The sequence below is a fragment of the Sapajus apella genome, unplaced genomic scaffold (assembly GCF_009761245.1).
Source record: "Sapajus apella isolate SASKATOON/1434 unplaced genomic scaffold, GSC_monkey_1.0 scaffold91, whole genome shotgun sequence".
In the NCBI taxonomy this organism is placed as follows: Eukaryota; Metazoa; Chordata; class Mammalia; order Primates; family Cebidae; genus Sapajus; species Sapajus apella.
The window spans coordinates 5,540,111-5,612,199 of NW_022437031.1; the positions used below are offsets into that span (position 1 = coordinate 5,540,111).

General features: G+C 41.9%; 1 protein-coding gene and 1 non-coding gene across 2 annotated transcripts; one reads left to right on the forward strand and one right to left on the reverse strand.

The window, feature by feature from the left end:
- The first annotated feature begins 9,399 nt into the window (after positions 1-9,399).
- On the forward strand, positions 9,400-44,357 carry YIPF6 (Yip1 domain family member 6). Its single transcript, XM_032255833.1, has 7 exons — positions 9,400-10,410; positions 23,563-23,691; positions 25,036-25,114; positions 30,099-30,141; positions 32,600-32,725; positions 33,988-34,145; positions 40,050-44,357. Exons 1-7 carry the CDS (start codon positions 10,354-10,356, stop codon positions 40,166-40,168), a joined length of 711 nt encoding a protein of 236 aa, XP_032111724.1. The 5' UTR covers positions 9,400-10,353; the 3' UTR covers positions 40,169-44,357.
- Positions 44,358-48,677: 4,320 nt separating this feature from the next.
- On the reverse strand, positions 48,678-48,784 carry LOC116535111. Its single transcript, XR_004262047.1, has one exon. It is a non-coding gene; the product is annotated as a U6 spliceosomal RNA (small nuclear RNA).
- Between the last annotated feature and the right edge of the window lie 23,305 nt (positions 48,785-72,089).

The window sequence follows — 72,089 nt, forward strand, 5'->3', positions numbered from 1 at the left end:
CTTGAAGGCCTGAGTTTGAGGCTGCAGTGAGCCTCAGAAAATACATACATACATACATACATACATAAATACGTCTGCATCCAAGTAGTTCAGATATTAGTGAGTCATCTACTCATCCTAAGGGACTGTAATGTGTTAGAAACTCAGTGGCCTCTGCCGCCCTTTGTCATACCCACTCACAGGATTCTCTGTTCCCAATCTTATTAGAGAGGAAACTTTAAGATAATTTTGATGTGGTTCATTCTTTCCTTCCTTTTTCTTTTCTTTCTTTCTCTTTCTTTCTTTCTCTCTCTCTTTCTTTCCTTTCTTTTTCTTTTTTCTATCTCTTCATTCTCTCCCATTCTCTTTCTTTCCTTTCTTTCTTTTTCTTTCCTTTTTCTGTTTCATCTCTTTCTTTCCCTTTCTCCTCTCCCTTTCTCTTTCTTTCTTTCTCTTTCTTTCTCTCTCTCTTTCTTCCTTTCTTTCTTTTCCTTCCTTCCTTCCTTCCTTTCTTTCTCTTTCTTTCTTTCTTTCTTTCTTTCTCTCTCTCTCTCTTTCTCTCTCTCTCTCTTTCTTTCTTTCTTTCTTCTTTCTTTCTTTTTTCTTTCTTTCTCTCCTTGCTCTGTTGCTCAAGCTAGAGGGCAGCGGAGTCATTGCAGCCTCAACCTCCTGGACTCAAGGCAATCCTCCCACCTCAGCTCCCAAAGTATTTGGGACTACGGGCACCTGCCACGAGGTTCCACTAACTTTTGTATTTTTTTGTAGATATGGGGTTTTGCCACATTGCCCAGGCTGGTCTCGAACTCTTGGGGTCAAGCAATCTGCCTGCCTTGGCCTCCCAAAATGCTGGGATTACAGGTGTGAGCCACTGCACCTGTGGAGTTTGTGTGCTCATTCACTAAATCAAAAACACCTCGTTTAGTGTTTTTTATATTACAATTTGCTTCAAACTTTAACCTGGGAAGCATGGGAAGTACTGAGGTGCTGCTACATGCTCCTAAGCGTATCCTTTCCTTTGCTATTCTTCCTCTTTCTTTGTCAGATTCATCCTTCTCAAGAAAGCGATGTGGGGAGGGGTGGAAAATAGGAGAGTGTAGCATAACAGACACATTGCTGTTTGCACTGTGTGTCATTTTAATGGCAACCTAATTGTGTAGGTTTTATTTGCTTTTCAGAAGTGCAGTTTTTAGATGAACTCATTCAGAACAAATATTGACCATACATTCGCCCGTAGTGGCCCTGTGTCCACCTTTTTTTTCAGTTACAAAAAGGGGAGGCATTGCTGTCAAGAAGCAAGGTAGTGAAGGACCAGAAAAAAAGGCAGACGGAACAATGGAAAACAATAGGCGAAGGAACACCTCCCGTTGGCTAGCTAGATACTAACATTCACCGCTCAGTTTATCCAAGTTCCATTTCACTCTTCAGCTTTCTTCAGCCCCTTGGCCTGACTTTGCTGACAAAATAATTTTATGTCGCCTTCCAATTGCCTGACCTCAAGCCTTCCCATCTCAATTCTCTATTCATGGGCCTTGCTCTCTCCAATCCATCACTGGCAGTGTGGGTTGATTTTGTCTTACTAAAAAACGGAAACATTCTGGCCAGGCGCAGTGGCTCACGCCTGTAATCCCAACACTTTGGGAAGCCAAGGCACGTAGATCACTTGAGGTCAGGAGTTGGAGACCAGCCTAGCCAACATGGTGAAACCCCGTCTCTACTAAAAATACAAAAATCAGTCGGGTGTGGTGGCACGTGCCTGTAATCCCAGCTACTCAGGAGACTGAAGCAGGAGAATAGCTTGAACTTGGGAGGCGGCAGTTGCAGTGAGCTGAGATCGTGCTACTGCACTCCAGCCTGAGTGACAGAGTGGGCCTCTGTCTCAAAACACACACACACACACACACACACACACACACACACAGACACACACACACACACAGCACATTCTAACAGACACAGAACACTTAACTTCATATTTTTACATAACTATGTGTTCTCCATTTTTACAACAAATGTAATTTTTTAGTTGAAAATTTTATTTATTTTTAAAATATTTTTTGTGTGAGAAAAAGCAAAGGTTCTTGTCTAACCATCCTTGTGTGGCATCTGTCTATCTGCCTGTCTCTCACACAGGTCACTCAAGTTAATGGGAAAGAAAGAACAGGGGGCCAAATCCTGAAGTTATAAATAACAGAAAATAAAACATCTGTCTCCAGTGGGGGAATAGATGAGAGTATGGAAGGGCAAGATTGGGTGGCGATGGGCAGCAAACATGTGTTTCTTATTTTTTTAATTGTTATTATTTTTTTGACAGAGTCTTGCTCTGTCATCCAGGCTGGAGTGCAGTGGGGCGATCTCGGCTCACTGCAACCTCCAGCTCCTGAGTTCAACCAATTCTCCTGCCTCAGCCTCCTGAGTAGCTGGGATTACAGGCACACACCACTACATCTGGCTAACTTTTGTATTTTTAGTAGAGACCGGGTTTCCCCATGTTGGCCAGGCTGATCTCGAGATCCTGACCTCAGGTGATCTGCCCACCTCAGCCTCCCAAAGTGCTGGGATTACAGGTGTGAGCCACCGTGCCTGGCCAAACATGTGTTTCTATTGTAAATATTAATAGCTAACATTTAACCCAGTCCTCACAACTCTGTTAGGCAGGTATTGTTACCATCTCCATTTTACAGATGATGAAACTGAGGCACGGAGAGATTTAGTAACTTGACAAAAATGGCCTGATTTACTAATGATGGAGTTGGGTTTCAAACCCAGATGGTCTGGTTCCAGAGTTTGTGTACTTATTCACTACATCAAGCTGCCTCTTTGAAAATGTAAATATTAAAAGTAAAGATAAAATGAAAGTAAAATTGCTTCCTTGACACTCCTACTGCCACCACTATTTTTCAGATGACTGTCACCTTGTGTTTAGGGTAGGCATGAAATACCTTTCAAGTGCTGTCTTGTATTCGTATTCGTTCCACCCACCTCTCTGTAGGCAGGTTCAAGCTGACAGTACTTGCCTACCCTGTGCTTTATCTCACAAAAGCCCACAGCCTTCTTCTTGCCTGTGGGAGCCTGTTCTAATATTCTGAAGCATGCACAAGTCTGGAGGTGGGACGGAATTACCACTGCACATAGTGACTCCTGACCAATGGGATACAGAAGCTGTAGAGAGACTCCTACTCTTCTGTCCCTCCAGTGAACAATTCGGAATTGCAGAATACATGGCTCAGTGGGATTGACCTTCAGGTGCCCAGCTGGAAATATATTCTTTTAACGACTTTCCCTCCTTTTCTACTTCACTCTTTCATGTTCCCCATTCCTGTTACATAGGATGGCTTCCCAATATCAATACCAACGTGAAAGTCCTTGTCTCAGGCTCTTCCTTCTGGTGGAAATCCAGGAATAGACAGACAACTGCAGCAATAAGATATATTTTACTTTATTTTTAGCATTTGACTTTCTCATGTATTTTCTCTTTCAAGCCTCCAAAAATTTCTTTAATACTGATATAGCTCCATTTTTTTTTAAACTGAGACAGAGTCTCAGCCCACTGCAACCTCCACCTCCCGAATTCAAGCAATTATCCTGCCTCAGTCTCCCGAGTAGCTGGGAATACAGGCACCTGCCACCACATCTGGCTGATTTTTGTATTTTTAGTAGAGATGGGGTTTTGCCATGCTGGCCAGGCTGGTTTCGAACTCCTGATCTCAAGTAATCCGCCCGCCTTGGCCTCACAAAGTGCTGGGATTACAGGCGTGAGCCACCTCACCCAGCCTGATATACCCCCATTTATTTATTTATTTATTTATTTATTTATTTATTTAGAGATGGAGTCTTGCTCTGTTGCCTAGGCTGGAGTGCAGTGGTGCGATCTTGGCTCACCACAACCTGTGCTTCCCGATTTCAAGTGATTCTCCTGCCTCAGTCTCTCAAGTAGCTGGGATTACAGGCACATGCCACCAAGCCTGGCTCATTTATTATTATTATTATTATTATTATTATTTTGTATTTTTACTAGAGACATGTTTTCGCTATGTTAGCCAGGTTGGTCTCGAACTCCAGACCTTACCTGATCTGCCCGCCTTGGCTTCCCAAAGTGCTGGGATTACAGGTGTGAGCCACCGTGCCCAGCCTATATCCCCATTTTTAATGAAGATATTTATATTGCTTTTTGCAGTATATGTGACGACTGGTTTTCTTTAAATTTTTAATTTATTTTTTAGAAAAACAGAGTCTTGCTCTGTCACCCAGGCTGGGGTGCAGTGGCATGATCTGAGCTCACTGTAACCTCTGCCTCCCGGGTTCAAATGATTCTCGTGCGTCACCCTCCCAAGTAGCTGGGACTACAGGCATGCACCACACCCAGCTAATTTTTGTATTTTTAGTAGAGATGGGGTTTACCATGTTGGCCAGGGTGGTGTCAAACTCCTGGCCTCAAGTGATCCACCTGCCTTGGCCTCCCAAATTGCTGGGATTACAGAAGTCAGCCACCACGCCTATTCTTTTTTATTTTCTTATCTTTTTTTTTTCTTAATTCACAGAACATGAAAAGAGCATCCTTAGCACTTGGACTTTTCTCATCTTTTTCTTCTCTTGGTTGCAAGATGGTTGTTGCATTGCTGCATCTCCAGACACGATGTCTAGATTCAGGACAAGAAGATTGAGAGGAGTAAGCCATGTAAGCTGAGTGTGTGTCCTCTATTTAATAAAATAATTGCTTTCTAAGAAACCTGCCTGCATAACTTCTGTTTTGTTCTCATTAGCCAAAACTGGATCATATGGTCATTCCTGTGGGTAAAGCTGGGAAATTGGAGAACAAGATTGCCATGATTGATTTGAATCAATTGTGATTTATTGCCTGGGCATGAACAAAAGTAGAGGTCTGTTAAAGAATAAGAGGGACATGGATATTGGTTGGCAAATTCAATTATCATGTGTTCATTAATTCTTCTATTTACATAATTAGCATTTTTATAAGCTACTTTTCTTGCTTAATGTACCACACACATATATCTTAGTCCATTTTGTGTTATAATGGAATATCTGAGACTGGGTAATTTATAAAGGAAAGAGATTTAGCTCATGATTCTGGTGGCTGGAAAGTTCAAGATTGAGCTTCTGCATCAGATGAGTGCCTCAGGCTGCTTCAACTCACTTTGGAAAGCAGAAGGAAAGCCAGTGTGTAAAGAGATTACATGACAAAAGAGGAAGCAAGGGTGGGGAGGTGACAGCCTCTTTTTAACAACCAGCTCTTGTGGAATTAATACAGTGAGAACTTACTCGGCTCTGAGAGAGGGTATTAATCTACTCATAAGGAACCCACTGCCATGGCCTAAACACCTCCCACCAGGCCCTATCTCCCAACATTGCCACATTGGGGATTACATTTCTTTCTCTCTCTCTTTCTTTCTTTCTCTCTCTCTTTCTCTCTCTCTCTTTCTCTTTCTTTCTTTCTTTCTTTCTTTCTTTCTTTCTTTCTTTCTTTCTTTCTTTCTTCTTTCTTTCTTTCTTTCTCTCTCCTTCCTTCCTTCCTTCCTTCCTTCCTTCCTTCTTTTCTTTCTTTCTTTCTCTTTCTTTCTCTCTCTCTTTCTTTCTTTCTTTTTTTAGAGACAGTCTCTCTGTGTGACTCATGCCTGTAATCCTGGCACTTTGGGAGGCTGAGGTGGATGGATTGCCTGAGGTCGGAGTTCAAGGCCAGCCTGGGCAACATGGCAAATCCCCGTCTCTATTAAAATTACAGAAAACTAGTTGGGTGTGGTGGCATGTGCCTGTAGTCCCAGCTACTTGGGAGGCTGAGGCAGGAGGATTGCTTAAACCCAGGAGTTTGAAGCTGCAATGAACTATAATCATGCTACGGCACTCCAGCCTGGGTGACAGAGCAAGACTCCGTCTCAAAAATAAATACATTTTTAAAAAAGAAAGCAAATGTTAACTGCTCTACTGAAAATGTTCACAGTTTAAAAGAGAGTAATTAATGTGGGCATACACAATTATAAATGTTGCTAGATACACGTGTAATTGAAAAAATAGGCCTGGCGCAGTGGCTTATGCCTGTAATCCCAACACTTTGGTAGGCTGAGGTAGGCGGATCACCTAAGGTCAGGAGTTCGAAACCAGCCCGGCTAACATGGTGAAACTCCGTCTCTACTAAAAATACAAAAATCAGCCATGAGTGGTGGTGGGCACCTGTAATCCCAGCTACTTGGGATGCTGGGGCAGGAGAATCACTTGAACCTGGGCAGAAGTTGCAGTGGTGGAGATGGTGCCACTGCACTCCAGCCTGGGTAACAGAGTGAGACTCCATTTCAAGAAAAAAAAAAAAGAAAAAATATTATGGCATTTCCTATTCTGTGAATTTGTTTGTGTTTCACATCATTTTACCTTTAGGGGTATTTTGGAGTTTTTGTGAACTGCCTAATTCAAAAATATAGGACACTCTACTTCATCTCATAACTATCTCCTACCCTGTTTGTTAATAGGGAACAGATATGTGTAGCCTGAAAAGGCACCTAGGGAACCTGAATACTGACTGCATCCACAACTGCTTTATAACCTGACCTCCTCCTACCCCAGTGGCAACACAATCTTTAGTCAGGGAACAGAGAAAGCCCAGGGATGAGGTACATGGTAGAGGATTTAGAGAGATTGGTTAGGGAAATCTTCAGGGAAGTGAGAAAGGACTAGGGAATGGGGTAAGGGTAGGGAATTGGGTTGGGCCAAGGCAGGAATGGAGATGGGAAAGAGATGGAGGTAAATAGAAAGGTTAGGGAAGGATTCTAATTCTTTGAGACTGAGGAGAAGCTATGCTTACACTAGGAAGGGTTAAGTGTTTATACAGAGAAGTGCTATGCTTTTGGAAAGGCAAGTGCCAAGAAAATAAAATGCTGAAAGTGGGAAACACATGTGGAGTTTGTAGGGCTGTAGGATTGCTTGTGTATTGGAGACTGAGGTTTAAGCTAGTGTTAATGGGTGAGAGTATTCAGTGGGACCAATGGCCTCAGAGAGAATGGACAAAGGCTGGCTTTGGTCCCAAGAGGAGGAAGAATCTAAGTACATTTTCAGGCACTTCCAGAACAGTGTTAAGTAACAGTAGGGATAAAAGATATTCTTGCATTGTTCCTGGATTTAATGGGAATACCAGATATATCATGATGTTGGTTTTCGTTTGAGACAGATATTCTTTGTCATATTAAGTAAGTTTTCAGATTTTACTTGCTGAATTTTAAGCTGGGTTTTGTGTGTGTGTGTGTGTGTGTGTGTGTGTGTGTGTGTGTGTGTATTTTTTAACTTTTTTTTGAGACAGGGTCTTGCTAGGTCACCAAGGTTGGAGCGCAGCAGCATAATTATAGCTCACTGCAGCCTTGCCTCCCTGGTTAAAGCGATTCTCTCACCTCAGCCTCCCAAGTAGCTGAGACCACAGGTGCATGCCACCACACTCAGCTAATTTTAATTTTTATCATTTTGTAGAGACACAGTCTCCCTGGGTGGCCCAGGCTAATCTCAAACTCTTGGGCTCAAGTGATACTCCTCTCTTGGATTCCCAACGTGCTGGGATTACAGGCGCGAGCCGTAATCTAACCATGCCTGGCCTATAGATATATATTTACAAGTGAGATTAATATATAGTTTTCTTTTTAGTACTATCTTTTTCAGGTGTGGTACCATTTGTAAACTTTCCCTTTTCTTCTCTTTTGAACAATTTTTATAGTGTAGGAATTATCTGCTCCGTGAAGACTTGAATGAATAGAATATGAAACCATCTGGGTCCAGCACTTTAAGGGTGGGAGAAGAGGGGAGATATTTGGCAACTTTTTCAAAACTAATACATGGATATGTTTAAAATTTTGAACTGCTTGACATACAACGGATAGTCCTAACTTGCAAGTCGATCCACCCCCATTGCCAGTTTCTCTCCCCGCAGGCAACAAGTTACTGGCTTTTTGGGTAGCCTTCTTGCATATTCTGGACTGTGAATATTCAAGTACAGTGTATGGATATCTATCCACTGACCTTACATTTTTACCCAGTTGATAGCATACCATACAAACTGTCTGCATCTTGCTTTTTATATGTATTTTATTTATTTATTTATTTATTTTTGTGGAGACAGAGTCTCACTCTGTCGCCCAGGCTGGAGTGCAATGGTGTGATCTCGGCTCCTCCAGGATTCAAGAGATTCTCGTGCCTTAGCCTCCTGAGTAGCTGGGACTACAGGCACGCACCATCATGCCAGGCTAACTTTTGCAGATTTAGTAGAGATGGTGTTTCGTCATGTTGCCCAGGTTGGTCTTGAATTCCTGAGCTCAGGCAATCCACCGGCCTCAGTCTCCCAAAGTGCTAGGATTACAGGCGTGAGCCACCGTGCCCGTCCAGCTTTTTATATGAATTTTAAGTTTTTCCTTCTCAAATTTTGTTTTAATGAATTTCCCTACTTCTTTTGAGTCAATTCTGACCATTTTTCTGGGAAGTTATTACCTTAATATTTCCTGGTTATTTTCAGAGTTGTGTTATATTGTCCTGAAACATAGATTAGCCAACAAAGTTCTCCATACCTATTGATTTAAATATTAATTCCACTTCTACCACTTACAAAGGTTCTAAGTAACTTTGGACAAGTCATTCAAGTCCTGCTGTATTGTAAATATCCATGGTCTTGGCAAAGAGTAATGACTGTAAGTGTATTAAAGAACTCTGAGTTACTCTGGCAATTTTTTGAGATACATTTGCAACTAAAAACACAGAATAATTCCTATTTTGGGGAGCTTGTCCGTATGCTGCCCCTTCCTTCACAAACTTCCTTCCTGATTGTCTTTCTTCAAAGCATGTTGTCTCACACCCAACCCATACCCTTAGTTAAATGGGGAGAACAGGCATTGGTAGTCTACATAATGCCCAAGTAACCTGAGCACTGCCTGAGTCAATTGTTCTATGGCCAGTCCTCCTTTTAACCCAGCATCAAGGCTATCTTGAAATAAGTGGCCAAGAGGGCCAATAGATGAGGTTAGAAGGGGTACAAACTAGGGGCTTGTGGTTAGGGAGAGATAGCTAATTTTGGAGTTTGGCAAGGAAATAGAAAAGGTTATCAATGGCCTTAGGGAAGTGGGATGGGCCTTGGTGATCCGATAATCATGGGGGTGGGAGGATGAGGTGAGAGGCTGAAGTTGGGGTTGAGGCATTTGTACATGATATTCTCTTGTAATTAAAAGATTTCATATCTACTGGCTTAAATTTTAATATCACTTCCACCAGTATTTGTGCAAGTACTACAATTGTGCTTGGTCTGAAGGGGAATTATTGTAAACAAAACAACAAACACCAAAAAGCAAAAACAAAAACAAAACAAAAAAACCTCCATTCGTTTGGAATTTTGGCCCTCCACATTCCACATTCTTCCTCCTTAAGTTTACTACTTGGATTGCCTACCCAAAAATATAAAACATTTTTATTTCACACCCATCCCCTGCCTTGCTGGTTAAATGCTTACCACAAAAGGGCACCCAGGCATCCTGGATACTGATGCTGTCAACAATGGCTGCGTTGTCTGACTACATTTTAGCCTGGGACCAAGGTAAACTGGGACCAGAAATACCAGGAAAGCCCAAGGACGAGGTAAGGAAAACAGGTTGGGACATGCAAATTATCTTTTGTTTTAAGTTATTCTCACGATAGTTACTCTTTCAGAACCCCGAACATGTTCAGTACTTGCCCCAAATGGTTTAGCAACTTTTGAAGTGGGATTAACAAATTTGGCCATTAATTGGCTTCTTCCTCGCTCACCCCCAAAGGAGAAAAGTAATCCTGGGGGAGTCAGTGTGGAGGCAGTAGAGAGGTTTATAAAAGTCAAGAAAGTAGGAAGAGGCTTAGGAACCGGAGAGGCGCGGAGTCAGCGGGGCAGGGGCGGCGACGGAGAGAGCAGTAGGTTTGGGGTTGAGCCCTTCATTTTGGGGCACGGAAACTTGAAGTCGCTTGGCGGCCGGGGAGGGAAGGAGGAGGCACGCTCTTTCCTAGAGGTGCGGTGCTCCAGGGTCTGGCACTCCAAGCCGACTCCTGAGAGCGGGAAATGGGCGGGCCGTTAGTGGCGTGGAGAGGACAGCAGTGGTCGCGACAGCTACCGACCGGTCTGAGGATCCGGCTTGAGTTTTAAACCGGGAGCGTGTCTAGCGGGACCCGTAGTCCCAAAGAAGAGAGACAAGGTGAAGCGAAGCTGTCCCGGACACCCCGAGGACCGAGGGACAGCATAGGGCCGGGGCCGCCAGTAATTGCCGGGCTCCGTTCGGTGACGCGGCCGCCATGCGATGACGCACTGACCCGCCGTGGCCTCCACGTCGCAGGTTCCGCAAAGACCTGTGGGAGCGACCGGGGAGAAGGAGGGCCAAGATGGCGGAAGCGGAGGAGTCTCCAGGAGACCCGGGGACAGCATCGCCCAGGCCCCTGGTGAGCTTGGAATCTGCAACAAAAGGGACTGAGGGTGAGGCAGAGTGCCCCCTAAGAAAGTCGGGGGACGGGCTCGTGGCCTGAGAGCCGGAGCTCCTTCCGCCCGGCAGGCCCTTCCTGTACCCGTCGCCAGAACCAGTCCCAACACTGCACCTGTTCTTTGCGCTAACCGCTTTGCCCCTTGCCCTCTTGGTTCCTTCCACATCTTTTTGTGAAACTCCCCTCTTTCCTCTCCCATCCTCCCAGGGCTTGTTCTCGTCCCCAGCATTGTGTTAAATGGCGAGCTTTAGGTGATAATTCTTATCTTTTCTTCTGCTGTCCCATCATTTTATCAAAAACTTGCCACCAGCCTTTGTTGAAGGAATAATGAGAGATTGCTTCCCATGGAACATTAACGTTTTATTGCTTATAACTTTAGTATGACTTGTTCAGTGACCACAGTAGGCCAGTTTTAACCCCTGCCCTTCCTATCTCAGCTCCTTGCCATCCTCTTCACCATACTTGTTCTCTCTCTCTCTTTTTTTTTTTTTTTAAATTGAGACAGGGTCTCACTCTGTCACCCAGTCTGGAGGGCAGTGGTGTGGTCTCTGCTCACTGCAACCGCTACCTCCCAGGTTCATGTGATCCTCCCACCTCAGCTTCCCTAGTAGCTAGGACCACAAGTGTGTGCCACCATACCTGGCTAATTTTTTGTAGAGATGGGGTTTTGCCATGTTGTCCAGGCTGGTCTTGAATTCCTGGCTCAAACTATCCTCCTACCTCGGCCTCCCAAAGTACTGGGATTACAGGCGTGAGCTACTGTGCCCAGCCATCTTCACCATACTCTCTTGCTTCTGTCTCTGCAAGGGACAGAATTTCAGTTGCAAGTCCAAAATGTGGACAAGTGTTTCAAGAACACAGGCTTTGGAGTTAAACTTAACCTGGGATGGAATCCACCCACTTTGTGAATTTGGGCAAGTCATTTCATGGGGGGTGTTTCTTCATCTGTAAAATGGAGATAAAAATACCTGCCTCAAAAGAATTTTTAGATCAAATGGCATAATTTATGTAAAGTGCCTAATACTGTCCGTACCATGAACTGAGGAGTATAATGAGGTCAACATTGTGCCCCTGTCCCTCTTCCCATTGTTTTGCATTTTATAGTAGTTGCTCAGTAAATGGTTCTTCCCTTTCCTGTCTTTTTTTTTTTTTGAGACAGAGTTTTGCTCTTGTCACCCAGACTGGAGTGCAGTGGCACAATCTCAGCTCACTGCAACCTCTGCCTGTGGGGTCTAAGTGATTCTCCTGCCTCAGCCTCCTAAATAGCTGAGATTAGAGGCACCTGCCACTACGTCTGGCTAATTTTTGTATTTTTAGTAGAGACGGGGTTTCACCATGTTGGCCAGGCTATTCTCGAACTCCTGACCTCAGGTGATCTGCCCACCTCAGCCTCCCAAAGTGTTGGGATTACAGGCTTGAGCCACGGCACCTGGACTCCTTTCCTCTGTTTCGAATTAGCAACTTAACATAGTGAACTAAGCTGGGAGATGAGGGAACTTGATTCTAGTCCTAGCTCTGCTGCTTATTAGCTCCATTTCTTCACCTCTTCATTCACTCAACAAATATTTATTGAGCATCCATTACTATGTTCCAGGCACTCCTTTAGGCACTCGGGATATGGCAATAGAGTGAGTTGTGTTAAGTTCTAACTGCTCTAACCTTGAGTAAAATCAGGCTGAACCCCAGTTTCCTCATTTGGAAAATGGTGATAGGAACATATCACTGAATTAGTGAGAGTACTAAATGAGATAATATACACATAGTGCCTACTATGACATTGTCATAGGTGCTTGGCAGTTTTTAGTTTCTATCGTTCATCTAAATGCTCCACCCCTCTTCTGTGAAGCTTTCTCGAGTTAACTTCAGTGGTTCTGAACACTCATTACTCAATATGCAATCCACTTCCATTCAACAAATGTTTAGTGAACTCCCACAACAAGTAATGCACTGTGCTAGTTGATATAGGGAATGCAGAGGGCCTGCCTCTATGGTGCTACCAGTCTAAGTTGTAGAAATAAGACAAGTAACAATGCTAAAATAAAGGTGTCTATAACAGAAAGTTACACAAAGAATATTACAGAAATTTAAAGGAAATTGCTATCATGTCCAGTTGGGGTGACCAAGCTACACGGTGGAACTTATATTTGAAGGGACTTCAAAGGATGGGTAGGATTTGAAATTCCAGGTGAGCATAGGAGCTATCAATAATTGAATACCTGCTATGTGCCAGGCATTGTGCTAGTTATCCTCTGTGTATTTTCTAAACTTTACAACAACTATTTCAGTTAGGTGGCTTTTAACTACACTTTATGTGCAGATGAGGATATGAGATGCAGAGAGGTTTGATGATTTCCCTAGGGTCTACATCCAGTTAGTCCCCAGGCCTGAAATTTGAACCTAGATCTGACTCTGAAGCCCAGACTATATCCATTTGTGCTACATAGCCTTTCAGGAACAAAGGCACAGAAGTTGGAAGGTGCTAATATATTTAGAGAACAACGGGTAGATCACTTTGGCTGAAGCACAGGGAATTATTAGAAGATGAGCCTTCAGGGGTAAGCCTACCGAGTTAGGGAGGCAGTGTGGAAGAGTGGTGGTTAGGAAGGTGTACTCTGGAGTCAGCTTGTTTAGGTTTGATTCTGAGCACTGTCACTTAACTAGTGGGATATTGGGGAAATTACCAAACCCCTCCTTGCCTCAGTTTCCCCATCTGTAAAATAGAGATATAGCAACACAGTTTGTAGGGTTGTTAGGCGGATTAACACATTGGATAAATTAACACACTTAATAGAATACATGGCACATAATAATGCAATAAGCGTTATTTCTTATTATTGGCTACTAACCTGGGAGGCTTACTGGGCTACAAGGGGCCGGTGGAAATTTTTGAGGAGGGAAGAATTTGAAATCATGAATTGGACAACATAATAGAGGGTAAGTTACAGTGGGGGAATATCTGGAATGTAGAAGACCCGGGAAGCTGTTGCAGTACTTCCGGGAAGCTAGGGATCTGGACTACAGCAGTAGCAGGAGACAAGAGGATTTGAGACAAGGCAGAATCTATGAGGGTTTGTAGTCTGTGAGGGAGGATTTGTCTTAGATCAGTGTTTTCCAAACTCTAGTGTGCTAGCAGTCATCTGGGGAATCTTGTTAATTTGCAGGATCTGATTCAGTTGGTCTGGGATTCTGATTCAGTTGGCCCGAGATCTGCATTTTTAACAGACTCCCCGGTGATGCTGCTGCTGCTCCCAATACCACATTTTGAAGAGCATGGCTATAGACATCCAAGAGTATAGTGACACCCTGAATAAAAATAGATAATAAACAAGGAGGGTTAGCTGGATAAGGGCCTTAAAAGTTGATTAATTCAGTTTTGAACATGTTTAGTTTGAGATACTGGAGGCCATTCAATTGATACACAACGGGCAGTTGGATTTGCAACCTATACTTCAGGGCTCAGAAGAGGTCAGGCCTAGAGATGTTGATTTAGGAGTAATCTGCACAGGGTTAAAAAGACAGAATCTTGGGTAATGCCTGTATTTAGGGGGCAGGAAGACTAGGTAGGCTATAATAGTGGCTACAGTCTGGGATTTTTTTTTTTTTTTTTTTTTTTTTGAGATGGAGTTTCACTTTTGTCGCCCAGGCTGGAGTGCAATGGTGCCATCTCGGCTCACTGCAACCTCTGCCTCCCGGGTTCAAGCAATTCTGCCTCAGCCTCCCTGAGTAGCCAGGATCACAGGTGTGCACACCATGCCCAACAAATTTTCATATTTTTAGTAGAGACAGGGTTTCACCATTTTGGCCAGGCTGGTCTCAAACTATAGTCTGGGATCTTTGGAAGATCTTAGGCCATGAGGAAGCTGCCCCCAGGTGAAGGGGCTGGCTGGAGACCGTGCTACTAGCTACCCCTTCATCCATTCCTGGGAGCCAGGCCTCTTGGACTGAGCTGATTTCTGCTTCATGTTTCCCCTTGTTGATTCCTTTTACCAGGATTTTGGTCAGTAGTCTAACACATTTGCTCCCAGCTATTTTTTTTAGGGTTACAGTCCCTGCTTTTATTGTATGTTTTTGGCCCTGCCTCTACCTGTTCCCCTTACTGGCCCAAGCAGGCAGAGCAGTGTGCATGTGTGTTTCTGTGAGCACCTCTATATTATTTGCACGAGTCTGCCCACTGATGGGAAAGGGGAGGGGCATGGAGCCAATTTGCCTTTTCTGCTGAGGACTAGGCAGAGAGCAGAGTCTATTAGCTGAGGGCCTGGAAGTCTTGTCTTTTATATTGGGCTGGAGGGCCATAGTTCCTGACTCAGTTCATTGAACAATGTTGCTACTTCTTGAAGAGATAAGAGGGAGAGAGTAGGGGATCACTTGGCAGTTCAGTGACTACAGTGACTTCTGATACCAACTACCTGGAGTTAGGCCAAACTGCACAGGTTAAAAGCATAGTCCTCTACAAGACTGCTCTTTAGATACCACCCACAATTTTGGAGGTTCCTAGGACCAACCTCACTTCAGAGCAAGTAGCCATAATTCAAGGGTTACCATGATCCCCTCAGGTTTCTTTCTTGTTTTTTGTTTTTTTGTTGAGATAGATTCTCTCTCTGTTGCCTAGGCTGGAGTGCAGTGGCACAACCTCAGCTCACTGAAGCCTTTGCCTCAGCCTCTTGAGTATCTGGGACTACCGGCACATACCACCGTGCCTGGCTAATTTTTGTGTTTTTGGTAGACACGGGGTTTCACCATGTTAGCCAGGCTGGTCTAGAACTGACCTCAAGTGATTCGCCCACCTTGGCTTCCCAAATTGCTGGGATTACAGGCATGAGCCACGGCACCTGGCCTGCCCCTCAGGTTTCATAATTCACTAGAATGACTCATAGAACTCAGAACAGCACTGTACTTAAAATTACAATTTTATTATAGCAAAGGGATACAAATCCAAACATGCAAAAGAGAGAGAGGCACAGTGTGAGGTCTGAGAAGGTCCCAAACACAAAGATTCCTTGTCTTGGCCCTGTGGATTCAGGGCATGTTACCCTCCTGGTTTGTTGTTATGTGACAATATGCAGAGTATTGCCAACCAGGGAAGTTCACTCATGTGTCTAGAGTTTTTATTGGGTTTCATTTTGTAGGTATGATTAATTAAATCAATGGTCACATAATTGAACTCAATCTCCAGGGTCCCACCGCTCCCCAAAGTTTGGGCTTATATGTTGTGACCTAAAGCCCCAAACCTCTAGTCACATATGTGGTGTTTCTGACGTGGTTAGCCCCCATCCTGAGTCATCTCCAGAGCACAAACTACATAAGGGCCTACTGTGACTCACCTGTTAACATAAACTATCACAGCCCCTGTGAATATCAGAAATACTACCCCATTATTCAGGAAATTCTAAGCTTAGAGACTTCAAGAACAGGGAACAAAGACCAGCTAAATTGTTTATTATACGATAGTGACAGAACTGGAATTGACTCTATGGGAATCTTGAACTTGAGCTAACATTTATCTAGCCCCTACTGTGTTCCTGTATTAATAACATTTCTTCCTCACAATAACCCTGTGATGATGTTATCATGTAATATCTCAGTTTTACAGAGGAGGAAACTGAAGCACAGAGAGGCTAAGTAACTGCTCAGTGTCACATGGGTAGTACATGATGGAGCTGGATTTGAACTCAGGCTATTTGGCCTGCACTCTTAACCAGTATTCTCCATATGCCATGTTGAGCATTATGTGCTAAGTGCTGTACAGGTGTTATTTATTTTTATAGCAGTGTTGTTTCCACGTGAGATCCCTGTTTGGCATTAAAACCTTTTTTTTTTTTTCTACTGTACTACCCTGCTTCTACTAGCAGTAGCAGGCAGCAGGGAAACTGAAAACAAGCAATGCTGGCACTTGAAAGGGCAGTGTTGTAGTAGTGAAGAGAAAATATGGCTTCAAAAAGGCTTGGTTTTGGCTGATCAGTGGCTCACGTCTGTAATCCCAGCACTTTGGGAGTCTGAGGCAGGTGGATCACTTGAGGTCAGGAGTTTGAGACCAGCCTGGCCAACACGGCAAAACCCTGTCTCTACTAAAAATACAAAATTTACTCAGGTGCAGTGGTGTGTGCCTGTAGTCCCAGCTACTTGGGAGGCTGAGACAGGAGACGTGCTTGAACCCGGGAAATGGAGGTTGCAGTGAGTTGAGATTGCACCACTGCACTCCAGCCTGGATGACGGAGAGAGACCGCATCTCAAAACAAACAAACAAAAAGGGTTATTTACACATTACATACTGCAGAGTATTCAAAGAGAATGAGGACTGAATCAAGATCCTGGTATTTCTTGATTAGGTTACTATCAGAGAGCACAATGTCAGTAAAGTGGTGAGAAGGTAAAGTGCGAAAGTAAAGAGAAGTTTGATCAAGCAAGAGAAGAGAGTGGTTTGAGCAAATGGCAGAAACAAGGGAGTGATATATTTTTAAATTTTATTACAGAAGTTTTCAAATGTAGAAATAAAATGAAGAGTAGTATAATGAACCTCATGTACCTATCAACATTCTGCTGTTATTTTATTGTCTCACCACATTTTTTTTGGTTTTTTTATTTGAAACGAATTTTAGACATACAGAAAAGTACAAAAATAATACAGAGAGTTCCTGTATTCCCTTCACCCAGATTCTTCTAATGTTAACATTGTACATAAGCATAGTACACTGATCAAAACCAAGAAATTAACATTGGTACAACACTATTACCTATAGACCATATTTGAATGTTAGCAGGTTTTCTGCTAATGACCTTTTTTGTTCCAGGACCTCATGTAGGATCCCACATTGCATTTAGTTGTTATTTTTCCTTCATTTCTTCTAATCTGTAGTGGTTCTTCAGCCTTGTCTTATCTTTCATAGTCTTTTCTAAGTGTTTTAAAGCAAAGCCCAGACATATTAACTTCATCTATAAATGCTTAACTATGTTTCTCTAATAGATAAGGACTTTTTCTTTGTTATCATACATAATAAAATTAATAATTTCTTAATATCATCTAATCACTATCTGTTCATCTCCCAATTTTCTAAAAAAAAAAAAAAGTTCTTTGTGCTGTTTGTTTAAATCGGGATCCAGGCCTGGTGTGGTGGCTCACGTCTGTAATACTAGCAACTTTGGGAGGCTGAGATGGGCAGATCACTTGAGGCCAGGAGTTCCAGAACATCCTGGCCAAGCATGACGAAACCCCATCTCTACTAAAAATACACACACACACACACAAAAAGCTGTCATGGTGGCATGCACCTGTAGTCCCAGCTACTCAGGAGGCTGAGGCAGGAGAATTGCTTGAACCCTGGAGGCAGAGGCTGCGGTGAGCCAAGATCGCACCACTGCACTCCAGCCTGGGCAACAGAGTGAGACTCCATCTCAAAAAAAAAAAAGAAAAAGAAAAATAGTGTTTTTTACCTTTTTGTGAAGAAACATTTCAAAATATACAGAAGTAGCATGGTTAATTGGATCCCCATATACACCTTCAACGATTATCTACTTATGATGAATCTTCTTTCTTCTACAGCCCTACCTACTTTCTTTATTATTTTGAAGCAAATCCCAGGCATCATTACATTAGTAAATATTTGGTATGCATCTCTAAAAGGTAAGGATTCTGGCTGGGCACGGTGACTCATACCTGTAATCCCAGTACTTTGGGTGGCTGAGGTGGGCAGATTGCTTGAGCCTAGAGGTTCGAGACCAGCCTGGGTAACATGACAAAACCCTGTCTCTATTAAAAATTTAAAAAGTAGCCTGGCATGGTGGCACATGCTTAACAGTCCCAGCTACTTGAGAGGCTGAGGTGGGAGGATTGCTTGAGCCTCAGGGATTGAGGCTGCTGTGAGCTATGATCATGTCACTGCAATCCAGCCTGGATGATAGAATAAGACTTTGTCCCTTAAAAAAAAATAAGTGCATAAATAAGGATTTTTAAAATTTTGTATTATTTTAGAGTTGCCATTTTGGTGTGTTGTTGAGGCTGGAATGCAGCGGTTGTTCACAGGCACGACCATAGCACCCTGCAGCCTTCAACTTCTGGCCTCAAGGGACACTCTCACCTCAGTCTCCCAACTACCTGGAGCTGTAGATGTGTGCCACAGTTCCTAAATTAGAATTCTGCTTTTAAAGAGAACATAACTACAATAACATTAATGCATGTAAAAATTAATTATTTCTTAATATCAAATATCGCATTAGGTTTTAAATTTCCAATTATCTCCTAAATGTTATCTTTTTACAATTTAAAAATCGGCCCACTGCTTGTTTTTCAAAGTATGGTTTTCTGGGAAGAGAGCTACACTTATTTATTTGTGTATTATCTTTAGCTGCCTTCATGCTATAGTGGCAGAGTTGAGCATTTGCAACAGAAACCATATGGCTCTCAAAGCCTGAAATATTTACTGTTTGACCCTTTACAGAAAGTTTGGTGACCCTTGCTTTAGGCAATTATCTTTTAGAATAATTAAAAATAGGAAGAAATGTCATGTTTACCTTCATTTTAACCACTTTGGGAGATCATTTGTTTGTGTACATTCAAGTTTCCTTCTGATATATTTCTTCTTCCTGAAGAACTTCCTTTAGCATTTCTTGTAGAATATGTTTTAGGTTTTGCTTGTCTGAATAACGTTTTTACTTTGCCTTTATTTTTAATAAATATTGCTGGGTTTAGAATTCTGTGTTGATAGTTTTATTCTTTTGGCACACTATCCCTCTACTTCCTTTTGGTTTGTGTAGTTTCTGGGGAGATGTCTCTTTGTTTGTTTGTTTGTTTATATTTTGTTAGAGATGTCTATTATAATTCTTTTTTTTTTTTTTTTTTTTTTTTTTCTGAGACAGAGTCTCGCTCTGTCACCCAGGCTGGAATGCAGTGGTACGATCTTGACTCACTGCAATCTCCACCTCCCGGGTGCAAGTGATTCTCCTGTTTCAGCCTCCCAAGTAGCTGGGTTTACAGTTGCCTGCCACCACACCCGGCTAATTTTTTGTATTTTTAGTAGAGATGGGTTTTTACCATGTTGGCCAGGCTGGTCTCGAACCCCTGAGGTAAGGTAATCTGCCTGCCTTGGCCTCCCAAAGTGCTGGGATTACAGGTGTGAGCCGCCATGCCCAGCCTTCTGTTATAATTCTTACCTTTGCTCATATGAATGCAATGCCTTTCTCTTTGGCTACTTTCAAGATTTTATCTTTGGTTTTCCATAGTTTGTGTCTAGGTTTGTGGATTTTTTCATTTTGTCCTTTGGGATTTATCTTGATTGGAGTTCTCTTGGCTTGCATCTGTTCTTTGATGTGTCATTTATTTTTGGAAATTTTTCAGCTACTCTTTTTTTTTTTTTTTTTTTTTTTTTTGACAGAGCCTTACTCTGGAGTGCAGTGGCACAGTCTCCACCCACTGCTGCCTCAACCTCCTGGGCTCAGGTGATCCTCCCACCATAGTCTCCTGAGTAGCTCTGACTACAGGTGTCTGCCACCACGCCTGGCTAATTTTTTAATTTTTTTAATAGAGATGTGGTTTCACCATGTTGCCCAGGCTAGTCTGGAACTCCCAGGCTCAAGCAATGTGCCTGCCTCAGCCTCCCAAAGTGCTAGCATTACACGTGTCAGCCACTGTGCTTGGTCTATATCTCTTCAGAGCCATTATCTTTCTATTCTTTTGGGATTCCAATTATTTACATCATAAGACCATTTAATGTTTTCCCATAGTTCCTGGATACCCTATTCTTTCTTTTCTTCTTTTAATCTTCTCTTTTTGTTTTAGTTTGGGTAATTTTGACTGACCTAACTCTGAATTCTTTCTTTGGTATTGAGTTAACTGATAAGGCTGGCAAAGGCATTCTTCGTCTGTTACTGTGTTCATGTATTTCTAGCATTGCCATCTGATTCTTACAATTTCCATCTCTTTGCAGAAATTCATCATTCATGCATGTACCTTTTCTACTAAAGCCTTTAGCGTATTAAACATAGTCATTTTAAATTTCTTTTCTGATAATTGTAACATCTTGGTCATCTCAGAGTATGGTTTTGTTGATTGATTTGTCTCATTGTAGTGGGTTTTTTTTCCATGTGTGTATGAGGGAGATAATTTGTTATTGTTAATGAATGCTGGACATCATGTATACACTGATAGAAGTGGCACATCTCTGCTGCTGGGTTGTCAGTAGGGGTTAATCAATCTAGTCAGGAATTGAGCTTTGTTTGGATTTTTTGTTGTTGCTGTGGGTACCTTCAGTGCATCACCAGCTTCAGATTTATCTGCTGCTACCTTGTGTTTAGGGTGGGTGCTATGTTATACCAGTATTTTTTTTTTTTTTTCAGACAGGGTCTCACTTTGTTACCCAGGCTGGAGTGCAGTGGTGCGATCATAGCTTACTGCACCCTTGACCTCCTGGGCTCAAGTGATCCTCCCACTTTATCCTCCTCAGTAGCTGGGACTACAGGTGTGTGCTACCATGCCCAGCTAATTTTTTTTTTTTTTTTTTGAGACACAGTCTCGCTCTGTTGCCAGGCGCCAGGCTGGAGTGCAGTGGTGCGATCTTGGCTCACTGCAACCTCCTCCTCCTGGGTTCAAGCAATTCTCCTGCCTCAGCCTCCCAAGTAGCTGGCACTACAGGCGTGCACCACCATGCCCATGCTAATTTTTATATTTTTTTTAGTAGAGATGGGGTTTCACCATGTTGGCCAGGATGGTCTCGATCTCTTGACCTCGTGATCCGCCCGCCTCGGCCTCCCAAAGTGCTGGGATTACAGGCGTGAGCCACCACACCCGGCCCCAGCTAATTTTTTGAAAACATTTTTTTGTAGAGATGGAGGGGGTCTCACTATGTTACTCAGACTAGTCTTGAACTCCTGGCCTCAAGCGATTCTCCTACCTCAGCCTGCCAGTGTTGGTATTATAGGCGTGAGCCACTGCGCCCAGCCCCAGTGTTTTTATTAATGTTCATATCCTATACTCAGCTTCTGTCTTTGCTCTTGCATATCATGGTGAGTCTCTTTCTAAGCTCTAGCCCTTCCTCCAGCAGTAGACTGCTGTTGTTTGTTACTCCATACTTGCTAGCCTGGTGGTAGGGGCCAGGGAAAGGGGATTCTTTGTTGTCATAGTCTAGCCTCTGCCTTAGGCAGACTCATGTGTCCCTGAGTCTCCTGGGTGGCACTTTCTTAGTGATCCTGTCCCTTTCTAGCTGAAGGAAACTCTTAATGGTCTGGGCCCAGGATGGTTTCCTGTCCATCCCCTAGTAGTAGAGAGCTTTTTCTTTTCCCTTTCTCCAGCAATGGTGAGTTTTCGCCTGTGTTCTGAAGGCAACTTGTTTTTGTCTAAGTGGCTTTAAGGCTCTTTCTCTGTAGGGGCTTTTTTTGTGTGAGCACCCAGTGAAAGCCTAGAGAAGAGCCTGCAAGTGCGTGTGAACTCCCCTTGCGTCTGTTGCTTCCAGGGGTTCTGTACTCTCATGCTAGTCAATACTTGGACTTTAGCAATTTATTTAAAATTTTCAGTGATTCTTACCCATTTATGTGGTGCGCAGCATTGTCTTCTCCTCATGCTTTGCTACCGTTGAGCCAGTGCTGATGTCTCCTCGTGGAAGCACCTGAAATCCTTAGATTTCATCCAGGCTGCTTGGTCTCCCTTACAACCTCAGGTTTCTGATGAATTCAGGGAAAGTTATGATTCAGTAAAGTCTCTAGCCTCTTCTCATTGTTCTGGTTAGGGAATGGTCTTTCCAGCTTCCTGTATCTTAATCAGAAGTCAAGTTACAGTGTTATATAGTCACTTGAAATAGGCGCTGTCTTTGTGGTTGTGTGTTTAATTCAATACATGGTCATTTCATTGGTTTAATTTTTCTCAGTTTCAGGGATTGCTTTGTTTTTGTTTCATAATTGTATGAACTGGTTATGTGATTGCAAGAGATATATATAGAACAACATATATTGAAAAAAAGCCTAGTTTCTCTTTCTGCCTACTCTGTCCTATTCCATTCTTTCCTCTATAGGAAAACTTAAAAAAAAATCATATGGCATATTTCATTATTTAAGAAATATGACTGTCTTTAAGAAATTGTTTTTTATAAGTTCTTCTTATTTATTTATTTGAGACAGAGTGTCACTTTTGTTGCCCAGGCTGGAGTGCAATGATGCGATCTCGGCTCACCCACAACCTCTGCCTCCCAGGTTCAAGTGATTATCCTGCCTCAGCCTCCTGAGTAGCTGGGATAACAAGCATGCATGCACCACCATGCCTGGCTAATTTTGTATTTTAAGTAGAGGTGGGGTTTCTCCATGTTGGTCAGGCTGGTGTTGAACTCGCGATCTCAGGTGATCCGTCCACCTCAGCCTCCCTAAGGAGGGATTACAGGCGTGAGCCACAATGTCCGGCCTTTTACAAGTTTTTGAACATCCTCATTCTTTCTAAAATTTCAGTATACTGTCTTGTGTTTCATTTATCTGCAACTGTTGCCCACAAAAAGTTGTGCCTACTGGGCCAAAAACTATATGAGAAGGCATTGCCTATATTTTCTTAGGAATTTGTAGATTTGAGTTTAGGTTGTAATAAAATTTGGCAGATGAGCATGAATTTAAAAGTTCACATTCTTTATTCACTTTGAAAATTTTATTTGCTCTGTGATTGCCAGGTAACCTGTAAATAGTGTAATCAAGGTGTGTTTGCTATTTCCCTGTTCCTCCCAGTTGCCTTTATGGTTCATGTAATGCTCTTTTTTAGCCAGCAGAGGCCACTAGAGCCCGCTAGGGAGCAGAAGTGCAACAGAAATGTGGCCGTTCTAAGAATGATTGCTAAAAGGTCACTTTTTAATAACTTTATAATTATTATCTCAGTCTTGCTAGCTTGTGCCATGTGAAGATTTTATGCTAAATGTTGATAGGCAAGCAGGTCTGTATGACATTTACTTTTGTTTTTTCATTGTTTCATCTTTAAAGAAATAAATTTGAGAATTATAGTTAACTGCATTGCTTAATGTCTGTTGAGCTAACACCTCCTTTCCTATGTAAAACCCTACAAAATACATGGTCCCTACTCTCTAGGAAATGATGATATATATGAGGAATGCTGAGGTTTATTACAGGCTTACTTTTTTTTCCCCTGACTATTCTCAGTTTGCAGGCCTTTCAGATATATCCATCTCACAAGACATTCCAGTAGAAGGAGAAATCACCATTCCTATAAGATCTCGCATCCGGGAATTTGACAGCTCCACATTAAACGAATCTGTTCACAGTACCATCGTAAGTTAGACTACTTGAGAAAACTTCTGTTCAGTATCATGGGACTAAGTAGTACTTTGCAGTATTTTCATTTGGTTCACTGATTTTGATATATTTTATATACTGAAGTTTAATATTTTATCCTAGAGAATAATTTGTTACTGCTTTTTTGGAGAGCAGTTTGGTTATAATGCACATTAAGAATCTTAGCTACGTGTGGTGGCTCGCGCCTGTAATCTCAGCACTTTGGGAGGCCGAGGCGGGTGCATCACCTGAGTTCAGGAGTTCGAGACCAGCCTGGCCAACATGGTGAAACTCCATCTCTACTAAAATACCAAAAATACAAAAATTGGCTGGACATGGTGGCATGTGCCTGTAATCCCAGCTACTCGGGAGACTGAGTCAGGAAAATCGCTTGAACCTGGGAGGTGAAGATTGCAGTGAGTTGAGATCATGCCACTGCACTCCAGCTTGGGTGACAGAGCGAGACTCAGTCTCAAAAAAAAAAAACAAAAAGAATCTTAAAATGCCCAAACCTTTTAAAATCAGTATATTATCATACTTCTCCAAATATAAGGAAAGTTTTCAGAAGTAAAACAAAAATTTTCAACATAAAAATATCAATATACAAAGATGTTTATTATAGCATTCTTTGTAATAGGGGAAGCTAGAAATAAATGAACAACAGATGAGATATTAGCTAAGTAAATTATGTTACATCTTTGTAGTGAGATGCTAAACAACTATTAAAAATTGTGTTTACAAAGTGTTTAATAACATGGATAAAACTCTAGGTGAAAAAAACTAAAGCAGAATTAGCTCAGTGGTACTTTGAGAGGTTGTGTTTGTATTGCTGAACCCTTCCTCCAGTTTCTTGATTTTTTTTGTATCCGGCTTCTAAGATTCATTTACCAATTAAATTGGGAATGTTAGAAATTTATTTTATGTATTTCAAAGAATATAATAGCTAGAGAGCAGGCTAATTGGCCCTTGGAACCTCATCTTCTATGAACTGAAGGTCACATACTGTGTTTTGTAGAGCAGCTTTTTGTAATGCAATTGTTTTAGTTTCTTTAAGCAGCCTATTGTGAGGGCTGTCTTTCTCCTTTATGGATTTTTCAACATCAAAACAGAACAGATCAAAACAGATGTGGAAAAGTATTAAAAGTTGCCTTAAGGAGTTAATAGAAAAAGCATGCACTACCTCTCTGCTTTGTTTGTGTAGTGAAGGAGTTGAACTGGAATTATCTGGAAAATTCAATGAAGAGTTCCCAGGAGATTGAAGTAAAAGAAATTTTAGTAAATTAAGTAAGGCTGCTGACAACCTTGGTCATCACAGTACAACAAGTTGTTTCTGTTTTTCAGATGCGTGATCTAAAAGCTGTTGGGAAAAAATTCATGCATGTTTTGTACCCAAGGAAAAGTAATACTCTTTTGAGAGATTGTAAGTATATGAGGCTTTTAAGGGTTTACTTTATCTATCTCACTGTACCTTATCATAGTACTTTATAAGGCAAAGGCTCTGTGGTAATAAAACTGACATCATTTTGCAGGATCAAAAAATATGTAAATGAATATGAATATGTAAATCAAACTACTGGCAGAAATTAAAATTTTATTTTATTTTATTTTGAGACAGTCTCACTCTGACTCCCAGGCCGGAGAACAGTGGTACAATCTCTGCTCACTGCAACCTCCACCACCTGGGTTCAAGCAATTCTCATGCCTCAGCCTCCTGAGTAGCTGGGATGAAAGGCACCTGCCACCACGCCCGGCTAATTTTTTTGTATTTTTAGTAGAGACAGGGGTTTCACCATGTTGGCCAGGCTGGTCTCGAACTCTTGACCTTAGGTGATCCACCCGACTTGGCTTCTCAAAGTGCTAGGATTATAGGCAGAAATTAAAAATTTAGATTGGGATCTCAGAGATTGAAAGATTTTGCTTATTATATTGTCCTCATCAATAAATATATACTGGCCAGTCATGATGGCTCATACCTGTAATACCAGCATTTTGGGAGACCGAGGCAGGAGGATTGTTTGAGCTCAGGAGTTTGAGACCAGCCTGGGCAACAGGGTGAGACCTCATTTCTACTAAAAATAAAAAAAATTAGCCAGGCCTGGTAGCGCATGCCTGTAGTCCTAGCTACTTGGGTGGCTGAGGTGGGAGGATTGCTTGAGCCAAGATCAAGGCTATAGTGAGCCGTGACTACGTCACTGCACCCTAGCCTGAGTGATAGAGTGAGACCTGTCTCAACAAATAAAATATATAAATTCTAAAAAATGCTCTAATGGTTTCTACAAAATACATTTCTGGAAGCTGCTAATACATAATATTTACATATACTACATATATTACTTAATATTCCTGGAAGCTGCTGACACTTAAAGAATTAATGATCTCCAAGGGAAAGACAAATGTTTAAATTTTTGTTTGTTGGTTTTTTGACGTGGAGTCTTGCTCTGTTGCCCAGGCTGGAGTGCAATGGCACAATCTCAGTTTACTGCGACCTTTGTCTCCAGGGTTCAAACGATTCTTCTGCCTCAGCCTCCAGAATAGCTGGGATTACAGGTGCCTGCCACCATGCCCTGCTAATTTTTTTATTTTTAGTAGAGACAGGGTTTTGCCACATCTGCCAGGCTGGTCTCGAACTCCTGACCTGAAGTGATCCACCTGCCTCGGCTTCCCATAGTGCTGGGATTACAGGCGAGAGTCACCACTCCAAGCCTAAATGTTAAATTAATATAATAGTAAATACCCATAAACAATTAACAAATTAATAGTACATTTATTGACAGTTCCATTTTCAAGCCCATCATTTAGTCTGACGACTGCTTTCTTTATTAGAGTTCTGTCAAAACAGACAGGGTCTCACTCTGTTAACCAGGCTGAAATGCAGTGGCATAATCATAGCTCACTGCAGCCTCAAACTCCTGGGCTTAAGCAGTCCTTTTGCCGCAGTCTCCCGAGTAGCTGGGACTGCAGGCGTGCACCACTATGCCTTACTAGTTTTTAAATATTTTATAGAGATGGGGTCTCCCTGGGTTGCCAGGCTCGTCTCAAACTCCTGGCCTCAAGCATTCTGCCCACCTCAGCATCCCAAAGTGCTGGATTACAGGCAAGAGCCACTGTACTCAGCCAATGTTTAATTTTTTCAACTTTTTTTTAAAAACCAAGACAAAAGCACACACATTGGTCTAGGCCTTCACAGGGTCAGGATTAGATCATCAGTACAATTGTCTTCTACCTCTGTATCTGTCCTGTTGGAAGGTCTTCTGGAGCATTAACACACATGAAACTGCCATCTTCGATGATAACAATGCCTTCTTCTGGAATATCTCCCAAAGGATTTGCCTGAGACTGTGTTATGGTTAACTTTTTTTTTTTTTTTTGAGACAGGATCTTGCTGTGTCACTCAGGCTGGAGTGCAGGGGCGTGATTCTACCTTACTGTGGCCTCAAACTCCTGGGCTCAAGCCATTCTCCCACCCTAGCCTCCCATGCCCAGAGCCTGTGCCACTGTGCCCGGCCAACTTTTTAAAAAAAAATTTGGCCAGGCACAGTGGCTCATGCTTCTAATCCCAGCACTTCGTCAAGCCAAGGTGGGCAGATCACCTGAGGTCAGGAGTTCCAGACCAGCCTGGCCAACATGGTGAAACCCTGTCTCTATTAAAAATACAAAAATTAGCTGACCCTTGGCAACCGCCTGTAGTCCCAGTTACTTGGGAGGCTGAGGCGGGAGAATCACTTGAACCTAGGAGGTGGAGGTTACAGTGAGCCAACATTGCGCCATTGTACTCCAGCCTTGGTGACGAGGGAAACTCTGTCTAAAAAAAAATTATTTTTTTTTGTAGAGACAGGGTCTCGCTATGTTACCCAGGCTGAACTTTTTTTTTTTTTAAGTAAAGGTACACTCCAATGTAACAATGAAAAGTATAGTATAATAAATACATAAACCACAGTAACATAGTCATTTTTTATCATTATCAAGTACAGTATTATATAGTGTACATAACCGTGCTATATTTGTATATGACTGGCAACATACTAGGTTTGTTTATACCAGCATCACCACAGACTTGTGAGTAATGTGTTGTACTAGATGTCATTAGGTGATAGAAATTTTTCAGCTCCATTATGATTTTATGGGACCACTATCATTGACCGAAATGTCATTATGTGGCACATGACTGTATACTTGAATTGAGTTTTTAAGTTGAGAAGTTAAAAAAAAAATAATGAAATTAGCAGCAGTTTTATTAGAAGTGGTAAGATTATGGTTTTTTACATCTTTTCCAAATTTTCCACAGTGGTGTCAAAATTACTTATATAATTAAAAATAAACACTATTAAGCATATAAATTTGCATACCTCTCTTGGGTAAGGTTATATACATGTGAAGTTAAAGTTAGATGTGGGATATGTGCCTTTGTGGAATGAGTTGAGGAAGGTAATTGTGCTCTTAAGCTGTGTGCTACTAAACTGTTGGCATACAAATCACTCAGCAGCTTTTTTTGTTTTTTTGAGATGGAGTCTTGCTCTGTCATCCAGGCTGGAGTGTAGTTGGTGCGATCTTGGCTCACTGCAACCTCCATCTCCCAGGTTCAAGCGATTCTCTTGCTTCAGCCTCCCAAGTAGCTGAGATTACAGGCATGTGCCACCACGCCTGGCTAATTTTTTTATATTTTTAGTAGAGACGGGGTTTCACCATGTTAGCCAGGCTGGTCTCGAACTCCTGACCTCAAGCGATCTTCCTGCCTCAGCTTCCCAGAGTGCTGGGATTACAGGCCAAATCACTCAGCAGCTTTTTTTTTTTTTTTTTTTTTTTTTTTTGAGACGGAGTCTTGCTCTGTTACCCAGGCTGGAGTGCCAGTGGCGTGATTTGGCTCACTGCAACCTCTGCCACCCAGTTTCAAGCAATTCCCATGCCTCAGCCTCCTGAGTAGCTGGGATTACAGGCACATACCACTATGCCCAGCAAATATTTTGTATTTTAGTAAAGACAGAGTTTTATCATGTTGCCCAGGCTGGTCTCAAACTCCTGAGCTTAGGCGATCCGCCTGCCTCGGCCTTCCAAAGTGCTAGGATTACAGGCGTGAGCCATTGTGCCTAGCCTGCAGCTTTGATTGAGGACCATGTTTGCTAGATCTGATGTTGGCAGAGCCTACAGAGCCTTTTTCGGTTTTCAGAAAGCTTTCATATGTTATTTATTAAAGTTTAACCTTGTGAAATTACCCATAGCGGGCTGTTTTTTCACCTAGAAGAACAGCAACTCTATATTAATTCAATATACTAATTATAAAATGGAAGCAGTGTGACACATGGCAAGAACTTTGGTCTAACAATCAAAAGACCAGGCTGGGTGTGGTGGCTTATGCCTGTAATCTCAGCACTTTGGGAGGCTGAGGTGGGTGAATCACATGAGGCCAGAAGTTTGAGACCAGCCTGGGCAACATGGCAAAACTACATCTTTACAAAAACTACAAAAATTAGTCGGGTGTGGTGGCATGTACCTTTAGTTCCCAGCTACTCAGGAGGCTGAGGCAGGAGGATCACCTGAGCCTGCGAAGGTTGAGGCTGCAGTGATCCATCATCACACCACTGGCAACAGTGAGACCCTGTCTCAAAAAAATAAATAAAAAGGAATCAGGCCAGATGTGGTGGCTCACACCTGCAATCCCAGCACTTTGGGAGACCAAGGTAGGCGGATCACCTGATGTCAGGAGTTCAAGACCATCCTGGCCAACATGGTGAAACCCTGTCTCTACTAAAAGTACAAAATTAGCCGGGAATGGTGGTAGTTGCCTGTAATCTCAGCTACTTGGGAGGCTGAAGCAGGAGAATCACTTGAACCTGGAGGCAGAGTATGCTATGAGCCGAGATTGCACCATTGCACTCCGGCCTGGGCAACAAGAAGGAAACTCCATCTCAAAACAACAACAACAACAACAACAAAAACCAGAATCAGAAGCCCTAGGTTCTGGTCCCACCTCTGCATATAAAGTTGAGCAAGTCATTTCCTTCTCATCTTCATTTTTTGTATTTGTGAACTGAGTGTGATTATACTTGCCTTGTCTAATGCAGTCTCTGACTGGTAAAGTTCCTTGGCTGTAGTCTTTTTTTCTGAGTGTCGGGTAGGGAACCTAGGTCTTCTGACTGTCCATTGGTCTTTAATTATAGCATGGTAGTATGTGGCTTAGTAGATGGGGGGAAGGGAAGGGTGGTTTGTGGGATATGAAGTAAACAAAACTTGAAGTCTATGTGAAGAAGTGCATTCAGGATTAGGGGACAGGGAGGGCAGGTAGTGGGAGAGGAGAGGTAGGAAGGCTTCAGCAGACAAAGAGAGCCTTGATGTCTGAATTCCAGGAGTGCAAAGAGGTAGCTATTGGAATAAAGATAGAAAATACTGCCTTTGCTTCTGTCTTGTAGGGGATTTGTGGGGCCCTTTGATCCTTTGTGTGACACTCGCATTGTAAGTACTTACATTTTCTTTCTTTATCATTTGAGCTAGAGTAGACTTTTTTGTGGATTTTCAAAATTGTGGGGGATTTTGATTGAATATTTCATTTAGGACTTGTATGAAATGTTGTACTCCTTAGGTATTTAAGCCTCAAAAGTCACTTTCCAAATCAATTAAAAAATGTTGAAATTAGGTTCACCTTCCTTAATCAATGACATTTGTCTGTTTTAGCCATGTCTGTTCCACAAACATTTATTTATTCATTTACTCTTTTGTTCTTCTCCATTATTAAACTAAGTGAATTAAATATTTATAGGTTTAAGCACCCTTTGCAAACATAATTCTCTATAACTCTTACTAAAAAGAAGAATGAGAATGAGAATAAATGAAAATAGAAGTAGTAGAGTTAAAAGCAAGATCATGTTTCAGAGTGTTGTACTTTTCCATACACATTGTATGGAAAGGAAGAGGACAGAGGAAGGAGAGGAAGGTTATACTAGAGAGAGGAATATAACCGTTGATAGAGTGGAAAAAAATACTGCCCTGAAATTCAGTTCCAAGTTCCCATTTTGACTCTGCTATCAGATAACTATGTGACTTTGGGTTACTAATAACCAATGTTTGTATAATTTTTCCCAGTTTGCAGAAAACTTTTAAATACTTTCTCTTATTTTAACCTTATAGCAATAATTAAAATTATTTTCTTTCTTTGTTTTTTTTTTTTTTTTTTTGGCAAGCTTCGATTCAAAAAGGTTGAGGATTTAACTAAGATCAAATAATCAGTAGAAGACCTGAGATTCAGCCTCAGGTTTCCTCACTACCTATTCTGTACCTGTACAGTTCATTACACTTCTCTTCCCACCTGGTCACTCCAGATCTCCTCTTCCATATCTGTAAAGGGAGATAGTTGAGGGTTCTTTCCAGGCTTAACACTTTATGGTTCTAAATTCACTAAGCTTCTTGCTGACTTTTCTAATTTTTTAAATTTAAATTGAGCATATATTAATTTAGGTAATAATGTAGAGTGTTATTTCATATGCTTTTAATAACCATGTAAAAGGAAGCACCCTAATACCTTGATAGAGGGGTTTATATTAGAAGTTCCAAGCATATATATATGTTTAGTTTTGAAAGATTAATATTATAGATTATATAGTTTAACCCCACTTAGTTGCATAGAAAACTGGAGTCCCAGGACATCAAGTGACATACCTAGTGACAGAACTAGGATCAGTTTCTGGGTCTCTTGCCTTCCAGGCTAGTTAATATTCTTTCCATCATACCATGCTGAAGCAATAGGGATTCCAGACAACAAGTGATGAGTGCTGGCACATTCTTTGCGTCTGGTTGTCAGGACTTGGAATGGAATATGCATAGCATAGAATAAAAAAGCCTGTGCGTACTGCCAAGCAGCGTAGCAGGACAAGAAAGACTTACAATGTGACTTCTCTATACTGTTTAATAAGAAGAGGTTGTGAGCTTACAGTTATTATTTTTCTTGCTATTAAGTCCAAATATTCAAAACTGTTTACATCTGTAAAATTCTTAGACAAAGAAAGGATATTTAAGTGGCTGTTCAACTACTCAGTTCCAAAGCAAAACCCTTTAGTAATAATCTGTATGTTTAGATTTTTAAAAAATCAACAACTAAATAGGTTTATAGACTGTTTTCAGCTTGGCCTTCCTAGTAGCTAGGATTATAGATGTGCACCACCATGGCCAGCTAATTTTTTATTTTTTATTTTTTATAGAGACGGGGGTTTTGTCATGTTGCTCAGTCTGGTCCCAATCTCCTGGCCTCAAGTGACCTGCTTGCCTTGGCCTCCCAAAGTGCTGAGATTATAGACTGAGCAACCATACCTGGCCTGTTTCCATTTTTAAATATCTCAACTGAAACCTTAACCCAAGAATTATAAGTTCAAATGTGTCTAAAGGCTAGAGAAGTAACCTAAATGTATGTAGTAGTGATATGGTGACTGTAAGCCCCTTGCACCTATGTCAGTTACATTTGATTGCTGTAGTGTTGGAATGTTGGCTCAGTGTTCGAAAGTCTAAATTTTTTTTTTCAAGAAAATCTAGAAATTCATATTCTTATGTGAAATAAAATAATGTCTACTTAAATCCAAATCATCTTAAATATTATATAAGCCCAAAACCTCATATCTCTGAGCCACATTTGACCCTTCAATTTATAACCTCTGCTTAAACAAAAAAAGGTCTTCAGTAATCCATTTAAACATTTCAGCAAGGTCAAGTGGAGCACACTTTGTAGTCCTGAGGCATTTGGAATTTGCAGTAAGGCAGCCTTTCCAAATACTTGTGCCATTTCTCTTTTAGCACAACCTGCGTATTACAGATCTTCCGGTGAGGTGTAGCACGGCAATCTGATTCAGAGTTTGAGAACCTATGACTTAACTTTGTTGCTGTGAGTAAAAGATTAAGCAATTCTTATGCTGTTTCCTTTTCTCAGAATGCTGCAAAGAGACTCTGCAGATAGTGAAAAAGATGGAGGGCCCCAGTTTGCAGAGGTGTTTGTCATTGTCTGGTTTGGTGCAGTTACCATCACCCTCAACTCAAAACTTCTTGGAGGGAACATGTGAGTATTATTAAAATGCACTCTTTTTTCCTCCTTTGCAGGTAGTATACCTTAGATTAAGGAAGACAAACTAGTTAGAATTTTTTTTTTTTTTTTTTGAGACAGGGTCTCACTCCGCCACCCAGGCTGGAATGCATTGGTGTAATCATGGCTTACTGCAGCCTCTGCCTCTCAATCTTAGCATCCCAAGTAGCTGGGATCCTCCTGCCCCAGCATTCCTGAGTAGCTGGGACTAAAGGCATATGCTACTATGCCTGGCTAATTAAAATTTTTTTTTTTCTTGTAGAGACAGGGTCTCACTGTACTACCTAGGCTGGTCTTGAACTCCTGGACTCAAGTGATCCTCCCACCTTGGCCTACCAAAATGCTGGGATTACAGACGTGAGCCACCATGCCTGGCCTGATATTTTTTTTTTTTTTTTAAAGAAAAATCAAATTAAATAAGGGCCAAAGAGAAGTGTCCTTAAAACCACTACCACTGGACAGGGATAACCTTGTTGAGTTAAATTATCTTAACTAATCTGAGGTCCTTTGATAAGCTTCACATGCTCTCTCCAGGCCCTGAAATCATAAGCAGATTTTTTTGTGTTAGAAGAGTATGTACATTTTAGGGGGCAAGTGGTCCATAGCTTTCAACAAATTCTCAAGTATAATAGGTCTATACACTAGAAAGGATTAAGGACCACCATCTTAGAGGTTCAGAGAAACATATCTCTAGGAATTACAGCAGATCATCTGGTGTTAAATGATTGACTCTTAAGGGGTTTGAGAGGTGGAAGAGTATGGGTAAAGAAAATTAAAGCATGTACTTTCTTTTTTTGAGATGGAGTCTTGCTCTGTTGCCCAGGCTGGAGTGCAGTGGCATGGGCTCAGTTCACTGCAACCTCCACCTCCTGGGTTCAAGTGATTTTCCTGCCTTAGCCTCCTGAGTAGCTGGAATCACAGGTGCCCACCACAATACCTGGCTAATTTTTTTGTATTTTTAGTAGACATGGGGTTTTACCATGTTGACCAGGCTGGTCTCAAACTCCTGATCTGAGGTGATCCACCTGCCTCGGCCTCCCAAAGTGTTGGGATTACAGGTGTGAGCCACTCACCACACCCGTCCAAAAGCATGTACTTAATAATTAATGTTAGGATATAGATGTTATATAATAAGAAGGAGGCAACAGTCCATTATATAGAGAAATGTGTGTAATAAGCTGTGTCATAACACCCATCAGCTGTATTTATGATCTTTATGAATGTATTTTGTTTTTAAGATCTTTTTTTCAGAGCCTCTGTGTGTTGGGTTACTGTATACTTCCCTTGACAGTAGCAATGCTGATTTGCCGGCTGGTACTTTTGGCTGGACCAGGACCTGTAAACTTCATGGTTCGGCTTTTTGTGGTGATCGTGATGTTTGCCTGGTCTATAGTTGGTAAGTATGTACTTATTTCCACAATAGTAGAACAGACAAAAACATGATTTAAAGATGAAGACCAGATGAGGAGCAGTGTAACTCCAAAGTTAGATGTGAGTGATATGATTCTTGACAGTATTATCCATAGACCCTGCTCCCCTAAGCAGGCATTGATGGGGATGCTGTCTATCTTATCTGAGATGGATATCTGGACTTAGAAGATGTGGAGAGTCATATCTTTTTCTTTTTCCTTAAAAAAAATCCACTTAGGGAAAGTGGATTACACTGCATTTAGGCCAGTCCTGACATATACAAGGCATTAGGTGACTATGAAATGATTTTGATGTTTTCCTGACCAACTAATTAAAATAAAAATGATTAACATTTACAGATTGCTTATCAAAGGCCAGGCACTGTTTAAGTGCTTTATATATATTATCCTGTTTAATCCTCACAGCAACTCTAATAGAGAAATACTATTTTTAGTCCCATTTTATAGATGAAGAACAGTTACAGAGAGGTTGAGCACCTTGCCCTAGGTTGCATTACTAGTGAGTAAGAATGAAATTGCAAACCAGGCAGTCATGAACCCTTAAGAACTGTACTATACCACTTTCTAATGTAGATTGTAAGTATCATTATATAGCACTTTTCTGCTTCAGTAGAACATTTTTCTAAAGACTAGGAAGGGCCTATAGCAATGATAATGAATGCTATATGCTCATTATTTTTACATTCCTAAAGTTCTCTTAAAATTCCAGCTTAAATTTAGAAGTGTTCACTAGCTTCTGCTTTAATGGATAGACTGACTGCTTAATATTTTTAAGTGTAGTAACATCTTATTGCTCTGGAACATGGTTGAAAGCTAAAAAGTAATCCAATAAAGGTTTGAGAGAGCCAGAATTAATATTCCAAAGACTGTATATTAAGCTTGGGTACTTTACCCATGGGGAGAGCCCCTAGAGGTATTTATAGTATTCTCTGATATCTGATGGTCTGGCTAGTGGTCTATCTATTTTGTTAATCCTTTCAAAAAACCAGCTCCTGGATTCATTGATTTTTTTGAAGGGTTTTTTATGTCTCTATCTCCTTCAGTTCTCCTCTGATATTAGTTATTTCTTGTCTTCTGCTAGCTTTTGAATTTGTTTGTTCTTGCTTCTTTAGTTCTTTAAATTGTGATGTTAGGGTGTTGAGTTTAGATCTTCCCTGTGGGCATTTAGTGCTATAAATTTCCCTCTAAACACTACTTTAGCTGTGTCCCAGAGATTCTGGTATGTTGTGTCTTTGTTCTCATTGATTTCAAATAACTTATTTATTTCTGCCTTCATTTCGCTATTTACCCAATAGTCATTCAGGAGCAGATTGTTCAGTTTCCATGTAGTTGTGCAGTTTTGAGTGAGTTTCTTAATCCTGAGTTTTAATTTGATTGCACTGTGGTCTGAGAGACTGTTTGTTATGATTTACGTTCTTTTGCATTTGCTGAGGAGTGATTTACTTCCAATTATGTGGTCAATTTTCGAGTAGGTGTGATGTGGTGCTGAGAAGAATGTATATTCTGTGGATTTGGGATGGAGAGTTCTGTAAATGTCTATTAGGTTTGCTTGGTCCAGCTCTGAGATCAACTCCTGGATATCCTTGTTAATTTTCTGTCTCGTTGATCTGTCTGATATTGACAGTGGAGTGTTAAAGTCTCCCACTGTTATTGTATGGAAGTCTTAGTCTCTTTGTAGGTTGTTAAGAACTTGCTTTATGTATCTGGGTGCACATGCATTGGATGTGTATATATTTAGGATTGTTAGGTCTTCTTGTTGCATTGATCCTTTTACCATTATGTAATGCCCTTCCTTGTCTCTTTTGATCTTTGTTGGTTTAAAGTCTATTTTATCAGAGACTAGGATTGCAACTCCTGCTTTTTTTTTTTTTTTTGCTCTCCATTTGCTTGGTAAATCTTCCTCCATCCCTTTATTTTGAGCCTATGTGTGTCTTTGCATGTGAGATGGGTCTCCTGAATACAGCACACTGATGGGTTGCATGTGAGATGGGTCTCCTAAATACAGCACACTGATGCACTCTATGCAATTTGCTAGTCTGTGTCTTTTAATTGGGGCATTTAGCCTATTTATATTTAAGGTTAATACTACTATGTGTGAATTCAATCCTGTCATTATGATGTTGGTTATTTTGCCCATTCGTTGATGCACTTCCTTCATAGTATTGATGGTCTTTACAATTTGGTATGTTTTTGCAGTGGCTGGTACCAGTTTTTCCTTTCTATATTTAGTACTTCCTTCAGGAACTCTTGGAAGGTAGGTTTGGTGGTGACAAAATCTCTCAGCATTTGCTTGTCTGTAAAGGATTTTATTTCTCTTTTGCTTATGAAGCTTAGTTTGGCTGGATATGAAATTCTAGGTTGAAAATTCTTTTCCTGAGGAATGTTGAATACTGGCTCCTACTCTCTTCTGGCTTGTAGAGTTTCTGCTGAGATATCCACTGTTAGCCTGATGGGCTTCCTTTTGTGGGTAATCCCACCCTTCTCTCTGGCTGCCCTTAATATTTTTTCCTTCATTTCAGCCTTGGTGAATCTGACTTGGGTTTCACTTGGTGAAGTTGTCTCGGGGTTGCTCTTCTTGAGGAGTATCATTGTGGTGTTCTCTGTATTTCTTGAATATGAATGTTGGTCTGTCTCACTAGGTTTGGGAAGTTCTCCTGTATAATATTCTGAAGAGTGTTTTCCAGCTTGGTTCCATTCTCCCTGTCATTTTCAGGTACACCTATCAATGGTAGGTTTGGTCTTTTCACATAGTCCCATATTTCTTGGAGGCTTTGTTCGTTCCTTTTCGTTCTTTTTTCTCTAATCTTGTCTTCCTGCTTTATTTCATTAAGTTGATCTTCAATCTCTGATATCCTTTATTCCACTTGATCAACTTAGCATGATACTTGTGTATGCTTCACAAAGTTCTCGTGCTGTGTTTTCAGCTCCATCAGGTCATTTATGTTCTTCTCTAAACTGGTTATTCTAGTTAGCAATTCCTCTAACCTTTTTTCAAAGTTCTTTGCTTCCTTGCATTGGGTTAAAACATGCCCCTTTAGCTCAGAGGAGTTTATTATTAGTCACCTTCTGGAGTCTACTTCTGTCACTTCATCAAACTTATTCTCCGTCCAATTTTGTTCCCTTGCTGGCGAAGAGTTGTGATCCTTTGGAGGATAAGAGGCGTTCTGGTTTTTGGAATTTTCAGCCTTTTTACACTGGCTTTTCCTTATCTTTGTGGATTTATCTACCTTTTGTCTTTGCTGTCGGTGACTTTCGGATGGCATTTCTGTGTGGACATTCTTTTTGTTGATGTTGATGCTTCTTTCTATATGTTAGTTTTCTTTCTAACAGTCAGGGCCCTCTGCTTCAGGTCTGCTGGAGTTTGCTGGAGGTTCACTCCAGACCCTGTTTGCCTGGGTATTACAAAGAACAGCAAAGATTGCTGCCCACTTCTTCCTCGGGAAGCTTCATCTCAGAGGGGCACCCGCCAGAAACCAGCCAGAACTTTCCTGTGTGAGGTATCTGTCGACCCCTGCTGGGAAGTGTCTCCCAGTCAGGAGGCACTGGGGTCAGAGACCCACTTGAGGAGGCAGTCTGTCCCTTAGCAGAGCTCGATCGCTGTGCTGGGAGATCCACTGCTCTCTTCAGAGCTGGCAGGCAGGAATGTTTAAGTCTGCTGAAGCTGCGCCCACATCTGCCCCTTACTCCAGGTGCTCTGTCCTAGGGAGGTGGGAGCTGCTGCCTTTCTTTCAGAGATGACCTGTCCAGAGAGGAGGAATCTAGTGAAACAGTCTGGCTACAGCAGCTTTGCTGAGCTGCAGTGGGCTCCGCCTAGTTCAAACTTCCAGGCTTTGTTTACCCAGTGAGGGAAAACTGCCTACTCAAGTCCCAGTAATGGTGGATGCCACTTCCCCCACCAAGCTCGAGTGCCCCAGGTTGACTTCAGACTGCTATGCTGGCAGTGAGAATTTCAAGCCAGTGGATCTTAGCAGCGTGGGATCCTCTGAGCTAGACCACTTGGCTCCCTGGCTTCAGCCCCCTTTCCAGAGGAGTGAACGGTTCTGTCCCACTGGCATTCCAGGTGCCACTGGGGTATGAAGAAAAACTCCTGGAGCTAGCTCGGTGTCTGCCCAAATGGCCACCCAGTTTTGTGCTTCAAACCCAGGGCCCTGGTGGCATAGGCACCCAAGGGAGAGTCCTGGTCTGCAGGTTGCGAAGATGATGGAAAAAGTTTAGTATCTGGGCCAGAATGCACCGTTCTTCATGGTATAGTCCCTCACGGCTTCCCTTGGCTAGGGGTGGGAGTTCCTGGACCCTTTGTGTTTCCTGGTTGAGGCAACTCCCCACCCTGCTTCAATTCAACCTCTATGGTCTGTGTAACCAGTCCCAATGAGATGAGCTGGGTACCTCAGTTGGAAATGCAGAAATCTCCTGCCTTCTGCATTGACCTCGCTGGGAGCTGCAGAGCAGAACTGTTCCAGTTTGGCTATCTTGCCAGCCACCTCCTATTATTTTTTTTTTTAAAGAGATAGGAGGTTGGGTGTGGTCGCTCATGCTTGTAATCCCAGCACTTTGGGAAGCCAAGATGCGTGGATGACCTGAGGTCAGGAGCTCGAGACCAGACTGACCAACATGGTGAAACCCTGTCTCTATTAAAAAAAAAAAGATGGGATTTCACTCTGTCACTCAGGCTGGAGTGGAGTGGTGGAACCGTAACATACTGCAGCGCCGAACTCCTGGCCTCAAGCAGTTCTCCCACCTCAGCCTCCCAAGTAGCTGAGATTACAGGCACAAGCCATGGCACCCAGTGAGAGGAGTGATTCTTTTTTTGTTTTGTTTTGTTTTTTGAGACCGAGTCTTGCTCTGCCATCCAGGCTGGAGTGCAGTGGCATCATCTTGGCTCACTGCAACCTCCGCCTCTTGAGTTCAAGCAATTCTCCTGCCTCAGCCTCCTGAGTAGCTGGGATTACAGGTGCCCACCACCATATCTGGATAATTTTTGTATTTTTAGTAGAGAGGGTTTCATCATGTTGGCCACGCTGGTCTCGAACTCCTGGCCTCGGGTATCTGCCTGCCTTGGTCTCCCAAAGTCTGAAATTACAGGCATGAGCCACCACACCTGGCCGGAAGGGTGATTCTTGAAGAGTAAAAGATGAGTAGGTTTTTCTTAGATGGACAAGAGAGGGATTGCATTTAAAAGAGCTGATAATTTCTGAAGAACAGTTAGCTCCAAAAGCACAGCAGCCCAAGGCCATTTACCATAGGAGCGAATAACCTTACACATCTTTATAAGCCTTTTCAGTACAGTTCAGTAACTTTTCCAGAAAAGAGTAAAAAACTCCTTTTAGGCCGGGCGCGGTGGCTCAAGCCTGTAATCCCAGCACTTTGGGAGGCCGAGGCGGGTGGATCACAATGTCAAGAGATCGAGACCATCCTGGTCAACATGGTGAAACCCCGTCTCTACTAAAAATACAAAAAAATTAGCTGGGCATGGTGGTGCGTGCCTGTAATCCCAGCTACTCAGGAGGCTGAGGCAGGAGAATTGCCTGAACCCAGGAGGCGGAGGTTGCGGTGAGCCAAGATCGCGCCATTGCACTCCAGCCTGGGTAGCATGAGTGAAACTCCGTCTCAAAAAAAAAAAAAAAAAAAAAACTCCTTTTAGAAAGATTTCCATCCAAAATGGTTTAGTACTTGAAATAAGAAGCCCTCGACTCTCTGAAAAACTACCTTGCAGAATGCCTTTATCTCTGAGAATCGCCAGTATAACTAAACTTTTAGTGTAATTCTGTGTTCCAGATTATGTCAAGCATTTGAATGTTTAGTAAATGTTGGTAGTTGTGACAATATTACTGCAGTAAACATTCCTTTTTATTTTGTCTTGTTTTGTTTAGCCTCCACAGCTTTCCTTGCTGATAGCCAGCCTCCAAACCGCAGAGCCCTAGCTGTTTATCCTGTTTTCCTGTTTTACTTTGTCATCAGTTGGATGATTCTCACCTTTACTCCTCAGTAAATCAAGAATGGAAAATTAAAAACCAGTGAATTGAAAGCACATCTGAAAGATGCAATTCACCATGGAGCTTTGTCTCTGACCCTCTTTTGTCTAATTTTGGAGGTATTTAGTAACTGGGTAGGTGAGGAGATTAAAAGGGAGCCATATAGCACTGTCACCATTTTTGTGAGGAACTGATGTTTGAAAGGCTATTCTTTTCTCTCTTAATGTCATTTCTTTAAAACTACATGTGCATACTACACACAGTATACAATGCCTCCTTAAGGCATGATGGAGTCACCATGGTCCATTTGGGTGACAACCAGTGACTTGGGAAGCACATGGATATGACTTACAGGTTGAATAGAGGTGATAACTATTTTCAGTTTTGAGAATACCAGTTCAGATGCAGCTCTTAAACACATTGCCTTATGACTATTAGAATATGCCTCTCTTTTCACAAATAGAAATGGATGGTCTATATCCATTTTCTTTTATTTCTCTCTCTTAAGCTTAAAAAGGCAATGAGAGAGGTTAGGAGGTGGTTCATGCATGGAGAATGAGAAAACATGCATTAACCAATATTCAGAATTTGATCAGAGGAAATTCTACACTTGTTGCGTTAAAAAGAAAAAAAAAAAAGAGCAAAGGGCCTCCAAAGAATCAGCCTCTTTGGTCCCTGTGTGTAGTCACCTTTCTGCCATGTTTAACAGCATCTCGGTTGGCACTCTAGTTTTAATCTTGCTCCTTAGCTTTGAATATTCAGTCTAAAATGTTAGTAGTCAACATGTAATTTTCTTGACTGAAATTCTCAATGTTCCAATGCTAGAGCTTATCCAAAAAGAAGACCTCAGAAGCTTAGATTGGTAGATCTCTAGTCCATATTATCATGTGGGCACCTTCTCTTAGGGAGGAATGAGGCAGTTTGGATGCAGCATAGTTAAAAGGAACTCTATTATTTTCTGTAGTCTGGCCTCTTAACTAGAAAGTAAAGCTAAATCAGAAGCTTGCATTTAACCATGTGAACAGGGAGGGATTTAGTGTTCTGATGGCTGATTAATAGAACAGCTAGATGCTTAGAGCATGACGTGGGATGGGATGAGTGTACAGCTGCTGCCTTTTCATAGTGGGCTTAGCAGTTTTTCCATTAGATGTGTTTTTTGGATTGGGGAATAGCCGCTTATTTTCTTGGTTTTAGACATTGTCAAGCTAATTAGCTCCCCTTTAGACAAGTACATTTTGCACATGTGTACCTACTTGTACTCTCAGATGTTTATGCACACAAGTGTGAAGGTTTTTCAGGGAGCAGAGCATCTGGGACAGGTTGATTCTGAGCTAAACAGGGCTCCTTTAAGGCAGTATGAACTGTTGCCTTCTATAAATTGCACATTGAAAAACTCTAACAGACAAAGATCAGGTGTCAGGCAGAAAACACTCATTGTAAATATACTATTAGTTGATAAACATAGAACTTTCTTATTCCACATTTTTTCTTTATCATAGAATTTAAATATTTATTCCTTTTGTATTTAAAGACTACTTACACGTAGATATATGATTCCAAAATCATATTTTCTCCATCCCCACATAAGCCAAGTGAATACTGGGCCAAATGGGTTCTTGGAATGATAATTACAAAACATTACAAAGTGGGTCCCCTGGGTTCCAGTCTTGTCCAGAATTTTTTGTTATATATTTCTATTTATTACAATTTATCTTTTAAATTGTAAAATAAACCTTTGTGTACACAGAGCCAATGTTTCAACTTTGAATTAGTAAAGAAAATACTTTGGAACTGATCCTCATTTTGAAATTGGTTCTAATGATCCCTTTCCAATGTCTGAAATTCTCTTACTTCCCGCTAAAGCTCTCTCTCCGCCGAAGTTGTTTCATAATCTGTCTCAATGAATATAATGTAAAATTAAAGAAGTAACCATGCTTCTCAAAGGGAATTAAGTCTTTATTGAATTTTACTCAGGCTAATTGTTTGGTCAGAAATTCCTAAGGCCATAGCTTTGGGGAGGTTGTGTAGGTGTATATTGTGGGTGGTTTATACATATTGGGACTTAACGGCAGCTTGTTCTGTGTTTTTATCTTTGCTCTTGGGTGACTTAGGGTATTATTTTATTTTATTGATTTGATTTGATTTGATTTGATTTAACCCTTTTTCTGTTTGCCTCGAAAATACTCGCCAGTGGCACGTGTGGCTGTAGCATTTACCCCAAGATAACTTTGCCACGAAATATTTCATATTGTTCTAGTATATTGACTTTGGAAACAAAAGACATCATTCTATTTATAGCATTCTTTTTTTAGTAACGGTATTTCCAGCTACAAAATATAGTCATTCTTGACCACTGAAAATGTCAAATCCTAGAAAACGTAGCATGCCTACGAGTGACGTTAACATCATTTTTGAAAAGTTGTTGGCTGAAGATTCATTTGATGAATCCATTTTTTTCGAAATAGACAATTCTGATGTTCTGTTTAGAAATAACTCAATTTTTGTATTTTTTCACATTAAAAGTCAGTTAGATTTGCTTCGGCCTCAAAGAGTATGTTTATGTAAATTAGCACTGGCAGTTTTTTGTCTTTGTTTTTGTTTTCTAAATGGGAAGAGGGTTAAATGAAGGTTGGTGAAATAAATGTTGCCTTTCTGAAAGTGAGTGGCTTGAAGGGATGAATAAATATTTTCTTAACATAGGCAAAAAAGTGCACTGCTTTCTGTGATGGGAGTTAAAACCTGAATGTCTGGAAGTTGTAACCCTCAACATAGCTTTTCCTGATTTGCTGCAAAGGCACATAGCTGATTATAGAAGTAAAGACAGCAAGGACAGGGGGCTCCAACAAAGGAAACCCTGTTGCAGGAATTGGGGACTTTCACGCTTCAGATGAAATTCAGGCATGCGAGCATCACTGCAGAATGTGGCGTATCACTGCCATCATGAGTAATCACTTGCTGCTCCTACTTCTGAGACCAAGACTCTGTTGTCATATTCTTTAGCAATAGAAAGGGTAAAGACTGGATTTAATAGCTGTTTAGAGTACAAAAACTCAATTGATGCCAACATAGATGAATGTGCAGTATAGTCTTACAAGTCAACCGTTAATCATTAAGTCTTTTGCCTCTGAAGAAGTTTATTACATTAGTTGATTTTGATCTTTTCATTGTGGTGGGGTTTTCCTGTTGTTGGGCAAGGTGGGGGTCACAGGACATGAGACTAGTAAGCATTTTACTGTTTACTATATTTGTCTTTTTATAAACAGTATCTCCCAAAATGTCATTAGAAGGCTAGCAAGCCTGTATTTGGACATTTAATTGTGTGCTTTATATAACATAACTACTAACTGTATTTGGACTGCCTGTTTATTCCTGGAGACAAAAAGGAAAATCTCCTCTCAGTTTAAGTTCTTGGGTAACATCAGGTCATTAGAATTTATGTAAAGCTTATCATGATTTGATAAGACATCCATTGCATGCAGCTGTTTTAGCTCAGTGCACAACACTGAAATTGTGATCCTTAGACTGTTAGTTTCTGAGACATTTGGATGGAAATAAATGTATAAATGTTAATTCATGTATATAAATTAGAAACACTTTTCTAGATTCTGTAGGCTTTTATTAAAAATAGAGAATTTCTTGGGATTTACTTAGGCCATAGAATGGCTAAATAATGACATTGATATTACTACTAATAATAGCTAACCTTTATTTGGCACTTACTGTGTGCCAGGCACTATTCTATTTTTTAAAAAATTTTTAAAGTAACAACTTTATTGAAATACACTTTACCATGAAATTCACCTTTTATTTTTTTATTTTTAATTTAATTTTTTTTTGAGACAGGGACTCACTCTGTCACCCAGGGTGGAGTGCCAATGGTGCAATCATGGCACACTGTAGCCTTGACCTCCCTGGGCTTAAGCGATCCTCCCACCTCAGCGTCCTGAGTAGTTGGGACTACAGGCATGCACCACTACACCTAATTGGCTAATTTTTGTTATTTTTGTAGAGACAGGGTTTCGCCATGTTGCCCAGACTGGTCCTGAATTCCTGGGCTCAAGCGATCCGCCCGCTTTGGCCTCCCAAAACACTGGGACTACCGGTGTGAGCCACCATGCCTTGCTGAAATTCACCTTTTAAGCTGTACACGTCAGTGGTTTTTAGTATATTCACACACAAAGTTGTGCAGCTATCACTACCATCCAATTTTAGATCATTTTGTCACTTCCCCAAGAATCCCCAGGTCCGTCGGCAGTCAGTTCCATTACCCTTCATCCCAGCCCCTGGCAACCACCAATCTGCTTTCTGTCTCTATTGATTTGGCCAGACACTATTCTTCCATGCTTCTTATGCATCTCCTCTAATTCCAATGCTACAATTCTCATTTTATGTGGAAAATTGTGGCACCGAGAGGTTAAGTAAATTGTCCAGGGTCACACAATAATTTGATTTACAACAGTAATAATGCAGTAGATGACAACATAGTAGGACACAATTTTGAATTCCATTGTTATGTACCTGAAATGAATACATCCATTTCCCAAGGTATTTTCCCTATTGTTAGTCTTTGCACCCTAGAACTAACTGGATATAGATAACATTTGTTTTCGGAGTAATGGAACACTGTATCAGCAGCATTTGAGAACATAAGAACAGTTAGACATTGGAAGGAGTTAGGTTTGTTGCCCTTATCCCTCCTTGAACCTCTTTTTTTCCCCTTCCACCACCACCACACACATATACCCCTTTTTCTCAGTCTTAAGAATCAAACAACTTCTGTTTTTTCTTTTTAATTCTCCCACAGGGATGGTTAATGCATCACAATTTAACTTGTCTATTCAGGTATTAATAGTCAAGGGATGCATCTGATTGCTTATCCTATCAGTTATATTCCTATGACCTTAGAGAGTGGTAGTTTGAGAATAGAATGCCTTTCTATTTGGGTTAAACTAGGTGGGAGGAAGAAGTAACAGAGTAAAGGCTTTGCCTTAATAAAGTCAGGTGTTCTGCCTGCTGGGAAGTGGCCACACCGCTGCTCTTGTTTACTCTGTTCCTTCAAAGCCTTTGTACTTTGCCATCACTGCTGGTAATTTCTTGGTCCTTTTCGATACTCCATTTTAATCTTGATTTTTTCTATAAATAATAAACCTGTGAAAAGAAATCTGTAAAAAGATTTGTGACTATTAAATGTGCAAATAAAAACACTGGAAAAATAATTTGTGTGTGCCTGTTCTTGTACTGAAGGCACAGAGATACTTGCTACATACTGATTTCAGATATATTGTCATCTGACAATATTGAATGCTGTGTAGATTGCAGGGAGCAGGTAAGAAAGGGAAGTCACTTACTGGGCAAATGCTATATATCATGCCAGGTACTTTATTAGTTGCTTTACAAACAGTATCTCCTCTGAGCACAGCAGCCTTTGAGATCAGAGGCATTATCCTTAAAGTTGGATCTGGCTGCATTTTGAGGCTCACACCTGTAATCCCAGTGCTTTGGGAGCCTGAAAAGGGAGGATCCCGAGCTCAGGAGTTCAAGACCAGCCTGGGCAACATAGGGAGACTGTTTCTTAAAAAAAAAGAAAAAAAAATAGCCAGGTTTGGTGGTGTGCGCCTGTAGTCCCAGCCACTCAGGAAACTGAGGCGGGAAGATTGCTTGAGCTCAGAAGTTTGAGGATGCTGTGAGGTGCGATGGTGCTTCCCCAGCCTGGGTGGCAGGCTGAGACCCTGTGTCAAAAAAAAAAAAAAAAAAAATATGAGAGATCTGGGGCTCAGAGGTTAAATTGCCCAGAGTCACATAGTGAATGGTGCAACCAGAATTCAAACTCAGGTTTTATGACTGCAAAGCCTGTTTTTTTTTTTTTTTTTTTTTTTTTTTCTATATTGGTTCTTTGCTAAATTAAAGCTATATCTACCCACTTAAGTGAAGCTAAACCAGGTCAATTGGGCAATTTAGGAGCTTCGTGAGAAAAACTGGGTTTTCAGCTTTCTGCTGGGGACTATACCTGTTCCTGCTCTTGGCTTATAAACTACTTGGAGAAACAAAATTCCACATTGCCCTACACACGTAATAGTGGGAAAATGTCATGGCTTTTATTTTTGGTACCAAATAGCAGAGTGAATCACTAAAAACAAGAAGCCTGTGAAGTATTGAGAGAATTTGTATCATCCAAGAGGAGAGAAGGAAGGGCATTCCTGATGGTAGAGAATACTTATAAGCAAAGGTAAGAGGAAGCAAGCAGATCTGTCTGTACAGCTGCTCGCGTGCACATGTGAGAGTGTGGCACCTTGTTCTTTACATAGTCACAATGCATTGTTAAACACTTCATTTTCCTAGCTGCCTTTATTTTATGTCACTCTGCAAAGTAGATAAAGCTAATTAACTTATCTTAATAGCTAAAGAAATAGGCTCAGAGAATTTTTTCCTGGGTTACAAAGTCAGTCTCAAGAATACAATTGGTTATTCTTCATGTTAATACAATCTCTCATTTTCTAATGAGAATGCAGAAGTTGAAGTGAATTCAACTGAATTGGGAAATGGAAGAAGCTAGTTGGCTAAGATAAGACCAAATTATTGAGAGGAGGTATTGAAAACCAGGGAATTGTGATGTTAGGTCTTAGTGTGGTGGGAAATAGGGTACCTTCAAGGGGAAAATCTTGATGGAAGTGACCTCAAAGGAATAATTGGGGACATGGTGGGAAATTGGATTTGGAGGAGGGTAGAGGGAAGAAAAGAGTGTGAATCGATTTCTAACCTTTATGTCTGAAGTCGGGAAGAATGGTGTGCTAACAGTTGTGGAGGAGCTGACTTTGGCTGTCACAGTGGTGATATTCTACAGACCACTGAAAATAGGCACATGGAGGGTAGTATTATAGAAGTCATAGCTAGAAGTGTAAATTTAAGCTTACAGATGTGATGCATGTTGAGAGAACACTGTGTCCCAGGCACATTCTTGATGACAATCACAGTTGCTGGATGATAGACCTATGAAAAGGAGCCAGGAAGATCAGGAGGAGAAAATTATGAGGCTAACACTTACCTGCCATGGATTTTCGCATTGCTCTCTTCATCTAATACTAACCCTGTGAGATCATTCCCTCCATTTTTTTTCAGAAAAGGAAGAAGTTTGGATTCAATACTTTGCCCACAGTAAGTGGCAGAGGTGGAACATGAATATAGGTCTGTCTGAACTCCAAAGCCTTGGTGCTTTCTGCTCTGCTATTACCCTTTCAAAGAAAGTTTTGTGCCTTGCACAAAGTAGGTGTTCGGGAAATGTGTTGAGTTACTTAAAAGGAAAGTGGGTAGTAATAGCTATCACAAGCTAGGTGCCGAGGCATGATAAAAAACAGTGAGAATTAAGAAAACTGATTGCACTAGTGGTCCCAATATTTTGCTCTTGCCTGAATCCATGCCCTTTGCCTGTGACTGCAGTTCCTCTCCATTCTTCCACTCCTTAATCTCGATGGCTTGCTTTGCTCAATAAAATGTGACAGATGTAGGCTGGGCATGGTGGCCCACGCCTGTAATCCCAGCACTTTGGGAGGCCGACGTGGGTGGATCACGAGGCCAGGAGTTTGAGACCAGCCTGACCAACATGGTGAAACCTCATCTCTACTAAAAACACAAAAATTAGCTGGGCATGGTGGCACACGCCTGTAATCCCAGCTACTCAAGAGGCTGAGGCAGGAGAATTGCCTGAACCTGGGAGGCGGAGGTTGCAGTGAGCTAAGATCGTGCCACTGCACTCCAGCCTGGGCAACAGAGTGAGACTTCGTCTCAAAAAAAAAAAAAAAAAAAAAAAAAAAGTGACAGATGTAATGGTGTGTCAGTTTGGACCCTGAAACTTGAGGCTTCGTGTGTTTGCATTTTCCTGGTTTCTCTGCTGTCTCTTTGAGAACATGCCTATGTTAGACTGTGGGACATATGGGACAGAGCCCAGTCATCCGAGATCAGCATACAACCAAATGACCACCAGATATACAAGTGAGCTCACCTTGACCAGAAGAACTGCTCAGCAGGACCCAGCCTAAGTTGCTGAACCACAAACTCAAGAACTAAATAAATGCTTATTGTGTTAAGCTACTGAATTTTGAGTGTTTCAAAATGCAGTATTGTAGTGGCAATAGATAACTGGATACAAAGGCCATTTTTATATTTCTCAGGAAGAAAGGCTTCAAACGTATTTTACTTTTTATTTTTTTAAATTTTTGTTTTTTCTTTGAGACCGGGTCTCACTCTGTTGCCCAGGCTGGAGTGTTGCATGGCGCCGTCTCAGCTCACTGCAACTCTGCCTTCCAAGCTCAAGTTATCCTCCCACCTTGTCCTCCTTAGTAGCTGGGACTACAGGTGTGCGCCACCATGGCTGATTTTTTTTATTTTTTGTAGAGATGGGGTTTTGCCATGTTGCCCATGCCAGTCTTGAACTCCTAAGCTCAAGCAATCCGCCCACTTTGGCCTCCGAAAGTGCTGGAATTATAGGTGTGAGCCACCACGCAACCAAATATTTTATTTATTTATTTAAATAAAAATATGGAAGTGTTCATGAATGTGTATGCCATCCTTCTACAGGGGCGATGCTAATGTTCTCCCCATTGTTCCAATTTTAGTATATGTGCTACCTAAGTAAGCACCCCAAAAGTATTGATAGGTAGGAGATGGAGGCTCCTAATATTTGTTCCTTATTTGTAGATTCAGATCAGCCACAGAACATTAGAGATTAAAAGAATGTTAGAGATAATCGTTTCAATTTACTCATTTTACCAATGAAAAACAGGTTCAGAGAGGGAAAGTCATTTACCTAATGTTGTTGGAAGGACCCAGACTAAAACTTAGTTTTTTTCATTTCTGGTTCACTGCTCTTTCCACTACATGACAGTACAGTAGCTAAAAGGATGATAACGTAAGGCAAGTTAAAAAAAACCAAATCCACAACTCTTCTTTTTTTTTTTTTTGAGACAGAGCCTTGCTCTGTTGCCCAAGCTGGAGTGCAGTGGTGCGATCTCACTGCAATCTCTACCTCCTGGGTTTAAGCAATTCTCCTGCCTCAGCCTCCTGGGTAGCTGGGATTACAGGCGTGAGCCACCGTGCCTGGCCCACAACTTTTTTTTAGTCAGTGGATATGTGCATATTTAACAGTAAAAAAGGAAGGAGCTCATGAGAAAAAGTGATATGCCCTAAGGAAAACAGTTTATTAAAACAGCAACACCCTAAATAAAGTAAGGTCTGGAATTCAGAATATAGGTGGTAGATTTAGTTTTAGAGAAAGGAGAGAAACCTTTTGTGAGGTAGAAAGGAAGAATAAGTGGCTAGGGCATGGATGATGAAGTGTTCACACATTCAATAAGCTATTGAACTGTCTACTACTACACAAAATAGGATTAAAAAATAGCTAGTATTCTGCTATCAGTACTAGCTGCCAATAAGATGCAGCTTTGATAGTTCCAACTATATGGCATGTTGAGAAGGAAGGGGCAATCAAGCCAAAGAAAGAATGGGAAGCTCACAGGCAATAATGGTAGCCATGGGCCTGGGTCATATGTTGAATGGTTGGAGCGGACAGGGGTGGAAGAGGGATTGAAAATTGAGATCAAGAACTCAGCTAATGTAGTCCAGGCAGGCATCCAGAATCCAAACAGATATTCAATCCAGGGTAGTGGGGCTGGTGCTACAGCTTCAGATCCAAGAGTGGGAATGTGTTCCCTTCCAGCTGTCATCCAGATGCTAACCTGCTCTCATCCAAACTTCTCTAAAAACTTGCCTACGTTCATGTTCACTCCTCAACCAACTGCAGTTTGGCTTCATGCCCATGTCATGAACATTCTCCGAGAGTGACTGCTCTCACTAAAATTGCTAAGTCCTTACCTTACTCTACTGCACTGACACTGTGGTTAACTCCTATTCCTCCTGGAAACATTTTTCTTTCTTGTCTTCCATAACAGCGAACTCCCGTGATTCTCGTAATAGTCTATTTTTTCTTAAAGAACTCCTCTTCTTCCACCTTCCCATTGAAAATGATGGCTTTCTCTGCCTCCTGCTCTTTTCAATCTACGAATTCTCCCTAGATATCAAAATTCATTCTCATAATTTCAACGACTATTCAAACTATTAAAACTATTGTTTTTTTTTTTTTTCTGCGCAGCATACATTTTCATCTCTCTAGTCCCACTGAAGAATTCCTCCCTCACTAGACTGACCTAGACTGAGCCATGTTACCTCCTTTCCTTGATCACAGCAATTAAGTAATGAATACTTGAGCTAAGTTGAGCCAATCAGAGGTCTTTCTAGGTTTTTTCTGCTAGACCTAATAAGCAAGGTTGTCTTACTTTTGTATTATGAGTTGTAAAGATGGGGGCCTGGGGTGGTGAGTGGCCAACTTTTTCATCACAATATCAGAAGAGAAAGAGTCTATCACAGGAAGAGAAGCTGGTACTGAGGGAAACTTCATGAGGTTTGAGCCCTGAGTCCAGCTGTGCCTGAAGGCAGAAAGCTCCATCCTCAGATGGATGAGCCAATAAATCAGCTTGAGGAGTTCTGAAGACTCCGGAATCTCCAGTTTATGACTCTGACATATGATTTCTAGAATGATACAGAAATAATTGCTGGACAGTCACTTGAGTGTCCCATTGCTTTTTGAACTCGTCATGTCTCAACTAGACTGGGCAGGTCCCCCAAACCATGCTCCTCCTAGGTTCCTTATTTTGGAGAACCACTGCTATACCTAGTTACCCAAGTCAAAAATCTGAGAATTGCCCTTAACCCTCCTTCACTTTTTTATACCCATTCAGTCACCAATCCTGCTAATTTTACCCAATAAACATTTCTCAACTCCATCTCTTACTCTCTGTCCCACTGCCATGGTTTGATTCAGGTTCTCATCTCTGTTTTGGCCTATGGAAACAACTAGCTAAGTAATCTGCTTCCATTTGCCCTGCTCAAATCCATTTGTCACACTGTTGTCAAAGTGACCTACTTTAAGTGTACATTTGACCCTATCTCTCTTCAGCTTAAATCGCTCTACTGCCTTCACATCTTCTTTGGGACAAAACTGAAGCTTCTTATGCCATTGATTGCAAGGTCTTCTGTCATCTGGCCCTAGCTTTCCTCTCTCCCAGCCTTGAATTCTGTACTCCCACAACAATGAGCTACTTGTTCCCAAGCGCTTGCTGTGCTACTTCTCACCTCCCTGCCATCCCTCTGAAATGCCCTCCACACCCCACTTTTCCTTTAAAAAGCATCTGTGCCTCACCTCATCCAGGAGGCCAATTGCCCTTCTCCCTTTTCACCTCCTCTGCTATTTCACCTGGCTTCAGTATTCTTTGTTGTGCCATCATAATATCATTCATTCGTTTAATATTTACTGAGTGCCTATTAACAGTGAACAAGACAGAGTCCCCACTTTCACAGAGCTGACATTTTCTTGCGTTCTCTTGCGGTTAAGTTCACATCTGTTATTGTACTTAAGTACACGATGTTAAATTATACTCACCTGTTTACTTGTCCATATCTCCTACTAGATCATGAGATATAAAAGGACACGAATCATGTCTAATCTACCTCTTTGTCCCCACATCTAGCCTGAAACTGGGTATGTAGTAGGCACTCTTGGTACATAGTAGGCACAGTATTTGTTCAATTAATTAGACTCAGAAGGGTTGTTCTAGAAGACTAGCATAGTATTCTGTTTTGTGTTGCTATAACAGAATACCAGAGACTGCATAATTTATAAAGAAAAGAGGTTTATTTAGCTCACAGTTCTGCAGGCTGTACATGCATGACACCAGCATCTGCTCAGCTTCTTGTGAAGCCTCAGGAAGCTTTCATTCATGGAGGAAGGTGTGTCACATGGTGAGAGATGGAGCAAAGAAAGGGAGAGAGGAACAAGAATATTTTTTTTCCTTTTTTTTGAGACAGAGTCTCACTCTGTCACCTAGGCTGGGATGTAGTGGCGTGATCTCAGCTCACTGCAAACTCCACCTCCTGGGTTGAAATGATTCTGCCACCTCGGCCTCCCCAGTAGCTAGGACTGGGATTACAGGCATGTGCCACCATGCCCTGCCTTTCTTTTGAGACAGAGTCTCACTTACTTTGTTGCCCAGGCTGAGCGCAGTGGTGCAATCATAGCTCACAGCTGCGTTAACTTCCCAGGCTCAAGCAATCCTCTCACCTCAGCCTCCCGAGTAGCTGGGTCTACAGGCATATACCACTATGCCTTGCTAATTTTTTAAAAATGTTTTGTAGAGATGGGGGTCCCACTGTATTGCCCAGGCTGGTCTCAAACTCCTGGATGTAAGTGATCCTCCTTCCTCTGCCTCCCAAAGCGTTGGGATTACAGGCATGGGCTATTGTGCCTGGATGCCAGACTTTTTTTTTCAACAACCAGATCTCATGTGAACTAATAAAATGAGAACTCACTCATTATTGAGAGGAAGGCACCAAGCCATTCATAAGAGATCTGCCACCATAACCCAAAAACCTCCCACCAGGCCCCATCTCCAAAGTTCGGGATCACATTTCAACATGAGATTTGGAGGGGACAAACCTCCAAATTATATCAACTAGTAGAAGGGATATTGGATGTCTGATCTCTGGGGAATAGGAGGAGATAGACAAATAGAGATACATTAACTACAATGTGGAAAGCACTTTAAAGATGTATGACCAAAGGCTGTGAGAGCCCAAGGATAGAGCATTTTTATCAAATGCATTGAGGTGAAGATGGTGGGCCATGAAGCCATTCACTCTGTATGTTGAAACTCTTCTCTGGGAAAGGGGAAACCTGCTCCTCTGCTGACAAGGGAGAAACCATCTTCTAGATATTTAAGGTATGCTTTGACTGAGTCCTTCATATTAGCCCTGCAAGATGTGTATTATTAACACCATTTTACAAACGAGGAAGCAGAGACTCAGAGATGAAATGATTTACCCAAGGCTGCACAGCTAGTAAGTGGCAGGGCTGGCACTTGAATTCAGTCTGATTCTAGAGAATACATTCAACTAGAATTAGCTGAATATAGGGTGCATGTAACAGAAGAATCCAAAACAAGCATGGCTTAAATAAGATAGAGGCTTATTTCTCTCTCATATAAAAAAGTCTAAAGGTGGGAGGTCCAAAGCTGGTATGGTGGTTATCTGGTCATTTGGGACCTAAGAAGCTCCAAATTCCTGGTGCCACCATCCTCATTATCGCCATCCTTCCTGATGGTCCAAGACGGCTGTGAGAGGCCAGTTCATTGTGTCTACCTGCCAAGCGGCAGTTAGAAGTAGGGGTGGAAAAAAGGGCAATTTTTTCCAGGCAAGTTAGCTCCCTTTAAGCCACTTCTTAGAAGTTAAATACAGCACTTCTACTTACATGTCATTGCTAGGGAGCTTAGTCACATGGATATAATCTAGCTGTTGTGGAGGGAGGGAAGAGGGCTTACAAATGCACCTTTTAGCTCCATACATTGCTATCCCCAATAAACTTAAAGTATTGCTATTAAAGAAGGGAGACTTGATATTGAGTACAGCAAGCACTCTGTCATAATTCTTTGTTTGAATAAATTTAAGGATAATTTACATACAGTAAGTACTCATTTTTAAATGTACAGGCTGATGAGTTTTGATAACTGTTAATAGTCATGTGAGATGTTGATTATTTTCACCACTACATTCATGATACTGAATATTTTTGTTTCTAAAGGATCTTTTGTGTCCCTTTATAATCAATCTCTTCCAATCCCTGGCCTCAGGTATTTAGTGATCTGCTTTCTGTCACTTTAGATCAGTTCTTCCTGTTTTAGAATTTTCATGTGGTCTTTTGTGTCTGATGTCTTTCACTCTGCATGTTCTTGCGGCCAATCGTTGTTGTGTGCATCAGTAGTCTGTTCCTTTTTATTGCCAAGTAGTGTCTCGTTATATGAATCATTCTCCTGTTAATGGATGTTTCATCTGTGTTCTAAAATTCATTCCACATTCTCATTGAAGCCATGCTTCCCATGAGCTGCTCCCCGCAATGACTAAGTAGGATAGGCATACTGACAGGCCCATTTCCTATGATAACGGGACTACTTCGATGGGTGACTTCGGTTCTAAGGACTCTTCAACAGCCTTGCTGCAATTTTTTTTTTTTTTTTTTTTCAGAATGGCACTGCAATCTGAGATGCTTCCATCTAACTTTCCTCCTTCCCCATCTTCTTCACTCGGGATCATACCTGCATAATGGTCTGATGGCTCCCCCAATCTCCATTAGCTCCCTACTCATCTTCTCTCACAAGATTTTCCTTGATACATTTCTTGTCTATTAAAGCCAATCTTGACATCTACTTTTCAGAGGACACACACTAACACAGATTATTTCCAGTGTTGTTACAGAAATGAGCGTGGCTCTGCCCGACTGGGGCAGCAAAGCCAAACGCCAAGATTTGCACCAAGAGAAAGTGAGGCATTTATTACAGGGAGCCAAGCAAGGGGACTTGGGCAGCTCATGCTTAAGACTCAAACTCCCAATGGCTTGTATGTAAGGGTTTTTAAAGATGGGGAGGCAGAGGTAACAGGAAAAGTCATAAATCAATACATGTAGGCTATACATTGGTTTGGCTTTAAAAGGCAGGACATGTAAAAGTGGGGATCCCATGGATCATAGGTGGATTCTTTTTTTTTTTTCTAATTGAGACAGACTCTTGCTCTGTCACCCAGGCTGGAGTGCAATGGTGTGATCTTGGCTCACTGTGATTACCGCTTCCCAGGTTCAAGCAATTCTCCTGCCTCAGCCTTCCGAGTAGCTGGGATTATAGGCACCTGCCACCACACCCAGCTAATTTTTGTATTTTTAGTAGAGATGGGATTTTGCCATGTCAGCCTCGGATGATCCACTCACCTTGGCCTCCTGAAGCGCTGGGATTGCAGGCAGGAGCCACCACGCCCAGCCCAAAGATTTTCTCATTTGTGACTGGTCAAGCTTTTCTCAGCAGAAAAGACATTTTCCATTTGTTGGGAGTCCAGTTTTCTGAAAAACACTTCAGGGACTTTTTTGTTTGTTTGTTTCTTTGTTTGATTCGAGATGGAGTTTCGCTCTTCTTGCCCAGGCTGGAGTGCAATGGCACGATCTCGGCTCACCGCAACCTCTGCCTCCTGGGTTCAAGCAATTCTCCTGCCTTAGCTTCCCGAGTAGCTGGGATTACAGGCATGCGCCACCATGCCTGGCTAATTTCGTATTTTTAGTAGAGATGGGGTTTCTCCATGTTGGTCAGGCTGGTCTCGAACTCCCGACCTCAGGTGATCCGCCCACCTCAGCCTCCCAAAGTGCTGGGATTACACGTGTGAGCCATCGTGCCCAGCCTTAGTGACATATGTTCAGATGTTGTCTTTAGTTTCTATAAGGAACTAAACATTTTGTGGCTCTTACTTCCTTGGCTATTGTTTTGAGCTATTATTATCTTCTTGCTTATCAGGTTGCTTATTTACTTTTCAAGGCTAGCCAGGTGCCTGCAATTCCACTTGAAGGAACACAAGGTTTTACTTTATTTTCATTCTTGGGGACCCAGCAGGCCCACAAGAGGAGTCCCTGCTCTGTCTCTGGCTATTATGAATAATGCAGCTATGAACATTCTTGTTCAAGACTTTTTGTGGGCTGTGCTTTCATTTCTCTTGGGTAGATAGCTAGGAAGGAAATTGCTGAGTCACATGGTAAGTGTATATTTAACTCCATAAAAATTTGCCCAATAGTTTTCCCAAGTAGTTATACCTGTTTACACTCCCACCAGAGGTGTTTGCGTGATCCATTGCTCTACATCCTCATCAACACTTGATACTTATAATTTTATAAACTTAGGCTGGGTATGGTGGCTCATGCCTACAGTCCCAGCACTTTGGGAGGCTGAGGCAGGAGAATCACTTGAGCCCAGGAGTTCAAGGCTTGGCCTGGGCAGCATAGAGAATAGGCTTGTGTATGAATGACTGTTAAGTAAATGGAGACATAAATGAACAAGCATATGATTAAGACTCTCAAAGTAAAATTAAATGGAATTATTTATATAAATGGTTTTATTCTTTTCTTTTCTTTTCTTTTTTTTTTTTTTTGAGACAAGGTCTTGCTCTGTCATCCAGGCTGGAGTGTAGTGGTGTGATCTTGGCTCACTTCAGCCTTGACCTCCCAGGCTGGGGCCATCCTCCCATCTCAGCCTCCCAAGTAGCTGGGACAACTGGCATGCACCACCATGCCCGGCTACTTTAAAAAAATTTTTTTTGTAGAGACAAAGTTTTACTTATGTTGCTCAGGCTGGTCTTGAACTCCTGGGCTCAAGTAATCCTCCTGCCTCAGCCTCCCAAATGCTGGGATTACAGGTGTGAGCCACCACGCCTGGCCAGCTTGTTCTTAATAAACATTTGTCGAGCAGAAAATCGAACACCGCATGTTCTCACTCATAGATGGGTGTTGAACATTGAGAACACATGGACACAGGGAGGGGAGCACTACACACTGGAGTCTGTTGGGGGGAAATGGGGGAGGGACAGGGGGGTGGGGAGGTGGGGAGACATAGCATGGGGAGAAATGCCAGATATAGGTGAAGGGGAGGAAGGCAGCAAATCACACTGCCATGTGTGTACCTATGCAACAATCTTGCATGTTCTTCACATGTACCCCAAAACCTAAAATGCAATAAAAAATAAATAAAATAAAAATTAAAAAGCCATTGTGTTTATATAAATGCCTTCTCCCCGTCCCCTTTACTTATCAAGATGATATATGAGCCACCAATTTTAACTATCCCTTTGAATTACTCATCACTGAGTTCTCCCAAGTGTATATGCCTTGCATGCATAAATAAATTTTTTTTTCTCCTGTTAAAAAAAAAAATGTCAAATTGGGTAAAAATGCAGCTGCCTTAGAAAACAGTTTGGTAGTTTCTCAAAAACTTAAACATAGAATTACCATGTAATCCAGCAACTCCACTCCTAGGTATGACCAAGAGAACTGAAAACAGGTACTCAAATACTTGTACACAAATGTTCACAGCTACTCAAAAGTACTGCTTCACACCACTCAAAAAGGGGGGAACAACTTAGATGCCTATCAACAGACGAATGGACAAACCAATTGTGCTATATAGATGCAAATGGAATGTTACTTAGCCATAAAAAGGAATAAAGTACTGATACATGCTACCCCGTAGATCAACCTCAAAACATTATGCACAGTGAAAGAAGCCAGAAACAAAAGGCAATATATTGTAGGATTCCATTTATATGAAATATTGAGAATAGGTAATTGTAAAGCTCTCTAAGAAGTGAAGAGCTAGCAATGTTTCATAGGAAATAGGTCCCTAATAGGACCAGAATATGAAGACCTGCCCTGCTCTGCCATGTCCCATTTTTTTTTTTTTTTTGAAGCTTCCATCTGGATCCATGCAGAAATGCTGGAAAAATAAGCAAGTGGCCTGCAGATGAGGTGATAGCAAAAGGAAAAAAAATCCATAGTGTTTGATCTGTATTTGTTAATTTTGTATATTTAGGGAAGGTAGATGGAGGATTAAATGGAATTAATATTTATTCAGTGTCAACTATGTGTCAGACACTGGGCTAAATATTGTACATTTATAATGTCTTTAATATTACAACATTTATAAATCTTTAGTTACAAGTAACAGAAGCTCAACTAGCTCAAGAAAAAAAAGTACTCATTTAACTGGGAAGTCCAAAGGGCTGAGTTAACTTCAGGAACAACTGGATCCACATGCTCAAACAATGTCATTAAGGTTCACGTGTTGGCCAGGCACAGTGGCTCATGCCTGTAATCTCAGTACTTTGGAAGGCCAATGCAGGAGGACCACTTGAGCCTAGGAGTTCAAGACCAGCCTAGGCAACATGGTGAAGCCCCATCTCTATAAAAAATCATAAAGTTAGCTGGGTGTAGTGGCATGTGCCTGTAGTCATAGCTATTTGGGAGGCTGAGGCAGGAGTATCACTTGAGCCTGAGAGGTCCAGGCTGCAGTGAGCTGTGATTGTGCCACTGACTCCAGCCTGGGTGATAGAGCAAGACCCTGTCTTAAAAAGAGAAAAAAAAGACTTGTGTGTCTGTGTGTCCTCTCCTCTTCTGTCAACTTTGGTGTTGATTCTCAGACTCTCTTCGTGGTGTTGCAAATATGTCCCCCAAGCTATTTACAATGTATGTGGTCCTTAGAACTCAAATTACACTGTTGAAGCACGGGACCTTCTCTCTCACAGCAACAATCCTCTTCAAAGGTCTCTGATGAATCCTGCCTGGGAAATTTGTACTTCCTTGGCTCACCATGTCCAGGGGAATTGGAGCAATCAGATTGCTTGTTTTGAGTCGGGTGCCTCTCTCTGTGGTGGTGGAAATGAACTCCTACTGCTTGATCACTGGTAGGAATCACACAGCGTAGGAGGGGCAGGTCCCAAAAGGAAAAGATGTGAGGCATAATTTCATTGTCAAGTGGACATTATCATCCCCATTTCACAGAGAAAGAAACTGAGGTATAATGCCTTGCTCTCCATTACAGACCTAGAAGATTAGAGATCTGTGGGTTGGAAGAAGCAGTGTGAAAAGTGGACAAAGATTTGGATTGCAGATCAGACAGACTGGGTTTCACCCTGGCCTTGACCATTGACTATATACATACACAATTATGGGAGAGTCAATCCCACTTACTCTAATATTCGCCATATATGAAATGGGAATAATGTCCCTGCTTCTTAATTAATTGTAAGGATTAAGTGAAATATGTATGTGAAAGCACTTTGTAATAAAGTACTACATAAACTCAGAATGTATTATTTTCCCTAGTATATTTGACAATAGGAACAGATATTTTACTTTACATGAATTATCAGTTTCATTTTCTAAAGCCACATACAATAAAATTGACTTTTTTTTTTTTGAGACAGAATCTCACTCTGTCACCCAAGCTGGAGTGCCATCTTGGCTCACTGCAACCTTCACCTCCCGGGTTCAAGCGACTTTCCTGTCTTAGCCTCCCGAGCAGCTGGGATTACAGGCATGCACCAGCACACCCAGCTATTTTTTTTTTTTTTAATTTTTAGCAGAGATGGGGTTTCGCCATGTTGGCCAGGTTGGTAGGTTGGTCTCAAAATCCTGTCCTCAAGTGATTCGCCTGCCTTGACCTCCCAAACTGCTGGGATTACAGGCCTGAACCAATGTGCCAGGCCTAAAATTGACTTTTGATGGGCCTACAGTTCTATGAGTTTTACCATAGAAATAAATTTGTTTTATCAGGATATAAAACACTTCCATTTACCAAAAAATTTTCTGTAGTGTTATTCATTTATAGTCACATCCTTTCCCTAGGTTCAGAACACTGGCAACCCCTGGTTCTGAACCCCTAGGGTTTGTCTCTTAGGGAATTGTATATAAAGGGAATTAACATAGTATGTAACCTTTTTGAGACTGACTTCTACCACTTAGCATTTAAGATTCATCCATGTTGTTGGATGCAACTGGAGGCCATTGTTCTAAGTGAATTAATGCAGAAACAGAAAAGCAAATACCACGTTTTCCCTTATAAGTGGAAACTAAATATTGCGTACACACGGACATAAAGATGACAACAAAAGACACTGGGGACTATTCAAAAGGAAAGGTAGGGAGTAGGGTAAGGATTGAAAAAATAACTATTGGGTACTATGTTCACTATTTGGCTGATGGGTCCGATTGAAGCCCAAACCTCAGCACCATGCAATATATCTACGTAATAAACCTGCACATGTACCCATAATTCTAAAAATTTAAGACAGATTCATCCATGTTTTTGTGTGAATGTATAGCTCATTCCTTTTTATTGATGTTTAGCATCCCATTGTATGGATATACCATGTTTGTCTATCCACTCACCAGTTGAAGGACATTTGTGTTGTTTCCTGTTCTGTGCTATTGCAAATAGAATTGCTATGAATATTCCTGTCGAGTCTTGTATGAATATATTTTTCCTAGGAGTAGGATTGCTGAGTCACGTTGTAAATGTGTAGCTTACTTTCTAAGAAACTGCAAAACTGTTTTCCAAAATGGCCATTAAATTTTGTGTTCTGACCAGCAATGTGGGAGAATTCTAGTCACTTGCATCCTCAGCAGCACTCCGTATTGTCAGTGTTTTAAAATGTCAGCTATTCTAATAAGTGTGTAGTGTCATCTCATAGTTACTTTGATTTACATTTCTCTTATGGCTAGTGATGTTTAACATGTTTTCATGTGCTCATTTGCCGACCACGTATCTTCTTCTGTGAAATATCTTTTCATGTCTAGCCCATTTCCTAATTGGCTTGCTTGTACTTTTTCTGTTCAATTTTGACAGTCCTTTACATGTTATATGTTCTGCACAAAAGTCAATTGTCTGATGTGTGATTTACAAATACTATCTCCCAGTCTCCAGTCTGTCTTTTTACCCTTTCAACAATATCTCTTGCAGAGTTAAGATTTATAGTCTTGATGAAGTCCAAATCATCAATTTTTATCAATCATACTTTTGGTATAGTGTCTAAGAACTATTTGCATAACCACAGGTCATCAATATTTTCCCTATTTTTTCTGTATAGTTTTTCTGTATAGTTTTATGGTTTATATTTAGATCAGTGGTTGTTAACCAGGGGCAATTTTGCATGAGTCAGGAAGCCCTGATTTAGATCTATGGTACACTTTGAATTAATTTTGTGTAAGGTGTCAGTTTAGGTCAAGTTTTATTCTTTTGCATGTGAAGGTCCAGTTGTTCCAATACATTTGTTGAAAGGACTTCCCTCTCTCTGTAGAATTTGTCTTTATAACTTTATCAAAATTAATTGGCCATATGTGTTGTTATATTATCTACTTCTAGACTCAGTTTGGTTCCATTGATTTATGTGTCTATACTTTTGCTAATACAACCTAATCTTCATGACTGCAACCCTGAAATTGGGAAGCATGACCATGACCAGGTGGGATTTATTCCAAGAGCGCAAAGTTGATTCAACATACAAAAATCAATATAATACACCATTTTAATAAAAGTCAAAACCACATGATCGTCTAAATAGATACAGAAGAAAGATTTTAAAATATCCCACATTCCTTCACCCAACAAATGAAAGGAATGCCCTCAACTGGATAAAGGGCATCTACAGAAAATCAACAACCAACATCTTACTAAATGACAAAAGATTAAATGCTTTCCCCCTATGATCAGGAACAAGACAAGGACATCTGCTATTGCCATTTGTATTCAACGTTGTGCTGGAGGTCCTGTCCAGGACAGTTGGGCAAGAAAAAGAAAAAAAGGGATACAAATTGGAAAGGAAGTAAACTATAAACTGTCAACAAAAATCTATTGTATTAATAAAAATCTGTCCATGCTACGAAACAAGTTCAGATTGATGGTGGTGTTTAGTTCCTTTATATCTTTGATGATTTTCTGCTGACTAGTGTTATCTTTTACTGAGAAGAGCGTTGATAGCTCCAACCATAATTATAGTGCCTTCTATTTTTCACTTGAGAACTGTGCGTTATTGTTTCATGTATTTTGAAACCATGATTTTAGGTGCATATACATTTAAGATTGTTACGTCTTCTTAGTGAATGGACCCTTTTTTCATTCATTATGAAATGTCCCTCTTTTTTCTTTGTAATGTTCTTAGCTCTGAAGTGTACCTTGTCTGATATTCATATAACTACTCCAGCTTTATTTTGTTTAGTATTATATGGTATATCTATTTACTTTTAAGATTTCTATATCATTATATTCAAACTGAGTTTCTTTTAGCAAGCATTTAGTTGGGTCACGTTATTATTTTTATCTATTTTGATGACCTCCATCTTTTAATTGGTGTGTTTAGTACATTTACATCTGATGTAATTATTGACTTGCTTGGGTTTAGGACTAGTATTTATTAATTTTTTTCCCTGTATTTTTCATGACTCTGTTTTTTCTCTCTGCCTTCTTTTGAACATTTTTAGTACTCCATATTAATTTACCACATCTATTTGCATTTTTTAGCAATTGCTTTAGTGATTACAGTATACACACCTAACTTTGAACAGTGTATTTTTCAATAATATTTTACCACTTGAAATGGAATCTAGAAACTTTATAATCTCGTAGATTATTTTACCTTCCCTCATTTATGTTGTAGTTGCCTTATTAATTACTGGTACATAAACTGAAAACTTCATCATCAGGCTGGCTGTAGTGCTTCATGCCTGTAGTTCCACTGCTTTGGGAGGCCAAGGTGGGAGGATCACTTGAACCTGGGGAGATCGAGGCTGCTATGAGCTGTGATCCTGCTACTGCGCTCCAGCCTGGGCAACAGGGGGAGACCTTGTCTCAAAACAAACAAGCAAACAAACCTTCACCATCAGATAATGGTATAATTTTCTTTTCAAATACGGAACATATTTTAAAGAACTCAACACGAGAATGAGCTATTATTTTTACCCAGCTATTTACCACTTCTGTTGCTCTTCCTTCATTTTTGATGGTCCAAGTTTCTTTCTAGTATAATTTTACTTCATTGTGAAAATTTTCCCTGGTAATTGTAACATGTAACCACACCATGAATGGCATGGTAATCTCTGTGACCTGCATATACACCCCAGATGAGTTCCTGTAAGAAGCGATCAACCCCTGTGGTGCCTAACTAACCGGAGACATTCTTCTGTTGTTCCTTATTCTGGCCTCAATTGACAAGGCCATTGGACTTTGTAACCAACCTTGGCCAACCTCGTGACTCCACAACCTACGACCCCTCCCAGCTTGAAAAAAAAATGCTGTAAAGTAACTTTTGTAACTTTCCAGTGCCTTCCCCACAAACCTATAAAACCAACTTCTATCCCACCACCCTTTGCTGACTTCATTTTTGGCCTCAGCCTATCTGCACCTGGGTGAATAAACAGCCATGTTTCTCACACAAAGCCTGTTTGGGTGATCTCTTCATTCAGAGTGTGCGTTTTAGCATTTGTTGCCAAAACCCGGGACAGGGGTACTCCTTTGGGGAGACCAGCCTCCATCCCCGCTGTCCCTCTGTGAAGAGACCCACCTGAGACCTCAATACATCAGACCAGACCAGATCAGCAGCTCGTGCTTAGCGCTCTCTCACCACCTTCAGATCAGGTAAGCAGTCTCCCCGTTTTTCTCTCTCTTTTCCTTTAGAGAAGGGGAGACAAGTCTCACCCCCTCCCTTTCTCTTTTCCCTCAAATCCCAAGGAGACAGGTCTCTCCTTCTTTCTCTCTCTTTTCCTTCAAATATTTCTACTTCTAGTAGAGACAAAGAGACACTCTTTATCCATGTAGAGCCGGAGGAGACAAGTCTCTCCCTCTTGCTCAAAAACTCCGATGTTGGTCATGGACTCAGGAAGACAGACTTCCCTTGGTGTCTGGTCAATTGCAGGGATGCCTACCTTGATCACTCACCCACGTTACAGCCCAGGAATCAGTCAGGGACGCCTACTGAAAACCTGGTAGCTGCTCGCTCCTTCTCCTAGTCTCTACTCCTTTCCTTAAAACTTACCTCCTTTGCCATGGGCGGTATTCTGCCCTCTATTTCTCTGTCTTAGCCTCTAGCCTTTGTCTTAAAAAACTTAAAACCTTTTCAACTGTCACCTGATCTGAAACCTAAATGTCTCATTTTTTTTTTTTCTGTAACATGGCCTGGCCTCAATACAAATTAGACAATAATTCCAAATGGCCAGAAGATAGCACTTTCCATTTTTCTGTTCTGTGAGATCTAAACAATTTTTGTCAACAAATGGGAAAATGGTCTAAGGTGCCAGGCGTCCAGGCCTTTTTATTCACACTCCAATCCCTCTGTAATCTCTGCTCCTCCTCTCCCTTCCATCCACCCCTCCTACCTCTGCCAGTAACCCAGAATCCTCCTTGTCCATCGATTTTCCAACATTTCTCCTCCCTACCTGTCCGAACCGGCCCGAATCCAGGCCCAAAGCTCCCCCTAGAATCTCCCTCCTCTTCCTCTGCACACAACCCACCTCCCCACCTCATACTTGATCCAGCTTACAGTTTAGTTCCACAGCCAACTCCTCCGCCCCTTCCCAACAATTCCACCGTCCAGATGTGGCTGGAGCCAAAGGCATAGTTAGGGTGCACCTTCGTTTCTCTTTATTGGACCTTTCCCAAATTGGCCAATGGTTAGGCTCCTTTTCATCAGATCCTACTAAATATATACAAGAGTTCCGATACTTAACCCAGTCCCATAATCTCACCTGGAGCGACTTAAATGTCTCCTTACTTCCATTCTCGCCCCGAAGAATGCCTAATATGCATTTTATGACCCAACCAACCCCTAACATTAAAAAAGCTACCACGTGTGTACCTATGCAACAATCCTGCATATTCTTCACATGTACCCCAAAACCTAAAATGCAATAAAATAAATAAATGGAAAAAAAAAAAGCTACAGAAATTAGAATCTGGCCCTCAAACCCCATAACAGGAATTAATCAACCTCATCTTCAAGGTGTTCAAGAATAGGGAAAAAGTTGCCCGGCGGCAGCGCATCTCAGAACTGCAGATGCTTGCCCTCTGCCATAAGAGAAACCCCAGCCACACCACCGGCTCACAGACTTCAAAGCGCCCAGACTGCAGCGTTCAGCCGCCCCTCCCAGACCTTGCTTCAAGTGTCAGAAACCTGGCCACTGAGCCAAGGAATGCCCGCAGCCCAGAATTCCTCCTAAGCCCTGCCACATCAGTGTGGGACCCCATGGAAAGTGGGAGTGTCCGACTCATGTTGCTGCTCCCAGAGTTCCTGGAGCTCCAACCCAAGCTCCCAGACCGAATAGACTTGACTGCTGAAGACTGAGGCTGCCCGAACATCTCTGAGGCCCCTGGACCATCATGGATGCCGAGCTTCCGGTAACTGTTATGGCGGAGGATAAGGCCATCCCCTTCTTTTTTTTTTTTTTTTTTTTTTTTTGAGACGGAGTTTTGCTCTCGTTGCCCAGGCTGGAGTGCAATGGCGCGATCTCGGCTCACAGCAACCTCCGCCTCCAGGGTTCAAGCAATTCTCCTGCCTCAGCCTCTCGGAGTAGCTGGGACTACAGGCGCCTGCCACCATGCCCAGCTAATTTTTAGTAGAGACGGGGATTCACTATGTTGACCAGGATGGTCTCGATCTCTTGACCTCATGATCCACTAGCCTTGGCCTCCCAAAGTGCTGGGATTATAGGCGTGAGCCACCGTGCCCGGCCGGCCATCCCCTTTTTAATCAACACAAAGGCCACCCACCCCAAGCTGCCTCCTTTTCAAGGACCTGTATCCTTGGCCTCCATAACTGTTGTGGGAATTGACGGCAAGGCCTCCGGGCCTCTCAAAACTCCCCAAGTCTGGTGTCAATTAGGCCAGCATTCCTTTCCACATTCTTTCCTAATCATCCCCACTTGTCCAGTTCCCCTGTTAGGCCAAGATATCCTAGCAAAATTGTCTGCCTCCTTAACTAGTCCTAGGCTACAGCCACACCTCATTGTTGCCCTCTTCCCCAGACCCGTGCCTCCCTCAATAGCTCCCCTTATGTCTCTCTACCTTAACCCTAGGGTGTGAGACACCACCTTCCCATTTGTTTCTACAAGTCACTCACCCCTCATCATCCCTTTAAAACCTAACCACCCTTACCCTGCCCAACACCAGTGCCCCATCCCACAACAGGCTTTAAAAGACCTAAAGCCTGTTATCACCCGTCTATTACAACATGGCCTTTTAATTCCTACTAACTCTCCTTACACTTCCCCTATCCTACCTCCAAAACCCAGACAAATCCTACAGACTAGTCTAAAACCTCCGCCTCATCAATCAGATTGTACTTCCCATCCACCCGGTTGTACCAAACCCCTATACTCCCCTATCTTCCATACCCCCTTCCACAACTCAGTACTCTGTTCTTGACCTCAAAAACGCCTTTTTCTAAAGCCCAAATTTCTTCCCCATCTGTTATCTATCTCAATACAATCCTTCACCAACATATACACGCTCTCCCTGACAACCGTATCCAGTTGATTTCCCAAACCCCAACCCCACCCACTAAACAACAGCTTCTCTCCTTCCTAGGCGTTGTAGGATACTTTTGTCTCCGGATACCAGGTTTTGCCCTCCTAACCAAACCACTTTATAAACTTACAAAAGGAAACTTAGCTGACTTCATAGACCAAAAATCCTTCCCCCCATTCTTCCTTCCGTTCTCTAAAAAAGACCTTAGAGACTGCTCCTACTTTAGCGCTCCCCAACTCCTCTCAACCCTTCCCTTTCGACACAGCAGAAATAAAAGGCTGTGCCGTCGGAATTCTTACTCAGGATCCAGGTCCACGGCCTGTAGCCCTTTTATCCAAACAACTTAACCTCACAGTCCTGGGCTGGCCCTCATGACTACACACGGCAGCAGCTGCCGCCCTGATACGCTTAGAATCCCTCAAAATCGCAGGCTATGCCCCACTTACCGTCTATAGCGCTCACAACCGCCAACGTTTAGTTTCCTCTTCACACTTTACACACATGCTTTCCGCCCTTTGCCTCCTCCAACTCTATTCACTATTTATTGAAATCCCCAAAGTAACCATTGCTCTCAGTCCTGACTTCAACCCAGCCTCTCACTTCTTATAATACCCAACACAAACCCTGAATCCTATGACTCTATTTCCAATTAAAACAAAAGCTCTCCCTCCACACATTTACCCTACCAAGCCCCGCTACAACCTTTAACAGCCACAGCCCTTGCTGGTTCCCTTGGCATTCGGGTCCAAAGCCCCAGCCTCCTCGGAAAGCTTTCTCACCTTTTCAGTTTACACTTCCACTTCTGTACTTCTTTCCCTCTGTGGATCTTCTTCTTACATCTGCCTTCCTACCAACTGGACAGGCACTTGTACTCTAGTTTTCTTTACTCTCAAAATTCAGTTTGCCAACAGAGACAAAAGCATCCCTGTTCCCCTTGTGGTCTCGACATGACACAAGTGGGTTATTCCATCGATCCCCTTACATGTAGGGTTAGGAATTACTACTGCACTCGGCACACGCCTTATCACTTCAGTCGGTACTTTCCGTAGCCTCTCTAATGATTTCTCTGCTAACATTGCAGAATTAATCACTATCCCTTCCTCAAGCTCAAGTAAATTCCCTAGCTGCAGTTGTCCTCCAAAACCACAGAGGTCTTGATTTACTGACTGCTGAAAAAGGAGGTCTTTGCCTATTCCTAAACGAAGAATGTTGTTTTCATATAAGCCAGTCTGGCCCGCATATATGATGCCATCAATAAATGAAAAGACAGAGGCCGGGCGCTGTGGCTCATGCCTGTACTCCCAGCTCTTAGGGAGACAGAGGCAGAAGGATAGCTTGAGCCCAGGAGTTCGAGACCTTCCTGGGCAATACAGCAAGACCCCGTTCTCCACAAAAAGGAAAAAAACAAAAAGACAACAACAACAAAAGGACAGAGCACAAAAGCTCACTAATCAGACAAATGGGTTTCAGTGTCCATTCAGTTTGCAAAGCCTTTGCAATGCTCTTCAGATCTGCCCCGCTGTGCTCCACCCAGTGGCCAGTCTGAGTGTGGTGGTGGTGTACTCTTTTCCTCCATTCTCAAAATCTGTATATGTTATTTTGGATCAGATCCATGCATATGCAGCTTGAGATGTAAACCCAGCAGTTCATAAACAGCTTTAAAGATCACTTTTCTGAATTCCTCCCTCTCCATAATCTTCCTGATATTTTCCGCTTTTCTGGAGCTCTCCTTTTTGATCCCCCAGCCAGAAAGCTGGGACTTTAGTAACTCTACATTGTCATGTAATTCCTGCAACTGTGCCCACATTTGGGCCAAGTGGCAGAGGACAGAGAGAGGAAAAATGCAAAGGGGGTTCACTTCACCTGGTTGGGACCACCACAGCTCTGATGGAGAGGAATATCTCCCTCTCCGTGTTTTGCACTCTATGGGGTACAGTTGCTCCCGCTGCCACTACTGCACAGTATTGCTAAGGACTGGTGCACCAGGGAATGCAGAAAAGGAAACAAAGGACAAAAAAGAAAAATGGAGGATTTTTGCACTGCCTCTGAACATTAAGAGACCCCTTTTCAGCTCCTTGCGCCAGAACTACAGGGCTTCTCCTGAAACTCTGTCTCCACTAATGCCCACTTCAGGATTTTGGGCCATATTGAATTCAGGCTAGGGGAGACTGAATGGAAGCAAATAGTAAACTCACTGCCAGTGGTGGTCCTACTCCAACTCCAGTCTTCTTTCCTAACCCTCCTGCTACTGTTTACTTTTCAGAGTCCCCAATTTGACAAAGTTTTACAGCTGCGTTCAGTGAGAGAGACAGTGTAAAATGTGCTTACTCAGAATAGGAATTCCTAATTATTATTATTATTTTTTAAAAGGATTACTACTTAAAATGATTAATATTATTTCAGAAATAAACACAATGACGGTTATCCCAGTGTCATGAGCACAGACTAAAAATTCTGAAATTCCTGACAGTACTACCTGGACAATTCCCTGAAGACCCCAACTTCCTTAGACTTATGCTTACTTTGCCTTGAGGATCTTTGTGACTGTTCTACTTGAAGATGATGTTCGAAGTGAAGAGTGGATGAGAGACAAATGCAAGGTTTTCATAAGCCTGAGCACTCAAAGAAAGCCTTATGGTGAACTTGAAAAGAGCTTTGTGTTTTTTTTTTTCTCTTCTAAAGCCAAGATATCCTTGATTCAAATGAAGTATGTATTGTACAGAAGCTCAATATGTCAATTAGATAAAAGAGGAGGAGCAGCTCTATATAAGGTGAAGTCAAGCACCTTCCAATGACTCATTAAGCCCTCGAGCTACATGGAGCTCTTTAAAAATCCCTGGCATGGAGCCAGGTTTTGGAAACATACATGACTATTTGTGCCATTTTGAGTAAGTGCTTCACCTCTCTGTGCTTCCTCATCCATAAAATGTGTCTAGTTATACTTATCCCACGTGTCTGCTGTGAAGATCAAATGTACTTCAGCGAGTTCAGCATCTAGAAAGTAACAGGTGCTTACTAAATGGTAGTCTTTGCTCTTTTAAAGCCATACCTTCTCAAGATACATTGATAGTGCTACTGCTAGTCAGGCTGAGCACAGATATGTCTTTACTCAAACTTCTCTTGGATCAGCAAGACAGAAACTTTCATCTTGTGTTGTTTAAAGCATTCTAGTGTTAGACAAACGTGAGTTTGAATCCAGGCTTTTCTGCCAGTAGCTCTGTGACCATGTAAATTCCTACTTCCTTTCTCTGAGCCACAGATTTCATACTGTAAAGTGAATATGATAAAAGTGTTTACTTCAAAGCGTTTTGTGACTAAGCTAATGCACTTAAAGCACTTAGCATGGTGACTGACATATGCTAAAATTTGACATAAAGATGTGGTATTTTCTGGGCAAAAAGACAGATGATATTACATGGCATCTTTCTCAGAAGATGCAGAGTTGTCCAACTCCTTTGTCCTCGCCTCTCTTCTGGCCATCTCTAGCAATACCTGGGTTGAAAGCTCTGCTGATGCATGAAAACTGTTGTGCATGTCAGTCAGTCCACTTAATATCTCTGAGCCTTCCTTTTTTCCTGCTCAGGTTAGAGAACTCTGCTTGTCTGTCCTAACCACGACGTACTGGGAGAAAAGCAGGAGTGTGATGATTTAAAAATATGTCCATAAACTCTTTGACCCTCCTCCCTTGCAAAGACAGAACCTAAATCCCACTCCCGTGAGGATTTGCTCTTAATGAATAGCATGAAGCAGTGTGCAATTTCAGAGATTTCAGAGACTAGGTCAGAAAAGGCAGTGTGGCTTCTTCTGAGCTTTCTCTTATGGATCAGTCACTCTGGAGGAAGTTAGTTGCCATGTCATGCAGACACTTAAGGAGAGGTCTACGTGGTGAGGAGCTCAGGCCTCCTGCCAACAGCCATGTGACTGAGCCACCCAAGAAGAAGATCCTCTATTACCATTCAAGCCTTCAGATTATAGTAGACTTGCTTATATCTTTTTTTCTTTTTGAGACAGAGTCTTGCTCTGCCGCCCAGGCTGGAGTGCAGTGGCACAATCTCAGGTTACTGCAGACTCCGCCTCCCAGGTTTAAGCAATCCTCCCACCTCATCCTCCTGAGTAGCTGGGACCACAGGTGTGCGCTACCATGCCTGGCTAATTTTTGTATCTTTAGTAGAGATAGAGTTTCACCATGTTGGCCAGGCTCATCTTGAACTCCTGGCCTCAAGTGATCCAACCACCTCGACCTCCCGAAGTGCTGGGATTGCAGATGTGAGTCACCGCACCTGGCCTAGACTTGCTTAGATCCTAAATATGACAGACCCTGTATTAGTCCATTCTCACACTGCTATAAAGAACTTCCCAAGACTGGGTAATTTATAAAGAAAAGAGGTTTAATTGATCACAGCTCTACGTGGCTGGGGAGGCCTCAGGAAACTTTTAATCATTGTGGAAGGGGAAGCAGGCACATCTTCCATGTTCTTCTGTGCATCCACAGGCCCAACACCACGTGGAAGCCACCAAGGATCGGGCGGCAGGCAAGGGAGAGCGTGTGAAGGAGGAACTGTCACACTTATAAAACCATCAGCTCTTGTGAGAACTCACTATCACAAAAACAGCATGGCGGAAACCACCCTCACAATCAAATAGCCTCCCACCAGTTCCCTTCCTAGACAAGTGAGGATTATGGGGATTACAATTTGAGATGAGATTTGGCTGGGGACACAGAGCTAAACAATATCATTCTGCCCCTGGTCCCTCCCAAATATCATGTTCTTTTTACATTTCAAAACCAATCATGCCTTCCCAACAGTTCCCCCAAAGTCTTAACTCATTCAAATGTTAACCCAAAAGTCCAAGTCCAAAGCCTCATCTGAGACAAAGCAAGTTCCTTCTGCCTACAAGCCTGTGAAATAAAAAGCAAGTTAGCTACTTCCAAGATACAATGGGGAACCAGGCATTGGATAAATGTTCCCATTGCAAATGGGAGAAACGGGCCAAAACGAAGAGGCTGCAGGCCCCATGCAAGTCTGAAATCCAGGAGGGCAGTCATTAAATATTTTTTTTTTTTTGGAAGACAGAGTCTTGCTCTGTCACCCAGTCTGGAGTGCAGTGGCATAATCTCAGCTCACTGCAACCTCCACTTCCCAGGTTCAAGTGATTCTCCAGCCTCAGCCTTCCAAGTAGCTGGGATTACAGGAGCACACCACCATGCCTGGATTATTTTTGTATTTTTAGTAGAGACGGGGTTTGACCATATTGGCCAGGCTGGTCTTGAACTCCTGACCTCAAGTGATCTGCCCACCATAGCCTCCCAAAGTGCTGGGATTACAGGTATAAGCCACCATGTCTGGCTGGTAGTCATTAAATCTTAGAGCTCCAAAATAATCTAATTTGACTCCATGTCTCACATCTGGGACGCACCAATACATGAGGTGGGTCCCACCTGCATTATGCTGATGCAAGAGGTGGGCTCCCACAGCCTTGGCCAGCTCCTTCACGGGCTGGCGTTGTGTACCTGTGGCTTTTCCAGGTGCACAGTGCAAGCTGTCGGTGGGCCTACCTTTTTGGGTTCTGGAGGACAGTGGCCCTCTTCTCACATCTCCACTAGGCAGTTCCCCTGTGAGGACTGTGTGTGGGAGCTCCAATCTCACATTTCCCTTTGGCACTGAGCTAGCAGATGTTCCCCGTGCTGCAGACTTCTATGTGGACATCCAGGCGTTTTCACACATCCTCTGAAATCAAGGCGGAGGTTGCCAAAGCTCAATTCTTGACTTCTATGTACCCATAGACCCAACACCATGTGGAAGCCACCAAGGATTGAGCCTTACACCCTCTGAAGCAACGGCCCAACCTGGACCTTGGCTTCTTTTAACTGTGAATTAAATTAATTAAATTAAATTAAATTAATTAAATAAATTAGAGCTGGAGTGGCTGGAACACAAGGCACCAGGTCCTGAGGGTCCACACA

Bases quoted from the DNA above. Each gene is read 5' to 3' on its own strand.
- YIPF6 (XM_032255833.1), top strand. From the start codon at position 10,354: ATGGCGGAAGCGGAGGAGTCTCCAGGAGACCCGGGGACAGCATCGCCC. The intron at 23,692-25,035 runs GTAAGTTAGACT...TCTGTTTTTCAG, and splicing joins AATCTGTTCACAGTACCATC to ATGCGTGATCTAAAAGCTGT. The intron at 34,146-40,049 runs GTAAGTATGTAC...TGTTTTGTTTAG, and splicing joins GTTTGCCTGGTCTATAGTTG to CCTCCACAGCTTTCCTTGCT.